At 42.6% G+C, this 72,089-nt stretch overlaps 1 protein-coding gene across 1 annotated transcript; it reads right to left on the reverse strand.

Annotated features, from left to right (window-relative positions):
- Positions 1–48,497: 48,497 nt before the first annotated feature.
- LOC127329327 (uncharacterized) lies at positions 48,498–49,115 on the reverse strand. The gene has a single exon (XM_051355856.2). It carries the CDS (start codon positions 49,113–49,115, stop codon positions 48,498–48,500), a length of 618 nt encoding a protein of 205 aa, XP_051211816.1.
- Between the last annotated feature and the right edge of the window lie 22,974 nt (positions 49,116–72,089).

Genomic DNA, 72,089 nt, shown 5'->3' on the forward strand with positions numbered 1-72,089 from the left:
CTTATGAACCATTCATATGCTTGCAAGCTAATTAGACGACATTCCACCGAGAGGGCCCAGAGTATATCTCTCCGTCATCGGGATGGACAAATCTCACTGTTGATCCATATGCCTCAACTCATACTTTCCAGATACTTAATCCCACCTTTATAACCACCCATTTACGCAGTGGCGTTTGATGTAATCAAAGTACCCTTCTGGTATAAGTGATTTACATGATCTCATGATCGAAGAACTAGGTAACTATGTATCGAAAGCTTATAGCAAATAACTTAATGACGTGATCAAATGCTACGCTTAATTGGGTGTGTCCATTACATCATTCATATAATAACATAACCTTGTTATTAATAACATCCAATGTTCATGATCACGAAACCATGATCATCTATTAATCAACAAGCTAGTTATACAAGAGGCTTACTAGGGACTCCTTGTTTGTTCACATAACACACATGTATCAATGTTTCGGTTAATACAATTTATAGCATGGTATGTAAACATTATCATAAACACAAAGATATATAATAACCATTTATTATTGCCTCTTGGGCATATCTCCAACAGTCTGCCACTTGCACTAGAGTCAATAATGTAGTTTACATATGTAAAGATATAACACCTTGGCCTTCCGGTGCTTTATCATGTTTTTCTCACGGGAGAAGTTTTAGTCAACGGATCTGACATGCTCAGAAACGTATGTACTTTGCAATTCATTTGTGTCTCAACGCATCACTCATTTTCTAAATGAGTCGGCATTAAATATGTTTGGTCTTTCGGTGGAACCTTAATTCCGCGGTCTGAAATATGTCACTAATATTGTCACACACAATATAGCTTCAAAGTTCTAACACTATCGGAACTACACCAAGTTCTCAAAGAACCTCTTGACTTAACATCCTCAGTCATTGTCAAAAACAATGACATATTCTGCCTTCATTTGTAGAATCCGTCACAATATTTAGAACTCTTCTTAATCTAGCATAGACAACTTCTAGTTTATTGTGCTACCTTTTAAACAACACTTAGCCTAATTGAGATTTGAAATTTATTTTTATATGTGACCAAATCAATATCGGTGCAACACCTTACAGTGATTTGTTTGTCATTTCTCCATACAAAATTATATATCTATCCTTGGTTCTTCTTAAGTACTCAAGAATATTCTTACTGTTTTTTCAATGATTATGACATGAATCATTCTGGTATATGCTCATAACCCTTTAGAGCACAGGACATCTGATTTTTGTACATATTATTCGTGATCTAAAATCACTCATGTGTTTTTACTCATCGAGTGTCAGATACACTCAAGTCTTGTTAAACCTTCACATGACAAGAACATTTTCTTAATATTTCTATATTGAACTACTTCAATTTCCATTCTATGTACTTTGACTTAAACTTATTATGTGTTTCAATCTATCTTCATAGATCTTGACACTAAATATGTTTCAGTCCATATCCTTTCATTGAAGTTTAATTTCTCAATGAAATCTTTTAATCAAGTATATAATTACATCATTTATAACCAACTATATGTCATCTACATAAAGTATTATAAATATGTCTCAACGCTCCCACTTAATTTCTTGCAAATGCAAGCCTCTTCATCGTCTCTAATGAAATCAAAAAACTCTTTGATTATTTCATCCGGTGAAGATTCCAACTCATGATACTTACTTCATCCAATTGAAGTTCGTATACCTATCTAGTATTCTATGGACTAGCAAAACTCTTGGTTGTATCTTTTATACACCTTTAATACACACTTCTGATAAGTAATGTATTTTGCCATCCTACTAGCATATCTCATAAAAGAAATATATAGTGATTACTAGAATAATCCACATAGACTATAAGCATTGCTACGGTAGATCTAATCATATCGTAGTCAACACTTTGAACTTTGTCGTAAACAACTTTTCGACAAGTCAAGCTTAATCAATTTTATAGATCCATTTACTTTCAAAAAGTATTCATCTATCATGGATTTTCATGGCGTATAACCATTTTAACGGAGTCAGGGCCCATCATAACTTCTTTGTTTGTAGTTGGTTTATTATTGTTCAAAATCAATTCTTTGTCCACAAATCATTTATTTGATCACAAAGTAAACCATACCTACAAGGTTCAATATGTACTTCGATCTCCAGGGCTAAAACACTTTGTAGTCATGGGAGCCATGATCGTCGTGGCCGCTTCCGGAACCAATTCCGATCTTTGCGCTACTCGATCATTATGCTCGTGTTCATAAACCTTATCAAATTCTATTATCCTCCCACTCAAATACTTCACTAGAAACAATTTCTTGGAAATAAGAAAGTAACATTAACAAGCACTTTTGTCTTTTACTTCATAGTGGAAAGAATTCCCTATCAATTATTTGGGATAACCAACAAAGACATTCATCCGTTTTTGGTTGTAAACTTTTAGACCAAAACTTAATGAAAGGACTATTAGGGTTTATACCCATGCCATAACTTGTATGGTGTCATTTCAACGGATCATGAGGATGCTCTATTTAGTGTAAAAGCAGTAGTCTCTAAAGTATAATCCACAAAAATTATAATGGCATTAATATTTTATCTCATCATTGACCCAACAAGGTTTGGATACATCTCTCGGATACTTCATCATCACTATGATACTCCAAGAAATGTGAGTTGTAGAACAATTTCATAACTCTCTTAGATGTTCGCTAAAACTCGTAATTCAAATATTTCTACCATGATCCAATCATAAATATTTGATTTTTCTATTACGATGATTTCCATTTCATGCTGAAATTTATTTGAATCTATTCAAATGTTTCAAACTTATTCCTTATTGAATATATCCACACATATATACTCAATTCATTGTTAGAAGTTTTCATGAAGTAGAAGAATCTCCCGCACACAACTATGCCCAGTGAACCACATACATTATTATGTATTTTTCCACTAAGTTAGTTGCCCGTTCAATTCTTGGCCTATAAACGGTATTTTAGTCATTCTCTTTAGAAAAGATTTGCAAGCGTCAAACGATTCAAAAATCAAATGACTCCAAAAATCCATTTGCATGGAGTTCCTTCATGCGTTCCTTTCTAACATGACCTAAATGGCGGTTCCACAAATAAGTGGAATTCAAATCATTTGCCTTATGGCATTTTAGCGTCAGTGTTATGTATGTGTGTTTCACCATTAAGATTTATAATAACTTATCCATCCTACATGGAGTAATGTCATAATTTGAACAACTCATTGTTTTCATTTGACAAGAGCAAAATAACAATTATTAAGTTCTTTATTATAAATTCTAAGGGTTAGATAGAATGCCAACGATGAACATAATAACACTTTATTTTTGTTCCAGACGTGCATTCCTATCATATTCCTTGTCAGTCACTTAGGCCATTGTATTCTTGTATTGCGTTGTTTTGTATGACACTTCATACCAACCAATATGGTACTAATACCCAAGAATTTCATAGTGTGACCTAACTAGGAATACAACCATAACATGTATATCATTTGTATACACTTGAGCTAGACTTTCTAGTATTTTCTTTCTTTCTGCCAAAATATCTTTTGTAGTTTCTATTTTAGCTTTCCTCATTATTCAGAAAACACTTCATCTTCAATAACTTCTAGGTTTGTTGGTCAAATACCAATAACCTTGAGGTTCTTACTTTCAAGTTGATCATCATATGACAAGTGTTCTAGATTTCACTATTAGTAACTTTGTAATATGATGAACGATTTCACTCATAATTTTATCCATCAATTCATGATGACTTTTTGAGACCATGTTTGTACATGCTAGGCTCATAAAGTTTAACCTTAGTATTCACATGTGCAAATCTGGCTTGCACCCGTTGTATGCACACGTAGAATCTATAACACCCGATCATCACGTGATGCTTCGAAACGACGAGTCTTAACAACGGTGCATACTAAGGATGATCACTTCATGGATATGCGAATATCGCTAGTGCCCCATATAGTTGGAGGATTGGGACGCCTTGCGTCTTCAACCTTCGTACATTCCCACAAAACTTCTGAGTTTATGTAGTCTCACCAAATTATATTCTATCATCTTGCAATAAGGTTTTAGATATCACATATATCTCATACCTTGATTATTTCTGAAAACTAAATTTTTAGCTCCTTACTTTTCAAACTGATTTGAACTTCAAGTTTCACGGAGACAAGATGACTTTAGGTACTAATTGAAACCATAGCTCTTTGAATCAACAATGTGAGGTTTACTAAAAGTTTGCAATAGGACTTAATCATTTCTTGATTCTTTAACAATACGGTACCAGTCCGTAAAGTCTCTTGTCAGACTTAACAGTATTTCTATCTCAATTACAAGACTAGCGCATGGTAGAAAACGGATGCCAATTCTACAAATTAATTCAAAATATTACTTAGACTATGTTTATGATAATTAGTTCATGTTTTAATCTAATTACTAATGAACTCCCACTTAATACAACATCCCTCATAGTTGTTAAGTGGTACACGATCCAAATCCACTACACCAAAACCGATCATCACGTGAGATGATGTAGCTTCAATGGTGAACATCAACATGTTGATCATATCATCCATATGACTCGTGTTCAACCTTTCGGTTTCCGTTGTCCCGAGGCCATGTCTGTACATGCTAGGCTCGTCAAGAAAACCCAAGTATTCCGCGTGTGCAACATGGCTTACACCCGTTGTATGTGAACGTTGAGTCTATCACATCCGATCATCACGAGATGCTTCGAAACGACGAACTATATCAACGGTGCATACGAGGGGAAAACACTTTATTATCTTGATATTAATGTGAGGGATCATCTTATAATGCTACCGTCGCGTTCTAAGCAAAATAAGATGCATAAAGGATTAACATCACATGCAATTCATATGTGATATGATATGCCCTTTAGTCTTTGCGCCTTCGATCTTCATCTCCAAAGCACGGACATGATCTCCATCATCAACGGGCATGATCTCCATCATCGTCGGCGTAGCGTAAAGGTCCATGGCGCCGTCTTCATGGTTGTTCACCTCATGTAGCAACTATTACAACTACTTTGAAATACTACTCAACATGAAATTTAAAGACAACCATAAGGCTCCTGCCGGTTGCCACAATACAATAATGATCATCTCATACATATTCATCATCACATCATGGCCATATGACATCACCAAACCCTGCAAAAACAAGTTAGACGTCTCTAATTTGGTTTGCATATTTTACGTGGTTTAGGGTTTTCGAGTAAGATCTAATCTACCTACGAACATGAACCACAACGGTGATACTAGTGTTGTCAATAGAAAGAGTAAATTGAATCTTCACTATGGTGGGAGAGACAGACACCCGCAAAGCCACTTATGCAATACAAGTTGCATGTCGAACGTGGAGCAAGTCTCATGAACGCGGTGTCATGTAAAGTTAGCCCGAGCCGCTTCATCCCACCATGCCACAAAGATGCAAAGTACTCGAACTAAGGACAACAAAGCATCGACGCCCACAAAACAATTGTGTTCTACTCGTGCAACCATCTATGCATAGACACGGCTTTGATACCACTGTAGGGATTCGTAGCATAGAAAACAAAAAATTTCCTACCACGAGAACGCAATCCAAGCCAAGATGCAATCTAGAAGATGGGAGCAACAAGGGGATGAACGAGACTAACCCTTGAAGATTTCCAAAGCCTACAAGAGGAGGCTCTCGTTGCTGCGGTAGACGACCACTTGCCGCTTTCAAAAGCGCGTAGAAGATCCTGACGGTGCCACAATCGGGCAGCACCTCCGTACTCGGTCACACGTTCGATGTTGATGAAGACGACGTTCTTCTCCCCGTTCCAGCGGGCAGCGGAAGTAGTAGATCCTCCTCGGAATCCCGGCAGCACGACGGCGTGGTGGCGGTGTCGATGGAGATCTCCGGCGGAGCTTCGCTAAGCGTATGCGGGAGAAGTGGTGGAGGAGGGGCGCTAGGGTTTGGGAGAGGGGGCTTGGGCGCCGGCCACTTGGGGCTGCGGCCAAGAGTGGCTTGGTGTGGCCGGCCCCTCCCCTATGCCCCTCATTATATAGGTGGAAGCCCCAAGAGTTGTATCCCAAGTCTTCGAATAAGACCCGAACACCAAAACCTACCTTTTGTGGGAAACCTACTCAAGATGGGAGTCCCACTCTAGGTGGGATTCCCACCTTTCCTTGAGGGAGGGTGGCCGGCCACCTCAGGTGGAGCCCACCTGGGACTCCTCCCTTAGGGTTTGGCCGGCCAAGCTTGTGGAGTCCCTCCGGGACTCCACCTTCCATAGTGCCTTTCTTCCGGACTTTTCTAGAACTTTCTAGAACCTGCCATAAATGCACCGGATCATTTCCAAACTTGGAATATGACTTCCTATATATGAATCTTATTCTCTGGACCATTCCGGAACTCCTCGTGATGTCCTGGATCCCATCCGAGACTCCGAACAAAACTTCGAACTCCATTCCATATTTCCATATCTACTTAAACGACATCAAACCTTAAGTGTGTCACCCTACGGTTCGCGAACTATGTAGACATGGTTGAGACTTCTCTCCGACCAATAACCAATAGCGGAATCTGGAGATCCATAATGGCTCCCACATATTCAACGATGACTTTAGTGATCGACTGACCCATTCACATACGATATCGATTCCTTTTGTCACGCGATATTTTACTTGTCCGAGGTTTGATCTTCGGTATCTCTATACCTTGTTCAACCTCGTATCCTGACAAGTACTCTTTACTCGTACCGTGGTATGTGGTCTCTTATGAACCATTCATATGCTTGCAAGCTAATTAGACGACATTCCACCGAGAGGGCTCAGAGTATATCTATCCGTCATCGGGATGGACAAATCTCACTGTTGATCCATATGCCTCAACTCATACTTTCCAGATACTTAATCATGATCGAAGGACTAGGTAACTATGTATCGAAATCTTATTGCAAATAACTTAATGACGTGATCAAATGCTACGCTTAATTGGGTGTGCCCATTACATCATTCATATAATGTCATAACCTTGTTATTAATAACATCCAATGTTCATGATCACGAAACCATGATCATCTATTAATCAACAAGCTAGTTATACAAGAGGCTTACTAGGGACTCCTTGTTTGTTCACATAACACACATGTATGAATGTTTCGGTTAATATAATTTATAGCATGGTATGTAAACATTATCATAAACACAAAGATATATAATAACCATTTATTATTGCCTCTTGGGCATATCTCCAACAAAAATAGAAGCACTAGAAAGCTCAAGTTCACTTTATTCATAACAAGATGTAAATAATAATCAAAACGGAGTTAATGAGGAAGAAATCGCGTCTACTGTCGCAGTTCAATACAAGCTGTCGCGCGTTAGCGCATCCATTTTCTTGTTGGACTCCAAATCCTTTTCTTTTTGTTTCAGTGGGAAGAGCAAAGGACACTGCCCTTGAAATCCTTTGATGGTTCGAATACACATAGGACCGTCTTTATTTGGGTATGCCGCTCCGCGAGCAAGGAGGGCCATGAGGAGAGTGTTTTAGCCTTTTAGGTACGCCACTCCGCAAGCAAGGAGCGCCGAGAGGAGAGCGGGACATGCATCACTTCTCTCTTTTTTTGAAATGCATCACCTCTTTTTTGGTGGCATCTATTTTTTCCCTCCGGGTTGTCTTCTCCCGCACACGCGATCTCTTGGCGGTGAGCCATAGTTTTCCTCCATTGTTTCTTCCCTGAATCTAGTGAAAGGATCCGATCGAGGTGTTTAGGATGATCTAGGGGTAGGCTGGTCTGCTACCCGACCCCCACATGGAGCGGTTTTCTTCCTCACCGAAGTTAGGGTTTTGGACATGGCGGATTAGTTGTCTAATTGGGAGTTAAGGCGGGTGAGGATGATCTCTCTCAGCTTATAGATGAATTGTGTCCGAACAATGTGGATCTAGAGGAAGGGCCTCCGCTAGAGGAGCTGCCTCGGTGTGGCTTACCGTGGCTAAGGTTCATACTGAAGCCCCGTATAGTAAGAGTTGGTTTTTCGTGAATACACAATCTGCATGGGGCCAGGCGCGGGATGTCAAATTTAGAGCGGTTGAAAGTAATTTGTATGTGCTTCAGTTTTTCTATCTTGGTGATTGGGAGAATGTTAGGGAAGGAAGGCCATGGAATTTCAGGAATTGCCCTGTCTCCATATATGGAACCATACATGGCCTCTCTAGGCCAAGTTCAGTTAAGCTCGACTCCCGGCCCAGTTTGGGCGCAAATTCGCGATCTCTCAGAAGCTTATGGGCCCCTAGCACAAAACCTTTAGTGGGAAAGTCTGATGCACCACAGCCTGATAGTATGGATTTTTTTTTGGGCAATTTATGTAGGGTATAGAAATATCACGTCCCAGTGTATAGCCCCTACAAAACTACATGAAAGTAATAACAACACACGAGCAGACAAGCACATGTAAGGGCACTTAAGTCAGTGAACTATTTACAGTCAAATGCGATGATGCAAACAAATAGATGACACAATTTCATTCGATTTTCAGTGTAGCCGTACCACAAGTAAATTTAGTAACAGTACTAGTACCCAGTATTCACAGTATTAGGACCCAGTAGTATCCTCCACAAGTAAAAGACTGAATCATGCATGCATGCTAATTTGCTTTTTTTTTCTGACAAACATTTGCCATTGATTCACCTACAAGAAGCAATGTCTCATGCTTGCCTGCTATTGTTCTTTTCCAACAGCATTTGCCATTGATTTTCGATACCATGTTGAATAAAGCTAGAAGTCACTAATAATGCAGAAACCTCAAACAAGCCTGAACCGCAAATAACACTTCAAGCCTAAATGAAATAGCACTGATGGTGTAGGCTGTGTTCGGTAGTCCTCCAGCCTTTTCAAACTCCTTCGATCCAGTTTCTTGCATCGACTCCGGCGTCCCGAACGGAGCAGGAAACGTTCGGCGCTGCTCCTCCATTCGGCTGGGCCGCGAAGCACGTTTATTCTGGGCCGGCCTGCTTTTGGGCAGGTTCAGCAGAGATGGAATTGAGCCCACACGGTACAGCTGCACCGTTTTTCCAGCTGGTCGTCCTCGTCCCACAGTCCCTAACCGATTACCCACACCCCAAATCCCCCGTTGACTACTCTCAAAGAGGCATCCACCACCTCCAGGAGAGGAAGGGACGGGCGAAGGGGATGGGAGGGAGCAGCCGGGAGGTGGCGGAGCGACGAGCAGAGTTGTCGCTCCTCCGCTAGCAAGCTCGGGGCCTCCACGTGGGGTTGGCTGGAGCTGCGGACGGGGAAGTGGATGGAGGGGCACCATACGCTTCAAGGAGAGGACGGGAAGAGTTGTTGCCCTTCCGCCGGCGAGGGAGCAGCCGAGAGGAGGCAGAACGACGGGAAGAGCTGTTGCCCAAGATCAGGCTGTGTGCGTGATTGATTAGGTTCACGGGAAGAGGATGGAGGCTGCGTTGGACCGTTGATTGTTGAGCCAAAGAGGAGGAGAACGGGAGAGAAAGGAGGGACGGGGGATTGAAGCGTTTTCTTCACTTCGCGGTTGCATGCCATTGTAATTACGGGCTGCTCCGTGGATTCACGCAAATGGTGCTTCGCTTTTTGTACATCAAATTGGTTTAGCTTCACGAATCTAGCTTCGTAGATTTAAAACGTTCGGCGCTGCTCCACACTGAATTTTTGGGAAGCTGGAAGCTGGTGAGTTGCCGAACACGCCCTAACAATATTACTTAAGTGCAAATAGGTACAGTCATAAGATTCCGATAACATCGATGGGGAAGTGGTGCACGAGCATTGAGCAAAAAATCAAATGTAGAAATGAAAGAAAGGCTAGGCATACCTTCAAAGCTTACCCACCGGCAGAACAGGTGTCTGCTGCTTAATTTTATTCATAAACTCCACCTTTTAGACTCCTTGCCTTGGAAGGATTGGTTTTTCACGAACTCCACTCGTGATCTTGGCGATGCCTCTTCTTCACCGACCTTCCTCGACCGGATTGTGGCTGTGTGTTTCCCCCTTTACCGCTCCATCACTAGGGTGGAGGTCGTCGGAGGCACTTCTACGTCGTTCTGGCTGGATAAGTGGCGCCCCGGTGGGCCACTTGCGGACTGCTTCCCCGCGCTCTTCTCACACTGTACCCGGCCCCATGCGACGGTCGAGATGGTGGCGTCCCAGGGGCTTGAGCTGCAGCCTCGTCTCTCTGCTGCCGCTGCACGCGAGCTCTCCCTCATCTGTGGCATCATCGACACCACTGTCCTGACCCAGGGCCAGGACCGCCGCTTCATCGACTCTCCATCGCCCCCCCTCTTCAGCTCGCGGCATGCCTACCGCATGTTGTCACCAGCTCCTGTGAAGGACTCCGATGCCAGGCTGTGTGGGCGCTACGCCTCCCCAGCAAACTGAAGATCTTCTCCTACCTGGCAAGCATTGATAGGCTCAGCTCGCGAGCCAATCTACACTACAAAGGCTGCGCTCCCACCAACACTTGCGCCACCTGCGCCGCTGATACGTCTCCGACGTATCGATAATTTCTTATGTTCCATGCCACATTATTGATGTTATCTACATGTTTTATGCACACTTTATGTCATATTCGTGCATTTTCTGGAACTAACCTATTAACAAGATGCCGAAGTGCCAGTTCCTGTTTTCTGCTGTTTTTGGTTTCAGAAATCCTAGTAACGAAATATTCTCGGAATCGGACGAAATCAACGCCCAGGTTCCTATTTTCACCGGAAGCATCCAGAACACACGAGAAGGACCAGAGGGGGGGCACTGGGCCCCCAGACCATAGGCCGGCGCGGCCCAGGCCCTGGCCGCGCCGCCATATGGTGTGGTCGCCCCTTCGACCCTCTGACGCCGCCTCTTCGCCTATATAAAGCCCCTGGATCGAAAACCCTGAGACGTTCGACGAAACCCACAGAAACCTTCCAGAGCCGCCGCCATCGCGACGCCAAGATCTGGGGGACAGGAGTCTCTGTTCCGGCACGCCGCCGGAACGGGGAAGTGCCCCCGGAAGGCTTCTCCATCGACACCGCTGCCATCTCCACCGCCATCTTCATCACCGCTGGTGCTCCCATGAGGAGGGAGTAGTTCTCCATCGAGGCTCGGGGCTGTACCGGTAGCTATGTGGTTCATCTCTCTCCTATGTACTTCAATACAATAATCTCATGAGCTGCCTTACATGATTGAGATTCATATGATGATGCTTGTAATCTAGATGTCGTTATGCTAGTCAAGTGAGTTTTACTTATGTGATCTCCGGAGACTCCTTGTCCCACGTGTGTAAAGGTGACAGTGTGTGCACCGTGTGGGTCTCTTAGGCTATATTTCACAGAATACTTATTCACTGATGAATGGCATAGTGAGGTGCTTATTTATATCTCTTTATGATTGCAATGTATTTGTATCACAATTTATCTATGTGCTACTCTAGCAATGTTATTAAAGTAGTTTTATTCCTCCTGCACGATGTAATGGTGACAGTGTGTGCATCCGTGTTAGTACTTGGTTTATGCTATGATCATGATCTCTTGTAGATTGCGAAGTTAACTATTGCTATGATAGTATTGATGTGTACTATTCCTCCTACATAAGCATGAAGGTGACAGTGTGCATGCTATGTTAGTACTTGGTTAGTCGAATTGATCTTTCATGCACTCTAAGGTTACTTAAATATGAACATTGAATTGTGGAGCTTGTTAACTCCGGCATTGAGGGTTCGTGTAATCCTACGCAATGTGTTCATCATCCAACAAGAGTGTAGAGTATGCATTTATCTATTCTGTTATGTGATCAATGTTGAGAGTGTCCACTAGTGAAAGTGTAATCCCTAGGCCTTGTTCCTAAATCGCTATCGCTGCACATTTCTTGTTTTACTGCGTTACTACTGCTGCAATACCACCACCATCAACTACACGCCCGCAAGCTATTTTCTGGCACCGTTGCTACTGCTCCTATATATTCATACCACATGTATTTCACTATCTCTTCGCCGAACTAGTGCACCTATTTGGTGTGTTGGGGACACAAGAGACTTCTTGCTTTGTGGTTGCAGGGTTGCATGAGAGGGATATCTTTGACCTCTTCCTCCCTGAGTTCGATAAACCTTGGGTGATCCACTTAAGGGAAAACTTGCTGCTGTTCTACAAACCTCTGCTCTTGGAGGCCCAACACTGTCTACAGGAAAAGGAGGGGGAAGTAGACATCAGCCGCCGTCGAAACCTGTCGGCACCTGCTCTTCGATTGCTCTCTTGCTGCCTCTGTTTGGGCTCGGATTGGGGTGCCTATCCCATCGGGCCCGTTTTCGTTCTGGGACCTCCAGCGCCCTACCGGGATTAGCGACCGTATTTGGCGCGCCGGCGTTGTGGTGATCCTATGGTGCATTTGGAAAGCTCGGAATGACGTCGTCTTCCGCAACGGCTCCCCCTCTACTGTCTCCACCCTCCGGCTCATCGGTGAAGAGCTCACGATCTGGCGGTGGCGCTTCAAACCCGACGATCGCCCCGCGCTGGACGCCCTACGATCCTTCGTCCTATCTAGGGTTCCTCCTCCGCCTAGGACCGATTCCGTGTAATATGTGATCACTCGACTCCCCCCCCCCCCCCTTTGTTTCTTCACCTGTACTTCTGGGACTGGCTGCTACGCCGTTTTCGGGAATAAAGCAGTAACGAACGGTGGGGTTTTACCCCCCCCCCCCCCCCCCCGTCGCCCTCGGAAAAAAAAAGCTTATCCACCTTTCCTCCAAAAGTAGAGCAATTTCTGGGTCATCCTCGGTGAAACTGATAAACGTTTCTCGGTTAGCTGGAATCTTGAAAACCTGAGATGCTTTTACCTTTTCGTCGCTTCTTTAAGATACCCAAAACCTTTGCATCGTTTCTTTAAGACACCCAAAACCTTTTCATCATGATTCTTTAAGATGGCATGGCGATGATTAAAAATCTCTTTGTAATTTTGAGGTCTGCGGTGTGCAGGTCCAAACTCCTTGAAATGGCTAAGCGATTGCTTGTTGTTGAATAGTAACACAAAAACATAGTATGCAACTAGTTATTACCCGGTGTCGATTGACGCACAAGCCGGAAGCCTTCCCTGTACTGTTGAGATACTGTTAGCTGATGCACGAGCCAAAAATTCACTACCACTAGCATGTAACTGTATGAGCAATAGAACATCCACTAGTAGAAACAAGGGCTTTGGTTGTTTGCCCTAGATGGCTTTTGCACCGGATTTGGCACGAACCGGTGCTAAAAGGGGTCATTAGCACCGGTTCGTGGGGCGCAGCCGGCCGAGGAACCTTTTGCACCGGTTTGTGTTACGAACCGGTGCAAATGAGCTATCTTTTGCACCGGTTCGTAACACAAACCGGTGCAAAAGGTTCGTCGCCAGGCACGTGTCAGCCGAGGAACCTTTAGCACCGGTTCGTGTTACGAACCGGTGCAAACGATAGCTCATTTGCACCGGTTCGTAACACGAACCGGTGCTAAAGGTCCCCAGCCCTATTTCAGCTCAGCTACCCGGCCAACCAGCCCACTCACTTCATTTTTGCTAGGAGAAGGTGTGTGTGTTGAGTGCTAACTTGCTTCTCTTTGGCATGCACATAAGGTGCTCGATGAAATGTCTGAGAGAGTGATGCCGCTTGATTTTACACACAACAAAAATGAGATGAGGTGCCGGAGCGACACTTAAGCTTTCTCCTCTTTCTTTCCTCCTCGATCAAGGTTAAGCAACAACTTTACCCTTTCATTTGTACGGTACTAATTTCCACTATTTATAAATATTATGATGTTTTGTAATAGTTTATTGATAAACTTAATTAATTATTTGATGTAAATGAACCGGCGGCAATGGATGTACGTTGACCGACGTCTACCCGAGTTCAGATCGGGCCTCGAAGAATTTATCCAGTGCTCATCCAAGGCCCAAAGCAACCCGGCAATGACATTGATGTGTACCTACAGCCATTATTTGAAGAACTCTTACAGTTGTGGAGCAAACCAGGTGTACATGCATGGGATGAGTACAAACAGGAGTCATTTAACCTACGAGCGTTGCTTTTCGTGACCATCCATGATTGGCCTGCTCTTAGTAACCTTTCAGGACAGACAAACAAGGGATACAATGCATGCACGCACTGTTTAGATGAGACCGAAGGTGCCTATTTGCATAAATGTAAGAAGGTTGTGTACCTGGGGCATCGTCGATTTCTTCCAAAGAGGCACCCCGTCAGAAAGAAAGGCAATCATTTCGGAGGTGAGGCAGATCGCCGGGTGAAGCCTGAACTCCGTACCGGTGATGCTTTACTTGATATGGTCAAGGACATAAAAATAATCTTTGGAAAGGGTCCTGGCGGTCAATCTGTTCCGAATGACGTCGTTACCGGACACGCACCCATGTGGAAGAAAAAATCTATATTTTGTGATCTACCCTATTGGAAAGTCCTAGAGGTCCGCTCTTCAATCGACGTGATGCACGTGACGAAGAATCTTTACGTGAACCTTCTAGGATTCTTAGGCGTGTATGGGAAGACAAAAGATACACCAGAAGCACGGGAGGACCAGTATCGTATGAAAGTCCCAAAAAACAAGCAAGAACAGAATTACAAGGATACAGGGAGTCGCTTAAGTCCTGCCAGCTACGCTCTTACCAAAGCAGAGAAGGATATCTTTTTTGAAGTCATTTACAGTATCAAGGTGCCGTCTGGATTCTCATCAAATATAAAGGGAATTATAAATATGGCGGAGAAAAAATTCCAAAACCTGAAGTCGCATGACTGCCACATTATTATGACGCAGTTGCTTCCGGTTGCACTGAGGGGGCTTCTGCCGGAAAATGTTCGAATACCCATTGTGAAGCTATGTGCATTCCTTAATGCGATATCTCAGAAGGTAATCGATCCAGCTAGTCTTCCAAGGTTACAGAAGGATGTGGTGCAATGTCTTGTTAGCTTTGAGTTTGTGTTTCCACCATCTTTCTTCAATATTATGACACATCTCCTGGTTCACCTTGTCGAAGAGATTGCCATCCTCGGTCTTGTCTTTCTACACAATATGTTCCCCTTCGAGAGGTTCATGGGGGTCTTAAAGAAATATGTTCATAACCGTGCTAGGCCAGAAGGAAGCATCTCCAAGGGCTATGGAACAGAGGAGGTCATCGAGTTCTGTGTTGACTTTATTCCTGACCTTAAGTCGATTGGTGTTCCTGAATCGCGACATGAGGGGCGACTAAGTGGAAAAGGCACGCTAGGAAGGAAATCAATGATATGTAGGGACGGCATTTCTTTCACTCAAGCACACTACACAGTTCTACAAAGTTCCACCTTGGTGGCCCCGTATATCACCGATCACAAGAATATTGTACGCTCCGAACATCCGGGGCAGTCTGAAGACTGGATTACGCATAAACATATGCAGACATTCGGCGGTTGGCTCCGAGAACATCTCATTAATAACAACGATATTGTATATCAGTTGTACATGTTGGCCGGGTCACCATCTTCGACTATAGTGACTTTCCAGGGGTACGAGATAAATGGAAATACCTTCTACATGTTCGCCCAAGATAAAAAGAGCACCAACCAAAATAGTGGTGTCCGCATTGATGCAACAAACACTAGCAGTGGGAAAAAGGACACATATTATGGTTACATAGAGGAGATATGGGAACTTGACTATGGACCTTCTATTAAGGTCCCTTTATTTCCGTGCAAATGGTTCAAGCTGGATGGAAAAGGGGTAAAGGTAGACCAGCTGTACGGAATGACAACAGTGGATCTCAACAATCTTGGTTACAGAGACGAACCATTCGTCCTAGCCAATGATGTGGCTCAGGTTTTCTATGTGAAGGACATGTCCTCTAGACCGAAGAAAAGAAAACATAAGGGAACGAGCTCATCCGATGAGCCAAAGCGTCACATAGTTCTTTCAGGGAAAAGAACCATCGTGGGAGTCGAGAACAAGACAGACATGTTAGAAGATTATAATAAGTTTGCTGAAATTCCGCCCTTCACAGTGAACATTGATCCAACCATCGCGTTAAATGCTGAAGATACTCCATGGTTACGGTCGAAGCGATCATAATGTATTAATTATTATCCTGTACCTTGAGCTCATATTGTGAAGCGTTTTCTGTGATATGTATCAGTAACATTGGTCGTTTGAACTAAATGCAATTATCCAAATTTATTAGTTTTCTAGATACACATGTTTGGAAATTTATCCTCAGCTACTGGTTGTTGGGTGTATACTAGCAGCTTCCGAGCGGGACTTGCGGGAAGAGTTACTCGGGCGGAGCTTCCGGAGATGTCTAAGATGGCCGTCCATCTAAGACATCTTCGAGAAACTCCGCCGGAGAGGCTCTTTCCTTCGAGGTCGCCGTCGTTGGGTTATATACCAGCTCCCTGGAACCTCTCTATGCTCTCCCTAGCTCCTTACCCTGAGCTACTGTTTGTTGGGTGTATACTAGCAGCTTGCGAGTGGGACTCCTAGCTGGCTTGCGGGAAGAGTTCTCGGGCGAAGCTTCCGAAGATGTCTAAGACGGCCGGCCATCTAAGACATCTTCGAGAAACTTCGCCGGAGAGGCTCTTTCCTTCTTGGTCGTTGCATCTTCTCTCTTTGTTCTCTCTACACTCCCCGCAGGGGCTATATATAGCGGTGTGTGCCTCCAGATAATGCCCTCCCCCCAGATGAAACCACCCCAGATAAGTCAAACACCAGATAAGCCTCCCCCAGATTTAGCCCCCCCCCCCCATCTTTAGCACTGGTTCAGCCAGGAACCGAGATAAAAGGATATATAAACTAATCCACCATCATTAGCACCGGTTCCAGCCAGTAACCGGGATAAAAGGGGTATATAAACTAATCAACCATCTTTAGCACCGGTTCCAGCCATTAACCGGGATAAAACGACAACGACTTTATTGAAATTTAACAAGATACGTTAACTAAACTTAAACTAAAACAACAACAACACGGCTTTATTGAAATTTAACATTAACTAAATTTAAACTAAAATAACAACTTCTACTAGTTCTTCCGCGCATCCGCTGCTGCCCTCCTGGCTGCCGCCTCCTGCCGCAGCTCCTCCTCACGACGACGCTTATGCATCTCCTCACTATCCAGATCCGCCACACGCGGCCGCTTATGCAGCTCCTGGAGACTCTGCCTCTCAAACGCTTCTATGGTAGCCGCTAGCGCCGCCTCCTCCCACTCCTCTATCTCTGCGAGCTGCGGGTCCACCTCATCCGCTGCTGCCCTCCTGGCTGCCGCCTCCTGCCGCAACTACTGCTGCAGCTCCTCCCACTCCTCTATCTCCGCGAGCTGCGGGTCTACCTCCACCGGCGGCGGGTGCGGCTTTGGAGGCATTGTGCAATGGGCTAGGGTTCAGTGATGAGTGAAATGGGAGACACGGGGGCGTACTATTTATAGAGGGCGTTTAGGCGGGAAATCTCCACGCTGCGCGTCGTGGCGGGAAAATGTCCAGCGCGGCGTCGTGGCGGGAACATATCCCGCGCGGCGTCGTGGCGGAAACCCGCGCAGCGTCGTGGCGGGAAAATGTCCAGCGCGGCGTCGTGGCGGGAACATATCCCGCGCGGCGTCGTGGCGGAAATCCGCGCAGCGTCGTGGCGGGAAAATGTCCAGCACGGCGTCGTGGCGGGAACATATCCCGCGCGGCGTCGTGGCGGAAACCCACGCAGCGTCGTGGCGGGAACTCAATCCCGCGCGAAAAAGAGAAAAAAGGCGGAAAGAAAGCAAAAATTTCAGCCGAAATTCGACCTTTTTGCACCGGTTCGTGGCTGGAACCGGTGCAAAAGACCCCTTCTACTTAACTGCCCGCGCCCCTCCTTCTTCCCCATTCGCGCAAGTAGCTTTTGGACACCGGTAGGTTGCCAAAATTTCGCACGCCCTGCCGCCGTCGCCCGCAGCCCGCCCGCGCCGTCGCCCGCCGCCCGCCCGCGTCGTCGCCCGCCGTCTGCCGCGCGCCGCCGCCCCCCCCACCCGCCCGCGCCGCCCCCTGCTTCTCTTCCTCCTCCGCGCCGCGCCTGCTCTTCTTCCTCCTCCGCGCCATCGCCGCGCGCCGCCGCCCGCCCGCGCCGCCCTGCTCCTCTTCCTCCTCCGCGCCGTCCGCCGCCGCCGCTCTTGAGGTGAGGCGCGCCGCCCGCCGCCCCCCTGCCTCCTTTTTTTTTGTTTTAATTAGTTTTTAGTTACAAATTTTAGTTAGGAAAATTTAGTTAGAAATTTTAGTTAGAAAAAATTTAGTTAGGAAAATTTAGTTAGAAAATTTTAGTTAGGAAATTTTATTTAGGAAATTTTAGTTAGGAAATTTTAGTTAGAAAAAATTTAGTGTGTTAGAAAAAATTTGGAAATTTTAGTGTGTTAGATGTGTTACGAAATTTTAGTATGTGTTAGATTTTAAATAGTATGGGTTAGAAAAAAGTTAGGAAAATTTGGAAATTCTAGTATTTAGATGTGTTAGAAAAAATTTAGATGGAATATGTAAGTACTTTGATTAGTATGTGTTAGATGGAATATGTAAGTACTTTATTTAGATGTGTTAGAAAAATTTAGATGGAATATGTAAGTACTTTATTAGTATGTGTTAGAAAATATTTAATTACTTTGGTTCATACTCACAAGTACTTTATTCAAATTCAATATTATATTTGTTAGTTTGCATACGATGTCGCGCCCTCCGCGTCCTGGAGTTAGGACAATTTTAGAGGAGATGCAGCAGATGGGGGAAGTTCGGGACTGGGCTCCGCCGGGGTGGCACTGGGTGGTGTTATCTTCCGGGGCGCGCACCTTGGTGCAGAATCCGGGTCCCGTCGTCGACCCGGATATTTTCTGGTGGAGGTCTTATGGGCCACGTTCGTTTCAGAGGGAGCCGGCCCCACCAGAGGAGGTAGCTCAGCGCATTGCAGCGGAGGACAAGCACGTTCGCCGTTACATGTATGCGTTAGACAACATGTATAGGACCGGATGGAGCGTTATGCAGGGATCTCATGTTAGCTATGCTCCCGTGATTGTTCCGTGGCTTTGGGGGTTCACCCAGCACGGCTTAGGACCCGATCGGCGCCCTCTAGGACCCGGTCGGCGCGGTTGAGAGGTTGTAGTATTAATTGATGTATTAGGGTTAAATAAACATGAACCCGATCTATGTATGCATGTAACTGCACTATCTGCTTTCAGCACTATATTATCGATCCTTGGTTAAGAATTATATATGTATTGAGCATTATCCTTAATTAGTACCTAAATATATGTATAACTCTAATATTTTGATCATGTATTGAGCATTATTCTTAATTACTTGTAAGTCTTTGCAGAAACTTGTAAGTCTTTGCAGAAACTAGCTTCGTCGTGTTTATAGCATTAGAATAACTTGTAAGTCTTTGCAGAAACTATGGAAAGAGACCTAGAACAAGAATACCTCGTCGAGGAGATTATCCGTGATGATGACGATATCACCTCTATTTACCTAAACCAATCCGGCGAGGGAGACGAGCGAACCCGAGGAGACGGCTCCGATGAGGAAGATGAGCAAGACCACCGTGGAGACGGCTCCGGTGAGGGAGAAGGTGACGACTGCGAGGGAGAAGCTCACGACGCCGAGGTGTATATATATTAATTAACCAAGCCTACATATTTGTGCATATACATATATTAACGTTGTTTCTTCTTTTAGACCTCCCAATCAACACACTCTACTGGCAGAACTAAATGAGGCGCGGCCAGAAAGATGGAAGAGCATGAAAGGTGCATCATCACGGAAATCTCTATAGACGGCGAACCGATTTCTCCCAAGCATCACGCAAAAAAGTTTGTAAGTCAATGCGGAGTTATTGTTAGGGACACCATCCCGATCACCACTCAAGAATGGAAGAAACCTACAAAGGCGGACGAAGGAGTTACTTACGTCGATACGAGATCCAAAAATCTGATGTTTACGAAACTCATGGTAAATTTCACATTTCCGGAGCCATCTGACTCTGATAGTGAGAATAACAGGCCAGACCCTGAGGATCCCGAGCTGAATAGCATACAACGAAGAGTCAAGAAGTGGGCTCTTAAGAAGATGACAATGCAGTTCAACGACTACAAGAAGAAATTGGACAACTTCTTTGTCAAGAAAAAGAAGACTCCAGATTTCAACGGCCCCTATGAAAAGATAAAAGACCACTGGGAGGCATTTGTGAAGTACAAGACATCGGAGAGGACAAAGACAAGGTCAGACGCCAACAAGAAAAATGCTGCTAATAAGATGTACTTCCATACCATGGGGCGAGGAGGCTACAAGGCTGGCAGACCTAAGTGGGAGAAATGGGAGAATGACCTAATTGCAAAGGGGATCCAGCCAGAGGTACGGAAATGGAACTAATGGTCAAGGAATTGGTTTTACGCGCATGGGGGCACGTTGGACGCACAAGGGTTCTGCATATATACACAAAGACATAGGGAAAACCCACTTCCCATCGAAGCCTTTAGAAATGTTGCAAAGGAAGTTGAAGAGGGGAAGTTCCGTCCCGAAAGAGAGAAGGACCAGCTCACACGCGCCCTTGTGAATCCTGAACACCCAGGACGAACACGAACCATACCAGGTGGCAAGCCGTGGTGTATTGGGTTTCCTGCAGAAACGAAGAAATATCCCGATAGAACCCATCAGAGGCAAAAGGATGTGGTTCAAGAACGCGTTGCTAAGCTAGAGGAGCAAGTGAGGATGATAATGTCAGGCTCAGTCACAGTCACCCAACCTCAACCTAACCCGCAGATAGAAGAAGTTGCATTCGATGCTACCGGCCAGGGATCTCAGCGGAAAAGCAGCGTGGCTTCCACGGAGCTGCCTAGTGATGATGCACATGTGGATCCGCCGATGGCTCCTCCCTCCCCTGTGGATCCGCAGATGCCTCCTGATCTCTACCCTGTGGACTTTATCACAGTGTCGACACCTTGTGAGCTACATTTCCAAACGATGGGCTACTTAACGCTCAAGGCGGCGATCGGCTATGTCTTACCGCCAGTACCTGATCAAAGATACCACTTCAATCCGGTTCCACCTGGATACGCTGTTGCCGGGGTGGATCAAGTTATGGATGGGTATGGGCCGCTGAGGCTTGACCACCCTGCCGGTGAAGGGGATTTGCTAGAGCTGGGAGAAGCCAAGAACACTACAGTTCTATGGCGAAAGGAATTCATTGTGATTCCGGGTTGGAAGGCGCCAACAAGGTCTCCACCGAGCCAGTATTCTCCACCGATGCAGCCGTCTCCAGTGCGTGAGCCTTCCCCACCGGCGCGTGAGCCATCTCCGCCGCCGCGTGAGCCTTCCCCGCCGGCGCGTGAGCCATCTCCACCGCCGCGTGAGCCTTCTCCGCCGCCCAAGTCTAAGAGCAAAATTAGGCGGACCGCTACGACACTGAGTCGTAACAAATCACCGAGACGCAAACAAGAGCCCCTCCCAAGAGTGCCTAAGGTTGCTCCCAAGAGAACTTATGACTATAGAATTGAGGAAAATGCCAAGATCATAGCTGAACAGCACAAGCAACAAATGTTGAAACTGAAAAAGCCCCAGCTTGAGCCGGAGCCAGCTATATCTCTGGAAAAGAAGTTAAAACTGCTGAAGAACCTTCATTAACCTGAGCCAAGTCTTTCATCGAACTATGACCGGTCTATTCGCAAGTCAAATGTGTTAGCAAGAGAGTGGTGGGAAAAAAGTAAGGTAGAAGGGAAACCAGTTCCCCAGCTTGGAGCCCAGAAAAACTCGTGCCCCCCGCTCCAAGTGTATCCCGATGCCCTAGCGTGCCTTGATCCGACGATGGTAAAACTATACAAAGATGAGGCAGATGCGGCCGGTATGAGTATTCCCGAGTACTTAAGCCGCATCGATGCAGAATTCCTGTTCAAGGGTGATGATGTCCAAATAGCATACCAGTACAAGTACGGGCAACCTCTTGTCAGAGCTGAGGAGTTGCCTATTCTATCAACACAACTGCGAAGACTGCATAATTGGTACATGGATGCATGTAAGGATGGTAAGAACTGGATCATGGTGGCAATCACAGATGACCACTACGGGCGAAATGACGTGATGAACATCGAATTTTGTGAATTATTTCAGTTATTCAACCAAGACGCCCTCGACAAATCTCTGCTGAGTGCATACTGTTGATACGTCTCCGACGTATCGATAATTTCTTATGTTCCATGCCACATTATTGATGATATCTACATGTTTTATGCACACTTTATGTCATATTTATGCATTTTCTGGAACTAACCTATTGACGAGATGCCGAAGGGCCAGTTGATGTTTTCTGCTGTTTTTGGTTTCAGAAATCCTAGTAAGGAAATATTCTCGGAATCGGACGAAATCAACGCCCAGCATCTTAGAATCCCCGGAAGCATCCAGAACACCCGAGAGTCGCCAGAGGGGGGCCACAGGGGCCCCAGATGATAGGCCGGCGCGGCCCAGGCCCTGGCCGCGCCCCCCTATAGTGTCGTCGCCCCGTTGACCTTCTGACGCCGCCTCTTCGCCTATAAGAAGCCCCTCGACCTAAAACTTCGATACGAAAAAGCCACGGTACGAGAAACCATCCAGAGCCGCCGCCATCGCGAAGCCAAGATCTGGGGGACAGGAGTCTCTGTTCCGGCACGCCGCCGGGACGGGGAAGTGCCCCCGGAAGGCTCCTCCATCGACACCACCGCCATCTTCATCAACGCTGCTGTCTCCCATGAGGAGGGAGTAGTTCTCCATCGAGGCTCGGGGCTGTACCGGTAGCTATGTGGTTCATCTCTCTCCTATGTGCTTCAATACAATAATCTCATGAGCTGCTTTACATGATTGAGATTCATATGATGATGCTTGTAATCTAGATGTCGTTATGCTAGTTAAGTGAATTTTACTTATGTGATCTCTGGAGACTCCTTGTCCCACGTGCGTAAAGGTGACAGTGTGTGCACCGTGTGGGTCTCTTAGGCTATATTTCACAGAATACTTATTCACTGTTATGAATGGCATAGTGAAGTGCTTATTTATATCTCTTTATGATTGCAATGTGTTTTGTATCACAATTTATCTATGTGCTACTCTAGTGATGTTATTAAAGTAGTTTTATTCCTCCTGCACGGTGTAATGGTGACAGTGTGTGCATCCGTGTTAGTACTTGGCGTAGGCTATGATTATGATCTCTTGTAGATTATGAAGTTAACTATTGCTATGATAGTATTGATGTGATCTATTCCTCCTACATAGTGTGAAGGTGACAGTGTGCATGCTATGTTAGTACTTGGTTTAGTCGTATTGATCTTTCATGCACTCTAAGGTTATTTAAATATGAACATTGAATTGTGGAGCTTGTTAACTCCGGCATTGAGGGTTCGTGTAATCCTACGCAATGTGTTCATCATCCAACAAGAGTGTAGAGTACGCATTTATCTATTCTGTTATGTGATCAATGTTGAGAGTGTCCACTAGTGAAAGTATGATCCCTAGGCCTTGTTCCTAAATACTGCTATCGCTGATTGTTTACTGTTTTACTGCGTTACTACTGCTGCGTTACTACTGCTTGTTTACTGTCCTGGGCAAAGCACTTTTCTGGTGCCGTTGCTACTGCTTATTCATACCACCTGTATTTCACTATCTCTTCGCCGAACTAGTGCACCTATTAGGTGTGTTGGGGACACAAGAGACTTCTTGCTTTGTGGTTGCAGGGTTGCATGAGAGGGATATCTTTGACCTCTTCCTCCCTGAGTTCGATAAACCTTGGGTGATCCACTTAAGGGAAACTTGCTGCTGTTCTACAAACCTCTGCTCTTGGAGGCCCAACACTGTCTACAAGAATAGAAGCACCCGTAGACATCAAGCTATTTTCTGGCGCCGTTGCCTGGGAGGAAAGGTAAAAGGTACTCATACTCCGGATCCCGGCTACTAAGCTATTTTCCGGCGCCGTTGTAAGTACTCGAAGCTATTTCCTTTATATCCTGCAATTGCAACTTTTTGTTTCTTGTTTACACTAGTTAGGCATAATGGAAAACAACAAAAATATGAGAGATCTTTATGAACTTTATCTTGAATTAGGACATGATGTGTTTGAAGAGAGAATTAAAAAACCCATGGAACTTTATATGCATGCTAATGGGAATGTTATTGATATAAATGCTTTGAACACTATTGTTGCTAATGCTATGGAAAATTCTAAGCTTGGGGAAGCTGGTTTTGATGAGCATGATCTTTTTAGTCCCCCAAGCATTGAGGAGAAAATTTACTTTTATGATACTTTACCTCCTATTTATGATGATTATAATGACAGTAGTCTTTTGTTGCCACCTGTTATGGAGGATAAATTTGATTATGATTACAATATTCCTCCTATATTTGATAATAGCTACTTTGTTGAATTTGCTCCCACTACAACTAATACAATTGATTATGCTTATGTGGAGAGTAATAATTTTATGCATGAAGCTCATGATAAGAATGTTTCATTTGATAGTTATATTGTTGAGTTTGCTCATAATACTACTGAAAGTTATTATGAGAGAGGAAAATATGGTTGTAGAAATTTTCATGTTACTAAAACACCTCTCTATGTGCCGAAATTTTTGAAGCTACAGTTGTTCTATCTTCCTATGCTTGTTACTTTGCTCTTCATGAACTTGTTTATTTACAAGATTCCTATGCATAGGAAGCATGTTAGACTTAAATGTGTTTTTAATTTGCCTCTTGATGCTCTCTTTTTGCTTCAAATACTATTTCTAGCGAGTGCATCATTAAAACTGCTGAGCCCATCTTAATGGCTATAAAGAAAGAACTTCTTGGGAGATAACCCATGTGTTATTTTGCTACAGTACTTTGTTTTTATTTTGTGTCTTGGAAGTTGTTTACTACTGTAGCAACCTCTCCTTATCTTAGTTTAGTGTTTTATTGTGCCAAGTAAAGTCGTTGATAGTAAAGTTCATACTAGATTTGGATTACTGCGCAGAAACAGATTTTTTTGCTATCACGAATCTGGGCTGTTTTCTCTGTAGGTAACTCAGAAAATTATGCCAATTTACGTGAGTGATCCTCAGATATGTACGCAACTTTCATTCAATTTGAGCATTTTCATTTGAGCAAGTCTGGTGCCTCGATAAAATTCGTCAATACGAACTGTTCTGTTTTGACAGATTCTGCCTTTTATTTCGCATTGCCAGTTTTGTTATGTTCGATGGATATTTCGATTCCATTGACTTTCAGTAGCTTTGTGCAATGTCCAGAAGTGTTAAGAATGATTATGTCACCTCTGAACATGTATATTTTGATTGTGCACTAACCCTCTAATGAGTTGTTCTAAGTTTGGTGTGGAGGAAGTTTTCAAGGGTCAAGAGAGGAGGATGATATACTATGATCAAGGAGAGTGAAAAGTCTAAGCTTGGGGATGCCCCGGTGGTTCACCCCTGCATATATCAAGAAGACTCAAGCGTCTAAGCTTGGGGATGCCCAAGGCATCCCCTTCTTCATCGACAACATTATCAGGTTCCTCCCCTGAAACTATATTTTTATTCCATCACAGCTTATGTGCTTTGCTTGGAGCGTCGGTTTGTTTTAGTTTTTGTTTTGTTTGAATAAAATGGATCCTAGCATTCTTTGTGTGGGAGAGAGACACGCTCCGCTGTTGCATATGGACAAGTATGTCCTTAGGCTTTACTCATAGTATTCATGGCGAAGTTTCTTCTTCGTTAAATTGTTATATGGTTGGAATTAGAAAATGATACATGTAGTAATTTGCTAAAATGTCTTGAATAACTTGATACTTGGCAATTGTTGTGCTCATGTTTAAGCTCTTGCATCATGTACTTTGCACCCATTAATGAAGAAATACATAGAGCATGGTAAAATTTGGTTTGCATATTTGGTCTCTCTAAGGTCTAGATAATTTCTAGTATTGAGTTTGAACAACAAGGAAGACGGTGTAGAGTCTTATAATATTTACAATATGTCTTTTATGTGAGTTTTGCTGCACCGGTTCATCCTTGTGTTTGTTTCAAATAACCTTGCTAGCCTAAACCTTGTATCGAGAGGGAATACTTCTCATGCATCCAAAATTCTTGAGCCAACCACTATGCCATTTGTGTCCACCATACCTACCTACTACATGGTATTTCTCCGCCATTCCAAAGTAAATTGCTTGAGTGCTACCTTTAAAATTCCATCATTCGCCTTTGCAATATATAGCTCATGGGACAAATAGCTTAAAAACTATTGTGGTATTGAATATGTACTTATGCACTTTATCTCTTATTAAGTTGCTTGTTGTGCGATAACCATGTTTCTGGGGACGCCATCAACTATTCTTTGTTGAATATCATGTGAGTTGCTATGCATGTCCGTCTTGTCTGAAGTAAGAGAGATCTACCACCTTATGGTTAAGCATGCATATTGTTAGAGAAGAACATTGGGCCGCTAACTAAAGCCATGATCCATGGTGAAAGTTTCAGTTTTGGACAATATCCTCAATCTCAAATGAGAAAATTAATTGTTGCTACATGCTTACGCATAAAAGAGGAGTCCATTATCTGTTGTCTATGTTGTCCCGGTATGGATGTCTAAGTTGAGAATAATCAATAGCGAGAAATCCAATGCGAGCTTTCTCCTTAGACCTTTGTACAGGCGGCATAGAGGTACCCCATTGTGACACTTGGTTAAAACATGTGCATTGCGATGATCCGGTAGTCCAAGCTAATTAGGACAAGGTGCGGGCACTATTAGTATACTATGCATGAGGCTTGCAACTTGTAAGATATAATTTACATGATACATATGCTTTATTACTACCGTTGACAAAATTGTTTCTTGTTTTCAAAATCAAAGCTCTAGCACAAATATAGCAATCGATGCTTTCCTCTTTGAAGGACCTTTCTTTTACTTTTATTGTTGAGTCAGTTCACCTATTTCTCTCCATCTCAAGAAGCAAACACTTGTGTGAACTGTGCATTGATTCCTACATACTCGCATATTGCACTTGTTATATTACTTTACATTGACAACTATCTATGAGATATACATGTTATAAGTTGAAAGCAACCGCTGAAACTTAATCTTCCTTTGTGTTGCTTCAATACCTTTACTTTGAATTGTTGCTTTATGAGTTAACTCTTATGCAAGACTTATTGATGCTTGTCTTGAAGCACTATTCATGAAAAGTCTTTGCTATATGATTCATTTGTTTACTCATGTCATTTACATTGTTTTGATTGCTGCATTCATTACATATGCTTACAATAGTATGATCAAGGTTATGATGGCATGTCACTCCAGAAATTATCTTTGTTATCGTTTTACCTGCTCGGGACGAGCAGAACTAAGCTTGGGGATGCTGATACGTCTCCGACGTATCGATAATTTCTTATGTTCCATGCCACATTATTGATGATATCTACATGTTTTATGCACACTTTATGTCATATTTATGCATTTTCTGGAACTAACCTATTGACGTGATGCCGAAGGGCCAGTTGCTGTTTTCTGCTGTTTTTGGTTTCAGAAATCCTAGTAAGGAAATATTCTCGGAATCGGACGAAATCAACGCCCAGCATCTTAGAATCCCCGGAAGCATCCAGAACACCCGAGAGTCGCCAGAGGGGGGCCACAGGGGCCCCAGATGATAGGCCGGCGCGGCCCAGGCCCTGTCTGCGCCCCCCTATAGTGTCGTCGCCCCGTTGACCTTCTGACGCCGCCTCTTCGCCTATAAGAAGCCCCTCGACCTAAAACTTCGATACGAAAAAGCCACGGTATGAGAAACCATCCAGAGCCGTCGCCATCACGAAGCCAAGATCTGGGGGACAGGAGTCTCTGTTCCGGCACGCCGCCGGGATGGGGAAGTGCCCCCGGAAGGCTCCTCCATCGACACCACCGCCATCTTCATCAACGCTGCTGTCTCCCATGAGGAGGGAGTAGTTCTCCATCGAGTCTCGGGGCTGTACCGGTAGCTATGTGGTTCATCTCTCTCCTATGTGCTTCAATACAATAATCTCATGAGCTGCTTTACATGATTGAGATTCATATGATGATGCTTGTAATCTAGATGTCGTTATGCTAGTCAAGTGAATTTTACTTATGTGATCTCCGGAGACTCCTTGTCCCACGTGTGTAAAGGTGACAGTGTGTGCACCGTGTGGGTCTCTTAGGCTATATTTCACAGAATACTTATTCACTGTTATGAATGGCATAGTGAAGTGCTTATTTATATCTCTTTATGATTGCAATGTGTTTTGTATCACAATTTATCTATGTGCTACTCTAGTGATGTTATTAAAGTAGTTTTATTCCTCCTGCACGGTGTAATGGTGACAGTGTGTGCATCCATGTTAGTACTTGGCGTAGGCTATGATTATGATCTCTTGTAGATTATGAAGTTAACTATTGCTATGATAGTATTGATGTGATCTATTCCTCCTACATAGTGTGAAGGTGACAGTGTGCATGCTATGTTAGTACTTGGTTTAGTCGTATTGATCTTTCATGCACTCTAAGGTTATTTAAATATGAACATTGAATTGTGGAGCTTGTTAACTCCGGCATTGAGGGTTCGTGTAATCCTACGCAATGTGTTCATCATCCAACAAGAGTGTAGAGTATGCATTTATCTATTCTGTTATGTGATCAATGTTGAGAGTGTCCACTAGTGAAAGTATGATCCCTAGGCCTTGTTCCTAAATACTGTTATCGCTGATTGTTTACTGTTTTACTGCATTAGTACTGCTGCGTTACTACTGCTGCGTTACTACTGCTTGTTTACTGTCCTGGGCAAAGCACTTTTCTGGTGCCGTTGCTACTGCTTATTCATACCACCTGTATTTCACTATCTCTTCGCCGAACTAGTGCACCTATTAGGTGTGTTGGGGACACAAGAGACTTCTTGCTTTGTGGTTGCATGGTTGCATGAGAGGGATATCTTTGACCTCTTCCTCCCTGAGTTCGATAAACCTTGGGTGATCCACTTAAGGGAAACTTGCTGTTGTTCTACAAACCTCTGCTCTTGGAGGCCCAACACTGTCTACAAGAATAGAAGCACCCGTAGACATCAACTGTCTGTAAGTATTATTTATGTAATTAAGTCTCTACCGCGGCTCGTCCATTATTGCATGCATATAACCATACTCTCACTGTATTATGCAGAATGAAGATCTGCGAATTCCGCAAGGGGCAAATCTATGATCTTGGGTTCGTTGACCCATATACCGTGAATGGGTATACTGTCGACAACTCTCCCAAGGACACGGAGAATAACTTTGTATATGTCTTAAGGAAAAACTCATACAAAAGGGCAATACTATTTCCTTACAACTTCGCGTGAGTGTTACTGTCTTCACACATTAAATATTTTTCGCTTACTCCATGTGTTAAGTGTAATTGATGAGTTATGAATATATATATATGTGTGTGTGTGTGTGTGTGTGTGTGTGTGTGTGTGTGTGTGTGTGTGTGTCTGTGTGTCCGCAGGTTTCAATATATCCTGCTAGTCATTGAACCCGACACCGGGATAGTAGAAGTCATGGAATCGAAGAGTAAACCCCTTGAGGCGTGGGGGGACATGGCTGATATCCTCCACAAGGCTTGGAAACGGTTCACCAACAAAGCTCCGGGTTTAAAGAATAAAGAACTTCGAATAAAACATGTACCGGTAAGTACTACTGGCTAGGCCACGCATCTCTTTGATTCTAGTTTCAATACCATTATTATCATCCTTGATTATATATATATATTATTTTGATTGAACTTTGTTCTCGTAAAGTGCTTGAGGCAAGAGGACGGGAATAATTTATGCGGGTTCTACGTTTGCGAGTTCATCCGCCAGAATACCCACCATGTGAGGGACATTTTGGAACAACTTGATGTAAGTAAACATTCATGGATTTATTTTATCACCTTGTGTTTCATTCACATACACACACATATATATATATTGACCACCGTACCTTCTTCAAATTATTAGATCGAACGGTTGCGGAACGGTCTTCTAGCAACTGAGCGTGTACGAGCAATTCAAGAAGAACTGACAGGATTCTTACTTGAGCAAGTCATAGCTCCAGACGGAGAACACTATGTGGCCGACATCCAATATCAAAGTTGATGTAGACATATATATATATATATATATATATATATATATATATATATATATATATATATATAGGGTCGGACTATTCTGAAACCAGTGCTCAAAATATTATTTTGAGCACCACCATCCTCTATAAGGCCCGATCCGTGGAAAAAGGAAGTCAACCCACGCTCCCAGACCAAGTTCGATCACCACGAACCAACAACCCCCGCCTGCCCGCCGCTGGGAATCGCCGCCACGGCGCCACATGCCCCGGCCATGGCAGCCCCCCGCCTGCCCCGCCTCGAACCGCCGCCCTGCCGGCCCCTCCGCGGGGAACCCACACAGCCGCCTCCCGTGACGGCCGCCCCTTCCCTGACTCCGGCAAGCACAGCCGCCTCCCGCGACGGCCGCCCCCTTTCCTGACTCCGGCAAGCATAGCCGCCTCCCGCGACGGCCACTTCCTTCCCCAACTCCGGCAAGCACAACCGCCCCCTTCCCCAACTCTAAAAGTTTTCAGCTAGGCGGCACTGCCCTTTCTTCCGCCATCCGCGCCCCCGTCTCCGGGCTCCCTCCCGCCTGGTCCTCGTGACGCTGCAGGTGAGAGAGACTCCGCTACCAGTCGCCGTCGCCCCGGCCGCCGCCTCGCTGTGTCGTGCGCTGACGGAGGAGTACCAGCCACCGCTGCCCCGTCCTCTGCAGCGAGTAGGGAAGCCCCACCGGTTGCCGTCGTCGACCCGGATGCAGCAGCAGCAGTACAGGCTCGTCCTCAGCAGCAGCTCGTCCTCGCAGCTGCAGCAGTACGTGTGCAGCACCATACCATCGACTTCCAGTTCCGTCGTCAGATGCGACGCCATGCAGCGCCCACGCGCGAAGCCGCCGCTGCTTCGATCTCTCTAGGCGAGCACAGCCGATGCTGCTTCTCTCCTTGTACGCGTGTGTTTGCTGCTGCTCTTGCTGCCTTTACTCTTCATTCGTGTGTTGCTGCTAGCTACTCTCATTGCGGTTCTCTTTTTTTTATGTTTATGTTCGGCAGTTTGGACAGATTGAGAAGAGAAGTGCATATGAGAAGAGAAGAGAAGTAGAGCACTGGTCTGAACTTTGGCGTCAGGTCTGAATTTCTTCGGCGCCTCGTCTGAACTTCACGCTGGTCTGAACATCAGGTGTGCCGGAGACCTGCTACATCTACTGGCCCTTCACGATGGTGCCAGGAAAGCAACAACCTCAAGCCTATCTCTGAAATTTCAGGTCATTGTGAATGCATAATGCATGGTTGATGTACTTTTCTTTTTGTTCCCGTTCATCTTCCGTGAAGTTCGCATTTTATGGAGTTTGTCAGCTGGGAAGTTGAGGTCGTTCGTGTGTGAATTGTGAAATTCAATTTTCTCTATGTGAAGTTCAAAAATGGTTTGTCGTCGGTTTGCGCCGCCTCGACCTCCCTGCTCGTCGCGTTGGGCCTCCTCGAGCGGCGGCCTCCTGGGATTCGCTGAAGCAGCGCCTGCCCACGCTCCCCTCCTGCGCGCTGGCCGGGAGCTCCTCACCGCACCTCATCAACTCCACCGCACGGCCGTCGCCACGAAGCGATGAAGGCTGTTGGTCTTGTTTTTTCCGTGAACGGGTTGTACTGCACAGACGCGGAGGTTGTACTGCCATATTGTGTACCATTGTATGAGGCTGAGAGAGATGTATACTACTACGAATCATAAACCAGTCCTGAGCAACAATAAACGCAACTCGTGAGAAGCAGCGTACACAAACGTATTCAGTAGCAGTACAGGAAACAACACATCCTTGCAGTAGTAGCCATACATAATTATTTTGTCTTTCGACCTTATGTACTTTCCTGCTGTGTGTACTTCCGAAAACTTAATGCAAAACTTCATTCGTCAAAAGGTAGAGCATTATATATGACATGCACAGGAAAAATGCTAATAATGTTTAAAAGTAACAGCCGAGAAGTACACCAAGTAACTACCAGAAAGTGCAAAAAAATAATTTTGAGAAGAACAGACAACGCCACCACCATCTGTTCCAGCCCATCACCACCACTATTTTCCAACGAAATATGTAGGAAGTTTAATTGGAAAATTTGAGAAGTACATGCTGATAATTATTGAAACTAAAGGGAAACATTAAGTCAACTCATGGCAATATTTCACAATTTATGGCTAAAATTAAGTCTTGAATAAGTACATGGCAGTAAATCAAGGAAGCACAGTAGCGACAATGCGAGAAGTACAACCCAGGATACTGCTAAAAACAATATGGCAACTAAAAAAACTCCCGATAAGTACGAATACCAATGTTTGGAAGGTCAAAACTTCGATTTTGAGAAGTATACATCAATTCGGAAAATTAAAAACAATAGTGCCAGGAAACACACGAAAAATGGCGCCGAGAAGTACACATTCTTCTTTTTGAAAAGTGCAAAATTGCTGTTTCAGGAAGTACATATGCCTATAGTGAAACAGAGAATAAAAATAAAATCATCCATACAAAAAAATCTTGGAGGAACTCAATTATTGTGTCTCGGTAGTGCAAATTCCCGAAGTACACACGTCAACGTTGGGAAGTACAATTGATTGGTTTTGGAAAGTATACGATATGTCTTGTAGTGTATTGAAAATAATAAAAATCATCCATTTTTTTCTCACAAGAAATACATGAAATAATTTCTAGAAGTACAAGGGGTGACTTTTAGAAGTACACAAATAATAAAAATCATCCAATTTTTTTATATCAATGGAAGTACGAGTAGTGATTCTGAGAAGTGCAAACGGTGGCCAAGGGAAGTACGAATTGTCATTTTGGAAGTTCTAGTTCTCCATTCATTTCAAGAAATGAGGAAATCCTCCAGAATTGAGTGTTTGGACACCCACTTAATATAGGAAGTACAAGAAAATCGACAAAATCCAAATGTACAAAAAACAAAAATAATCCCGTCACCCGCGAGGAAGTTCATATACTTGAAAACGAGAAGCACAACCATTCGGCACGAGCAGTACACCCACTTAATATAGAAAAGTACAATAAACCCGACAAAGTCTAAATGTAGAAAAAACAAAATTATCCCGTCATATGCGAGGAAGTACGTGCAGTGATTCCGAGAAGTACATGCGGAGACAACAGGAAGTACAAGCGGTAATTACATGAATTAAAAGTGTTCAAAGAAAAATACTCCCACCTAAGTTCACATAGGAAAAAACAATCATTGTCACCAAAACAGCGCCGAGAAGTACAACCGCATTTCCCTAGAAGTACAAGTTCGTGTCGAGGAAAGTTCAATGCTCTGTTTTTACGGGGCGGAAATCTATTGGTCAAATCTCATCTATTTGATCACCAACCACTTCAATCATTGTCACCAAAAGCTTTATATGGTAGAGTATATGTCTAATTTCATTACATACAACATTTTACAACAAATAGATGGATCTAATCTATTAAATTCAAATTGTTATCCCACAAAATATACCGGAAACATGATTTCAAAACATCTAAAATTACTTTCAAATCGTTTGGAGTTGGAAAAAATGGTAGATACGAAAAAGATGCGCCATTTTGAGACCTTTCCAACCGTATATCATTTGCATTGGTTAAATATGCCGCATGGAAATCACGGGGAAAATCATTCGGTGCCCATCACATAAAACGGGCGGACAGTAAATCGAGTTATTCTCTTAAACTATAAGGAATTAGAGAAAACAATTGGAATAAGAAAGTTGCGCCTAGTCCATAGCTTTCCAACGCCATATCATTTGCATCATTCCGACAAACGGTTGAAAAAATTCATCCAAATTACTGTCCGATCGTTTTTGAGTACGTCCGAATTTCGGTATTTTCAAAATTGTTCAAAAACTGTGAGGATTTTGAAAAAACTTAAAACATGAAAAAGTTGCGAAATTTCATTATCTTTCCAACGGTATATCATTTGCACAGTTTAGATAAGCGATTCGAAAATTGAACTAAAAGTTCGTTTTCTGGCCATATAGAAGCGTTTTCGTATTTCCAAAATTAAATTTAAACCGTGCAAAATCTGTGAAAAGTGTGAACATGAAAAAGTTGCGGTTTTTCATTATCTATCCAACGGTATATCATTTGCATAGTTCCGACAAATAGTTGGGAAACACGAAGTAGAATCAGTAGCTCTAAAGAAAACGGGAAGTTCAGGTAAGTTCGACAGAAAGTTAAACCCTGTTATCCGGGAAGTATAACCTTGTGTCCAGAGAAGTACGAGTCGGTGCTCAGAATATTATTCTGCAACATATATATATATATATATATATATATATATATATATATATATATATATATATATATATATAGAGCTGGACTATTCTCGAACCCCCCTTAAGAGGGGTTCTAGAATAGCTATTCTCGAACCCCTATTCCCACTTTAGTTTCTTATCCCAAAACCGCCCCATCTGAACGCCCGAGAAAAGCAGGTACCACCGCCCACGCGGAACCACCTCGGGCTGACCCAAACGCCCCCCAACGCTCGTCAACCCCCACGCGACCCGGGCCGCCCGCTGTGCCCCTTCCACGAGCTCCGGCGTGCCGCCGGCGGGTCGGCGAGCCACCTCCCCGACCTCCCATGCCCCGCGGCGGGCCACACTCCCTCAACCACCTTCTGCGCTGCGTTGGCAGGCCACCGTGCACCCCGCGCCGCCCTCCCCTTCTAGGATGAGGGCATCCGTCCCGGCGCCGCCAAATTCGCCTCCAAATCGCGCGCATCCCGCCCGGCGATGCCCTGCCGCGCGCACCGACAGGTTCTCCACTCTGCCTCATGCGCTCCCCTTCCCTGGTAGCCCCCCCCCGCCCCCTTCTTCCCTGATGGATCCGATGGATCTCTGGCCGGATTACCTCCACGCCACTGCCGCTGGCGCCCCTCCACTGCTAGGAGTTCACCTTCCCCTGGCCCGATCTGGAGCACACCGGCATAGCCCACCCTTCCCTCCTCGTCCACATGCCCCGGAGCCTTTCTGAACCCCCGTGGTACTTGCGCGAGCAACGACCATCCCTGGCCATCTGTGTTGTTGCTGGATGCACGACGCCTGCCTTTGTGGCTGCCCCTATTCTGCTTTTGGGCCGTGGGTGCGGCTCCTATCCCGGCACGCTGTTTCACTTCCTTCTTTCCCTGAACTAATGCGTGAAGTCTAGAAGTTCAGCTCGTCCTAATGCCTGTAGTTGGCTTTTAAATACTTCAGGTTATTCACTTCTTACACTGTTGGATGGATGACTCTGTTCCTTTTCTTTTAGCCGGTATATCATGGGTGCACTGCACGGTGTGCATTTCTTTCGTGAGGGAGTTCGCCTCTCTGTAGGATTGCTTTAGTTACTTCTTTTTGGATAAAACCATTTCCTGCTAGTTGATGTAGAATTGTCGGCGATGCTTAAACTTACGAATACAAATGCAGGTGTGCTGAGATTTTTATACAAATGGTGTATTCGTGATTTATATTCGCCAAAGTTTAGATAATTACATCACACAAACTAATTTCATGATTTTTGCATCTGGTCCACCAAGAGAGCCACCGCTAGGAGTGCCTGCACCGTTGGGTGCTATTTACGACTTGCTCCACTGCTGAACTGAACTGGTGACCTGCTGATATGAATTAACTGCTGCTATTTTGGATAGTTTAACAATTGTTATGCAAGGAGTTATCTCCATTTATTTTATGTTACAAATAAATCATCTCTAAAATTAATTACAGGCAGTGCACTTATGACACCTATGGGGAGTTCACTAGCGCTCATCGCTAGATTTCGCCAGGAACCATGGCGGGAGTCCAACTTGAAGCGCAGCACCCGCAGGTTGTGGGTACTATTCTGATTCTCGAGGTAGCTTTCTAGTTCTTATGGTTACTATATGATCAAGGTACTATTCTGAATATTAATTCACTAAGAGTACTTGAACTTTAATTGCGCGGAAGTTCTATTTATACATATATGAAGCCCATTTCGCGAAAATATTTTTGAACTTCACTGAAACTTCGTTCGGAAGCTCACTTGGTACTTGCACGAAGTTCATTTTTGTAAGATGAAAAATGCATGTGCGGTTGTGATGTTCAATTCTTTTTGCCGGGAAGTGCAACCACAACGTTCTGACCAAGTTTGGTTACCTGCTCTTTGATGTCTTGCTAAAAGCTTTTTGATGTTATGTTGCGGTAGGCACTCAAAAGTGCCCTGTTTGAATTCATATGTAGATGGTTACATGGCAGGTGCACGAGCAAATTCCCCCATGTGACTGTCATATATTTTCTTCTAAAATTTATGTGCGATAATTTGATTTAACAACATTGGAACAACCTATCTAGGGTCTGAAGTATCCCGCACATTAAAATGAACCTCTTTAGCAAGAGGAGCAGCATGAATCTGCATCTATTATTCTCAAGGATTATTACACTAAAAAATGATTGTTATGCGGTGCCATGTAATAATACAAAGTATATGTCCTGGAAGTGCACATAGGATAAAATAGGTAGTTCATTGTATGTAAAATAAAAGATGTGCTCTTCTTTTTGTAACTTTACCTTCTTCCGTCCAAATAATAGAGGAAGTTCACTTTGGATTGAAAAATAGTTCTATCGGGACGCACATGGAGCCCTCCAATTGAAGAAGTTATCTAGTCAGGTGTTATTCCTCGATTTGTGTAGTTTCTTACCAGAGAAAGACCTGAACCAAATAGACTTATAACTATGACGTCTTTCTTTTTTACTTCTGTAGTTTGAAGCCTCCATACGTGATGTGCGGCCCATGACTAGGAAGGCTTCCATGCAGCGCAGGAGTCCTAACCATTTGAAGTGTGAAGAATAGGCTGGACTCTCATGCCCAGGTCAGCCTGCTCCTCGCATTGTCGACTATGGTTCTTGCTATGCGAAATTCTATTGCTGCATGTGGTTTTATTCTTGGTCATACTTGCTTGTTTATTTACTGACATTGAGCGGTTCACATGTTAATTATGAGCAGCTCAATTAGGCCAAAATAGGGAGTTCACTTTCTGTTAAAAAAGATAGCAGAAAATGCTCTCGGGTCACTTGTTAGTTTTAGGAAGTTCATTCGTTTGGTTTATACGATTGCACTTGCCATTTATTTTCATCTTAACATTAAATATTTAATAGAAGTTCTGCTCTATTGTTGGCAGGGTTCATTCCAAGTTAATTACCTCGTCCACACATGAAGTTTACTTGTTTTTTTAATGGAAGTTCGCTTTGTCCAATTTTTTTTTGTTAAAGCCCACATTAAAAAGTTTAGCATAAAAACATTGATGCGACATGGGACGTTGCCTCCTCTAATATGCATAGCTGGATAGATGGCCAAAACAACACATGGAGCAGTAGGCAGCTCCAATAACTTCATTTTCTTTGACTGAATCAACACATGGTATTATTATAGGATAAATAATTGAAGTGAATACCTAGTGAGAGTAAGTAGAAACGTGTTGTGGTCTTTGTATTTGTTTTATGTCTCTTCTAGTCCTGACCATAGCCTTCCCATACTGGTCCAAATATAATAATTACACCGATACAACGTACGTCGCCGGTCCATTTTCGCCTGGAGACAACAGCGATACTACAGGGGCAACATGGAGGAAGTTCGCTTATGTTGTCCCATGTTTCTCTTTTATTTCTTCTTAATTAGTGCATCCACAACTGCTAGTCCGGCTTCCGTCTCCCTTAATCTGTTTCCATGGTGGCAACACTCTCGTTCGGGCTATAATTTCACTTCATGTTTGGATTGATTTTGCTGCTGGTTGATTTTAGAATTGTTGGTGAGGTTGTAATGCTTCTGAACTACTGTTGGTGTTGCACTATATTTCTTAACTGCTGCCTTGTATGAATTTTCACATAAAGATTGTTTGCTAGCTTTGTATTTGAGCAAATGTTAGGCGATTGCAGCACATAAAACAATTTAACCTATTTCACATATGAAGTTTACTTATTTGTTTTTTGGAAATTTATTGTTTCATAGACTGTGAAGTTCGCTTTTATTTAAAATGCAAGTTCGCTTGTCGAACCTAAGTATGGACTAGTATAGTTCACATTATTCAGAAAGGGAAGTTCATCTTTATTATCAGGAAGTTTATTTTGTCTACCTTTTTAGTTAAAACCACAAACATGAATTAAATAAAAAGTATAGCTCGCCTCCATATTTTTATTTTCTTTCTTGGAAGTGCATTATTTGCATTCGGGAAGTGCAGATGGATAAATTTGATATTTCTGTTCAATATTAGTGATAATTTATCTTCATTTCTAGAAGTTCACACTTCATTCCGTAGCAGATCAGTGTAGGTCTTCTTGGGGCTGACCGAGCACCTGGCTGCCGCATTGGGGTTCAAATATAATCAAACCATCTTCACTTTTTTTTGGGAAGTTCACTTCGGACATAATGGGAAGCTCAATTTGCACACGTGAAAGTTCATTTCATTTTATTATGAAACAAACTAAATGGTAATGGTGAGTTCACTTTTGTAAAAGTGAAGTTCACTCCGCAAATAAAATGAAGTTCATTTGAAAAAAAATGCATATTGCTGAGGAGCTCAGAGCAATATAGTTTGGATGTATAAAGCATTATCTAGTATTTCGTTTGCTCTTGACCATCTACCACTGTCTACTAGTATATTTATACATTTCGTTTGTTGAGGAGCTCAGAGCTAATAATGATGTCTATGAATTGTGTTAGATTTTTTACATTATATGTAGGGAGTAGTAGCATTCTGTTTAGGCAAAGTTTGGATAATTGCAACACACAACATTCGTTTCTGAAGTTAACTTTCCGATTTCAAGAAGTTACTTCATTGCATCTCGTATGTGCAGGTGTATCTTCACAAAATACATTTTCTGAATGCTTTTGGATACTCCATTTTTTGATATTTGTAAGCCTATAAGATCTGAGAGAGGTGGAAAAGCAGTGGAGTTTTGATAAAACACAGGAATGAAACATTGCAGTTGTATTATACTATTATGGTTAATACGTAATGGCAGTTCTTGACATACTTTTTTTTGTATCATAGACTAAGCCTTCTCTGCCAGCACTCAAAATTGTAGGAAGTTTATTTTGTTTTAGTAGACGGTAATTTTTGACAACTGAGCAGTTCAATTAGGCCGAAGGAGGGACTTCACGTTCCTGTAAAAAACAGAGAAAAATGTAACCGATACACTTCTTTATTTTTGGTTGGCTCTATTCTGAAGTTCTGCTCCGTGAATTGACTAGTGTAAACAATTTTGCTGCAAGTTCACGTTGCTTGTAGATGAAAGTTCAGTTATTATATCTGAAGTTCCTCCTGTGTTGCAGGCAAGTGAGGACACCATGGACCTGCCGTGTGTGGATGTAGCAGGGCATGAGGTGGAGCAGGAGAGTCCTGTGCCGGTGTTGCACAAGGCTCGTTGGAACTCCGGATTAGACATATGCAGTAGTTCACTTGCTCATCGTGGGAATGCCTCATTCGGCAAAGACAGAAGTTCACTTACACGATGAAGTAGGGGAGATGCACCAGGTTCTAGAGTTAAGTTCTGCCATTTTTCTGCAGTTTAGTTTATTTGTTTCTCAGTTCAGTTTTTCCCTTTCCTGAAGTTCAGTTCATCATAATGTGCCAAGTTCACTTGTCATAAGCTATGTGTTGTACTGTTGCCTGCAGGATGACGTGCAATTTCAAGGAAAGTATGATTTGTGGCAGGCTGTGAATGGTAACCAGTAGACGTAGTAATAACATTTAAGTCTCTTCCCCTATACTAGGTGATACTGATAAAACATAGTGGCATAGTTATTCTACTATTAATAGCGTTTTGGTGCCTTGTTGCTTAGTATAAAAAACACTTCTGGCAGTTAAGTATATTTTCTGAGAAATTCATTGAACTTACGGCGGTTAAGCTTAGTCTTGGATTTTTGTTCTTCCTTTTGACAACAAAGAATTATTGTTGCCGTATTTTAAGATGTGTAATTCCATGAAATTCACTCCTGGGTTCGAAGTTCATTTCTTGCCAATTTGGAAGTGCAGGTATATCGCGTTTGACCTCTCTGAACCACCTTCAAGATGTGCGCCTTACCAGCTTCAGGGGATGACTGAGCGTGGCTCACTGAGTACTTCGCCAAGAGTTCTGCATCCTGTTCTAGTTTGACCTCTCTTTAATTTTTATTTTTACATTATGGCGTGATCTCCAGCCACGGCACATTGATGGAGGCATGCGCCACAGCCTTGGACATGCAAGTATTTACAAAATAATGATTATGTTACTTGGCAACCTAATGGTACTTCCAAATATGCATCAAAACAATGTCAGTGTGGGAGTTTTCTTTCATTTTTTTGTTGTAATAATTTCACTTTGATATGACAGGCTGATGTTTTTTCTGTCCTGGAGTTCACTTCCTACTTATTTTTTATCAACAATGTCACTATGTATTTTCCCAAAAGTTCACTCTCTAAACATCAACCGTTCACTATTCACTATTTATTATTTGGAGAAGCTTAGCTTATCTGACGTAGGAATTAACTTTTTTAGTCCGCATAAAGACTCAATTAATCCTCTTCTCAAGAAAGTTCACATTTTTTATAGCATGAAGTTCACCAAAATTCTTATACAAGCTCGCTTCGAACTATCCACCAAGTTCATTTTTATATGAAATGTGTAACGTGGTTGTGAAGTTCAATATTGTTTTAGAAAATTAGATGATAAATTTAAAATGGTCTAGGAAGTTCATTATTTTGTTGTTGCATGGTTCATTTCATGAACATTACACCAAAATTCTTCTAGAAGCTCGCATAGAAAATACACAAAAGTTCTCTCAGTGAATATTAGTAGTTCAGTTCATATAATATTGAAGTTCACTATGAACAATAGTTTGAAAGAACAACGACAAGTTCTAAAAATGGAGTTTTATATTTTTAAATCTGCTCTCAAATTGTTAAGAATGTCGATAAATCTTCTAAAAATGGAGTTCACTTCGAACTGGACTAAAGTTTCGGAAGTTCGCCCTGTACAATATTGAAGTCCGTCGGGAAGTTCAGATTCATGGAAGAAGAAGTTCACATCCACAGAAGTTCGCTATAATTTTATTATATGCCTGAAACTTTTATACCGCGATCGGAAGTTCACTAACAGATATAAGGAAGTTCACTTCTATATTCGAGCACCTCATGCACTATGTTTTTCTGGACGGAAATCATACGCATAGAAATCGTCCGTACAACCACCGGTTGCGCAAATCGACCAACTCAACGTACAATTAGCACTAATATAACTCTACTAATACTCCAACAGATCGCAATGCCACACCTAATCAATCTAGATGAGCCAATTTCGAAATGTTCTCGTGTCGGCGTTATCTTCACTTTTATGTATTTCTGAAATTAAACTAAAACCATTTAGAATTTGGAAAAACATTCAACATGAAAAAGATTCGCCTAATCAATATCTTTTCAACGCAATATCATTTGGAACATTCCGATGAGTGGTTCAGAAATAAGCCCCAAAAACAGTTCGAAAAACCGAGAAGTTCGAAGAACGTAATCACGTATTTTCAAATCTGCTCTTAAACTATAAAGAATTTAGAAAAGTGTTCTTCATGAAAAAGGTGCGCCTAGTCAGTACCTTTCCAACGGCGTATCATACGCATCATTCCGATAAACGGTTTGAAAACTGGAACCCCAAAACTGTACAACAATAGAGAAATCCGCGAAAACGTTGTTTTGTATATTTCAAAGTAGTTTTAATCACTATAGAATTTGGGAAAACAATGAACAAGAAAAAGATGCGAAATTTCCGTGCGAATCCAACGGTATATTATACGCATCAATCCGATAAGCGGTTTGAAAATCATCATGAAAATACTGTCCGCACGAACATGCAATTCTGGTATTCCGTCGAGAAGTTCACTTGTGAAACACGCGGAAGTTCAGAAAGGGTTCGAGAATAGTTATTCTCGAACCGGTTCGAGAATAGCAGACCTATATTATGTGTTGGTCAGGTCCACCAAAAAAACCCCGTTCACCAATAAAGTGCACTGAGGAGATATTTGCTAGTAATGCAACGTTCCGTCAGCCACGAAAACGGCAATCTACAAGTACATCTACAACAAACACAGCTGGAAGCAACGATGTGAACAGGGACAGTGGCCAAAAGTCGTCTTCTAGCAGTGATGCTTCTGAACAGCAACGCAGTTATGGGGATGGTCAAAGTGACAGCATACACCAAGATCGTCGAGGCACTCAATCAAGTCATATGCCGCCTCGAGATCCACTCTGCCATGTACCAAAAGTCACACCGCCATGCCCCATAGTACCAGATGATAGAGCCACCCCTGCAGAGCTGCGAACATACACACACGTAAGTTCAATTTATATATTGCTGATAAAAATTTCACTCTTACACACACATTTATTTAGACAAATTTGCATGGAAGTTCACATGCTATATCTTTAGAAAAAACAGTTGATATGATTTGGAAAGATCGTGAACCCTATATCCATGATAAAAGTTCAGCTGATTTTTAGGAAGTTCACATGCTCGGTTTATTATATGAAATGTGTAGTTGATATGTTCTCGATATTCATGTGCAACAGTTTTCCTGTGAAAAAAAGTTCAGATGACTTTAAGAAGTCCATGTTCTTATTTTTTATTAAATTTTAGGAAGTTCACTTGACCTATTCCCTGAAGTTAACATACAAATAAAATATGTAAAAATAAATAAAAAATAATGCAATAACAAAACCGTGGCAATTTGCAGGCTGCAGATCTTGATCCGGACCTGATACCATCCATTGGTCAAGAATTTAGTACATTCAAAGACGCATATGTATTTTACAATACATATGCAAAGCACACAGGGTTTGGGATAAGGAAAGGACAGCACAACAAGAGCAGGCGTTACTTGAGATGTGTACGAGAAGGTACACACCGCCAAAGTGTCAACGAGGAAGACCGACATCGTGACAAGATGACCAAAAGAACTGGGTGCAAGGCCTTTATGAGATTGAAAGAGAGGAGTGATGGTACCTGCATTGTCAAGGACATTACACTTCAGCACAACCATACCCTGCTGTTAAGCCCATCAATGCTAGTTTTCATGCGTTCTCACAAAAGGTGGATCCAACATTGAAGGGGTTGGTAAAAGACCTTCAGTTCAGCAATATAAAACATGTAAACATAATGGGCCTGCTTACAAGGCTGCATGGTGGCCGTGATAAGATTGGCTGCCACAACAGAGACATACTAAACATGTAAGTACTCCCCCGCCCCCCCCTCCCACCCCCCTCCTTTATATATAAAATGAAAACTTACATGAAAAACAGGGGAAAGAAAAAAGCAAAACAAAAAAAGAAAAATAACAACAAATTTCTTTTTGCAGGAAAGCAGAAAACACGAGGAAGGAGTCCATGAATGAGGTGCAGAATATGTTCAAATTCTTTGAAGACATGAAGAAGGAGAATGAAAATTTCTTCTATGACTACAAGGTTGATGACGAAAACAGACTGGAAAATGTTTTACGGTCTAATGCTAGCTCGAGGGCAGCATATGCAGATTTTGGAGATTGCATAACTTTCGATACTACTTACAAGTCGAACAAGCACCACTTGCCCCTTGGCGGTATTTGTCGGCGTAAACAACCACTTGCAGTCAACAATCTTTGGTGTTGCGTTGATGGGAAACGAGTCAGAGGAGTCCTTCAAATGGGTATTCAGCAGATTCCTTGAATGCATGGGCGGTAAACAACCAATCTGCATACTTACAGGTTTGCAGAAAAATCAGAATCTATACTCCTGTTTGTACCTTCAGTTGTAGTTCATAACAAAAACACACAGAAGTTCAGATGTTTACACCCCTGCAACACGAAAAAATAAAAGATATTTAATTTGCTGAAGTTCACCTTTGTTTTGTTTTTGTGAAGTTTGCTTGCATTATACCTGATGTGTTTTTTCCTAATAATTGTTCAGATCAATGCCCAGCAATGGCAAAAGCAATACCTAAAATTTTCAAACGGACTCTACATAAGTTCTGTAGATGGCACATAATGAACAAGCATAAGGACCCGCTGAAGAAGCTTTATAAACTATTCCACGACTTGAAGGATAAGCTGACTGCAATTTTGAACCATCCCCTAATGCCATCTGAGTTTGAAGATGCGTGGAAGGCTTTGATTGAAGATTACAATCTGCATGATATAAATGTCATGATTAACTTATGGGCTGAAAGGAAATTGTGGATATCAGCTTACTGGAAGGAAGTTTTCTGTGCACGCATGACTTCAACACAGAGAAGCGAGAGCATGAACTTTGTCTTTGAAAAGGGGTTTTGTCACTGAACGAGACAACCTACACATTTTTGCTAAGCAAGTTAACAACTGCATACAGGCAAGGCATGAAGCAGAGAATGCAGAGGCAAATGCATCAACGGTGAGTGATCGATTTCCTTTTTTATGTTAATGAAAAAAAATATGCTTCAATAATTTGGAAACACATAGGATGAGAACATAAAAAAAAGGAAAAAGACTATGCAGATGTTATGGAAGTTCACAACTGTTTGGTCAGGGGTTCTTCTGTACACAAAAAAGTGTCATCTGTTTTCGAGAAAAAAAAGTATGCACATGTTATGGAAGTTTACATCTGTTTAGTTCTGGGGTTCATATATATATATAAAAGTTATCTTATGTTTCATGTTCAAAAAGCAAATGACTTTTCCACCGACAAAAATCAAAAATGCAGGGCTCAAGGAAAACAGTCACCAGGTATGGCTTCGAGGCACAGGTGATGGATAAGTACACACGGGCAGTGTACTCAGTTTTCCGGGAGCGGCAATATCACAGCACAGCTTTCCGCATTAAGACTTCCCAGGATAATCCCAACATTTACCTTGTGCATCACTACAATCAGAGTAAAGAATTCGCTTGGTCAAGACATGAGTTCAGAGTGCTAGCAGATGAAGTTGAAGGCCGCTATGAATGCGAATGTAAACTGTGGAAACATACAGGTAAAAAAAAAGCCTCTTTCATCAATTGCTTTTGGTTGTATTACACTACAGATGCATATAAAAAAAGTAATCGTTGACACGAAAAAATAAAAAAATTAACCGAGCTAATGTTAACTTTATGCACACACAGGGTTGTTCTGCCACCATGTCATAGCTGTCTTTGAGCACCTACGCACGGATGAGATACCAAGCAAGTATATACTCCAGAGATACACCAAAGATGCGGTGACAAACCCTGATTACAACCGCAGAGACTACGGGACAACAACGAGACGATGGGACTTCAATTGAATACGAGACGAACAATCCTTCTGATGAAGCAGTTAAAATTATAAACAAAGGATGCACTTCGGAAGCAAAATTCCAAATAGCATTATCTGCCTTCAGAGATGCCAATACAAACCTGGACAATGAGGATGCAGAGCCGGAGAATAATGAGGATGCAGAGATGGAGAATAATGAGGATGCAGAGATGGAGAACAATGAGCAGTCATCGAACCAAGAAAACACAACACGAGAAACTGGCGAGCACAACGACATTCCTCAGACTGAGGACAATGATCCATATGCAGATATACAGCCTCCACTACTTGCAATAACAAAAGGAAGCAATACTACAGATGCTGCAAGGAGGAATGGAAAATGCAAACCCCCTGCACCTGCCCGTCCGGAACCAGAACTAGATGAATACGGGAGACCGAAAGGTACAAGATTATGCGGAACATGCAATAAAATTAATGGCCACAATTCCAGAACCTGCAAGGCAAGGCAGCTGGCTAAAACACTCTTGGAAACACATAAGAAGGTGTATGGGCCTACAGCATCTTCAGCAAATATCAAGGTCCGCATAAGAAACTTGCTTGCTCGCCAGCACATTCCAGAGAATGATGAAGAGGAAAAACTGGACACAGATGAGGGTGAATGCTTCGAAGATGAGACGGATGATGAAGAATATGAGCAAGAAGATGAGGATGAAGATATCACTGAGCAAGAAGATACACAGAAAACACCAGATGTGGAGAGCAAACTGCAAAACTTAAATAAAATGGGAGGACAAAGGAAATGCAGCGTGTGCAACCTAAGGCTAGGACACTACGCGTCAACATGCCCCAACAGGGAAAAGATACTACAACAACAGATTGTTGAACGACAAAGAAGTGATGGTGCAACAATGAAACCAAAAGGGGTGAAAGCTTGTGGTACATGCAATAAGATAAGGGGACACAACTCTAGAACTTGCGCAAGAAGGCAGCTTGAGGAACAGCTATTACACACTGCGGTCAACGAGAAAATGATAGCAACACAATGGAAGATAGAAGCAATGAGAAGAACAAGGAGAAAACACAAACTACACCGCACCTATAAGAAGGAGTACCAGGAAGAGGTAGTCACAAAAAAGGAAAAAATAGAATAGTTCATACGAAAACAAATATGTAGTTGGTTACATTGTGTAGAATAAATATACTGCTGAAGTTCACTATTTGTTCATGCTACTGCTGATCCAAAATGTAAAGAACAGGAATTTTCATAAAAATCATTTATTTTAAACCTCTACACAGGATGTTGTGAGAATAAATATATCGTAATTCAACTGCTAGACAGTTGTTCACGTAAAATGTTGATTAAAAAAAAACAGCAGGAAGTTCACAGCCGATTATCCGCGAAGTTCACTATGTATGATGGTGTGAAAAAAAGTTCGTATAAAAATTAAACAGAACACACATGCAAGAAAAAAAGGGAGATCAGATATCAACAGTGAAGTTCTCACATACTATTCATACGTGAATGGTACTGAATTGTTAAAAAAATGAACAGACAACATATAGGATTGCAAAAAACAGTAAAATAGGGACATCTTCATTGTATTATAAAAATGAATAAAAGGGAAGGGAAACACAAAGTAAAAGAGAAAATTATGACTGCGAAGTTCAGATCTAGCCAACTAAGGAGTTCTCTTAAACATAAAACCTAAAAAAAGAAAAAATGTAGGGGAAATTAAACGATTACAATCTGATCATAGAAAAAATAAAAATAAAAATGTCCCTACAAAACTAAAATCTTCACCAATCCCTGCCACGCTTCTTCTCGGGATGTTTGAATAAGGAGAAGAAGCCCCTCTCAAACAAATCCAGCCTTCGATAAACCTCGTAGGTTGCATATGCATCCCGTGCAAAGATATTCCAAATGCTTAGGCGGTAGAGGCGGCGGATTAGCCCACATCCTGTGCTCTGCCCTTCCAAAACCATCCTTCATCTCAAAATAGATTGGATCTATAATAGCTCCAGCAACATCCTTCAGGCCTTGAAGTTTCTTCTTTTTGTCCGGATCTCTCCATATTTCCTGGATATCCTTCAGGATTATGAACATAAAGATTTGAACGTGAGAGAACTTTGCGAGTCTTACGTGGTGCAAAAACCAGCAAAAATGTACCTAAAGCCATGAAGAAACTCAACCAAACTTTCACTCCTCTCATCAGCATGGCATATGTGGTACACAAGAACATCGGTGCCAACACATAGCTGGATCACAGCAGCTTTCTTCGGATTGAAATAGGTACCACTGAGTTTGTCATACTCAACATCAAGACCAACAATCTTCCTAGCAGAAGAATCGAGGGAACCTTCAGCATTGGTGATCCACTCCTCAACACTAGCTGCTGAATTCGTGTACAGAACCTTCATAGTGGTTGTGCCATGGCAGGGGAATGTGTACTCGTGGGAAAAAGGAGCGTTTGCCATGCAAAATCGGTGGACAGAAGAAAAGAAAGAAGAAGCAATTGGTAATTCACGTGCACCGAGCCAGAAAAAGAAAAGACCTGTATTTATAGATTGAGATGTAACAAACACGTCGTGATCCACGAATTCAGGAAACAAACAGTATATATCCAAAACAAATAAATAGAACAGCCGATGGAGATAACAAGAAAACAAAAATTCTGCGGGATAACAGAAACAAAAATGACCTTATCCGCGTAATTCAACTGCTAGGCAGTTTTTCACGTAAAAAATGTTGATTAAAAAAAACAGCAGGAAGTTCACAGCCGATTATCCGCGAAGTTCACTATGTATGACGGTGTGAAAAAAAAGTTCGTATAAAAATTAAACAGGAACACACATGCAAGAAAAAAAGGAGTTCAGATATCAACAGCTGCGAAGTTCTCACATACTATTCATACGTGAATGGTACTGAATTGTTAAAAAAATGAACAGACAACATATAGGATTGCAAAAAACAGTAAAATAGGGACATCTTCATTGTATTATAAAATGAATAAAAGGGAAGGGAAACACAAAGTAAAAAGAGAAAATTATGACTGCGAAGTTCAGATCTAACCAACTAAGGAGTTCTCTTAAACATAAAACCTAAAAGAAAGTGTAGGTAAATTAAACGATTACAATCTGATCATAGAAAAAATAAAAATAAAAATGTCCCTACAAAACTAAAATCTTCACCAATCCCTGCCACGCTTCTTCTCGGGATGTTTGAATAAGGAGAAGAAGCCCCTCTCAAACACATCCAGCCTCCGAAAAACCTCATACGTGGCATATGCATCCCGTGCAGCATATTCCAAATGCTTAGGCGGTAGAGGCGGCGGATCAGCCCACATCCTGTGCTCTGCCCTTCCAAAACCATCCTTCATCTCAAAATAGATTGGATCTATAATAGCTCCAGCAACATCCTTCAAACCTTGAGTTCTCTTCCTGTTGTCCGGATCTCTCCATATTGCCTGGATATCCTTCACATTATGAACATAGTACTTTGAACGTGACAGAATGGTGCGGTCTTCTGCGACACAAAACCCAGCAAAAGTGTACCTATAGCCATAAAAGAAATCATACAACTTTTCACTCCTCTCATCAGCATGGCATATGTGGTACACAAGAACATCAGTGCCAACACATAGCTGGATCACAGCAGCTTTCTTCGGATTGAAATAGGTTCCACTGAGTTTATCATACTCAACATCAAGACCAACAATCTTCCTAGCAGAAGAATCTAGGGAAGCTTCAGCATTGGTGAGCCACTCCTCAACACTAGCTGCTGCGTTTGTGTACAGGACCTTCATAGTGGTTGTGCCATGGCAGGGGAATGTGTACTCGTGGGAAAAAGGAGGGTTTGCCATGCAATCGGTGAAACAGAGAAAACGCACAGAAAAAGAAAAAGGAAAGGGAGAAGAATCGGTGATTGATATGCACCGAAACACAGAGGGAAAAAGACATGTATTTATAGTTCCAGAAATGTAACAGGAGACGTCGTGATCCACAAATTCAGGGAACAAACCAATACATATCCAATAAAACAAAACAGAAACAGCCGAGAGATAACCACAAAAAAACAAAAAAATCCTGTGGGATAACAAACAAAAAAGGATCTTATCCGGGGCCAGTTGTGAGCTCACGTGCAAGCACAAAACAAAAAAGCATAAAAAGACTACAAAGAAGTTCACGTGATAACAGTGCAGACGTTCGCACAGAGTAAAAACACTGAAAAAATAAAAAGCTGTTCCACACCAACCAACCACCCCCCACCCACCAAACCACGCCCAACCCACTAAAAACCACCACTCGGCGCAAAAAAAAAGTCAACCACTGCCTGGTGTTCCGCCGGAAGAAACATCCCACGGAGAAGGAGTCGAAGGAAGAGCAAAGGGAGAACAAAGAACAGAGAAAAAGAAGAAGAAGAAGAGAATTCTAGCAAGATCTACAGAAAAGTAATCCAGCATCAGAAAAGCGAAGGGATTACCTAACAAAAAGAAGGTGCGTCTAACCCATCCCCATCCCATCTACTCATTGAATCGCCGTGGATCTTCCTCTCTTTCATCCTTCATGGCCGTGGTTTTGAATCTAGACTAGTATAAAAAACAAGATCTAACAACTTAACAAAATAAATACCTTAGAGATTACTTAAAAAATGGTTTGCATACGATAGATCTATCAAAAAAATCAAATAAAAACATGTTAGGCAGAGGGTGGGGGGGGGGTGGAATAGACACTAATGAACAAGAAGAGGAGTTCAGATAAGAACTCCCGAGAAGCTCACTTGTGAAAATAAATGGAAAACAATATACAAAAAATAAAATAAGTTGGAGGGTTTTAAAATCTACAAACATGTATCCAGCCGGCATTAGTATACTGTGATTGGGAAACTTAAAAAATATATAATAAAAGAAGTTGGAGTTTAAAATGTAGACAACACAAAATGCAGACTAGAAGTGGAAGTTCAGTTCAAAAAAGTGATGAGGTCCTGTTAGTACAAAAAATGTTTTATGCTGGAATATTGTGACAGGAATGGCTCTTTGGTCCATCGTACGTCATCCTCAGCGACAGCGAAAGCGATGAAGAGACCTGTAAAAGAGGTAAAAAAAGATAGAAATGCTTTCAAAAATACTTTATGGAACTAAAAATGTGCTTATTTTTTATGCAGGTCCAACTATTCATGGATTTGAAATCTTTGACAAGCACTGTCACTTCGGAAATGAAGTTGAAATGGCCAAGGAAAATCTGGATCATCTCAAAAGGCAAGTACTTGACTACAAGCCAACAATCCCATATTATGTATGCAAGATGGGGAAGACAACGAACAACATCACGAGAGGCAAAATGGTAATACCAAAGACGCCAACTTACAAAACTTTATTTTCGTACACTAACTGTATTACATATGATGTTTTGGCTGAACCAACATGTATTACTAACTTTATTACAGTCTTAGATATTTAAATGTTTACTTGAAGTCGAGATAAAAGAAAGCTGTGAAGTTCACTTACAGAATACACTGAACATGGATATGATATTCACTTTCATGTGTTTTCATGCAGACTTTCGATAAGGAATACACTGAAGAACACCTAAAGAATTATCTAACGGAGCCAACAACAATTCCAATAACCTCCAACACAAATGCCTGGGTTGGTACACGGGTAAGGATAAACAAAGTTGCAACTGGAAATGCAGTGATGACAACAAATTGGCCAGATGTAGTCATGGGTGCAGAAATAAAAGATGGAGATATCTGCATGTTACGCTATACGACGGAACAAGAGAACTCGGCTGCTTCGTGACACGTCTTAGCAACTGAGTCTGAAAAACTTACTATGAAAATAAAATTATGTACCAGTTTACTTTATTGAACCTTATGTTTTGTATCAGCACCCCGAGAACAAATTATGGTTGTGTTTCAGTATTGTTGATGTAATAAGAATGCTTATGAAGAAGTTCACATAGAGTGAGTACGAAGTTCGCTTATAAATGAAAAAAAGATTAGCAAGTTTATGTTCACAGAAGTTCCTACATGAAAAATCATTTCTGAATATACGGGAATAAAAAATAGTACAGTTTGCATTGAGAAAAACGAATGGATATGGGAATACTTTTACACTGTGATGACAGAGAAGTTCACTAATAACAAAAAAAAAACAGCAAATATTTTGTACAGCTTGCTGTTTTGAAAAAAGAAAGACCATATCCTCACTAATTACATCTGTATCCTGAATTCAATCACATAATGAGAAGTTCAGTTCAATAAAACAACAAAAATAAAAATGTTGAATATCCTATCAACTACTAATTGCGAAGAAATTGAATCAGATCATCATCATGCAGATCCCAATGATCGCTGGGTTGTCTGCGAACCTAGACCAATAAGCAGCATGAGATCTTTCAACATACTAGGCCCTTTGCTCCCGCGAATTTCATTCTTGGTATGAAATTGGAGCTGATACATGTAATCAGCTTTCCAATCCTCAACACGCCGCTGGTAGACAATCAGGAATGCAAAAAAAAAAACATATGAAAAACAGTAAAAAATAAGACAAAAAAGCTATACTGACGAAAAAACACAGCACTACACTTACATCCCGGTTTTTTATATTATCAGCAATCTTATCACCACCGTATGTAGCACAAATTCTTAGAGCATAGAAGCCACACTCATTAGCCCCTTGTGCCGGAGTCTTTGGATATGAACACCTGTCAGCAACAACATCCCACTGTATATTACCATTATATTTGTTAAATTCTGCAACACCATACACCTGTTTTAACAAGGCCACCATCCTATTAATCTGCAAAAACAAAAAAAAACAAAAAGTGAATGGTTTCAGCAGTTTAAAAACAAAAAAGGAAAGAAAAAGCTGGGAAGTTCACATAGTACTGATATATCAGTTCACACACACTACATATAGTTTTAGCAGTTTAAAAAACATATAAAAAGCTGGGAAGTTCACAGTGTACTAACATATCAAATTAACACACACAGTCAGATGGTTTCAGCAGTTTAAATAAATATAAAAAATAGCTAGGAAGTTCATATTGTAAAAACATATCAGTACAGACAAAAAAGTTTGAATGGTTGCAGTAGTACACATAAAAAGAAAAAAACTGGGAAGTTCACATTATATTAACAAATGAGTTCACATAAAAAAAGTAAAAATGATAGCAGTGAAAAAGTAAATAAATAAATGATGAAAAGAAAATCACGTACAATCTCAACACGATCCTCATGGTGCCGACTCCTTGAAGTATGTGCCAGACCAGTATACCTCCTAGTGTCAAGGATGTCCAACGTACCAGTGTACTTGTTCATAACATAAACAGAGTGATGATCATGCATGAAATGAGGGATGATGATCTGTTCAGCAACAACCGAAATTAACAAAAAAGGAAGTACGCACGTGAAAACAAAAAAAAAACAAAGGGAGTTCACTACAGCAAATATGAAGAGGTTCAGATTAAAAAGCATACCAACTTTGCTTTCAGCAAATTTTCATTAGGCCGAACATAACGCTTGAACATTTTAGCAGCAGACCTCACATCAAAAGGTTGTCTCGGTAATGGATTACCATTGCTGTCCCTTAGCTTGAATGGCGCAAAATCAAGCAAGTACTGCACAAAACACACAAAAGGAAAAACACAACCAAAAAAAAGGAAAACTATACAAAGTAAGTATATGCATACAAAGGTATATCTGAAAAAATTAATTTTCAATGTTTGAAAAAACCTACAGGGATAGTATGAGGTGACATCAAAACACGAGAGCCAGATTCAAAAAAATATTTCATCCCTGGATCATCCTTCGAAGAATCGATGATATGATCCATCATGTCGGATTCCAACATTTCACAGGCCAAACAGGTTTATACATGTACTTGGCATCAACTAAAACAGGATCATCAAAATCATTGCGAGAACTTCACCAGGGGGACACCGCACACACATTAAAAAAGAGAAAATATATATATATAAGACTAGGAAGTTCACTTAGCATATAAAAATAAAAAGACCTAGAGAAGTTCACTCAGCACAGTATATGAAGTTCATATGCCACAAAAAAAACTAACTAAGTAGTAAACGAAAAACATACCTTCCATGAGCTTTGATGTACTCCTTGCTTAGAATTAACTCCATCATCTGCTTGGCCTTGGATAAATGAGGAAACACATATGGTACAAAGTTTGGGACTTCTTCCCTGAACTTATTGGACAATTTAGTAGGCCTTTTATTCGAAAGAACCAGATTTTTAGCACTAGACTGCCTGGGCTTCTGAGTTTCAAAATCATCACTGCTAGTCGGAGAACAGCGCCGAACATCCTTTGTAATGGGCTTCGCAGTAAGCTTCTTACCAAGCTGAGTGACAAAGTCATCAGAATCATCATCGTCGTCGAGCAAAACTACATCAGCCTTCCCCTTCTCTGCAGTGTCAGGAACCTTATTCCTAGAAGATTTTCTGGTATTGGAATGCAGCCTCTGGATAATCTTCTTTGACTTGCTTACAAGACTATCAAAATTCTCTTCAGGGATAATCTGTACTTCTGGTGTGAATGACTGAGTCTCGAAAAGTGAGAAATTATCTTCCTCGATACCAAGAGATGGACCTGCATGAAAAGGATACAAAACCAGGAAGTTCACTTCTGAATCAAAAAACAAAAAAGAAACAAAAACAGTGCAGTCCAAAAAAAACATGTGTTATAGAGCATAACCAGCGATATATTTTGCGAAAAAGTAAAAATCATACCAGGATCAACACCTAAAACATCTTTCGTGTCGATATTGAAATCTCCACTGTCACCGGCTATATAACATGGTCATCCTGATGTTTAGAATATCTTTTTGATCGAACAAGCACATGCTTTCCCCATCATAAGACTGGAGGATCTGTAGCATGAAGAACCCGCAATCATGGCTGCAAAAAAAAAAACACACAAACAAAGAATAAGAATAAAAAGAAAACAATTGTATTAGTTAAAAAAAAAACCCTGTAGTAAATGTATACAGAATAAAGAGCAAAACAAGAGAAAGGGGAAAAAACGCTTACGCCGATTCTGCACATCTTGGAGAATTAACATAGTGAAGCTTGAAGTGGTCGATGGATTTTGGATGAAAATGATCACCCTTTGAATTCCCTGCTAACGACCATAACTTCTTGATACCAGATGCCATTGTATGTAACAGCTTCTTACCATCTGGATCATTTATATCGCGTAACGAATCAAGCAATTCAAAACGCTCTTTCTCAAGGTTCAAAGCAACAACACAGAAGTGACCAGGAACGTGTGGTGCACATGGATCAGGAGGATCAAAACAACCAAAAAGAATCTGCCATTAAAATGATAAAAATAAAAAAGGACAGGTTAGAAGTATGAAAGGTAGACTATTTCCCCAAATAAGAAATCACATTTAACTTTACTACTGAGTTATTTTAGTAACATGTACAACAGGGGAGGGAAAAAAAGGTAGGAAGTCCACATGCCATAATTAGTGAAGTTCAGATGTATAGAAAAGAAGAAAAAAGACAACAGCCAGTACCACTTTCTTGTGGTCCAAACGTTCCGGAGCATCGACGCTGAAAATATTACGAACAAGCCGAGAACTCAGATTTCTTTCAAATATCTGCCTCTGCAAACATGACAATGAAACACAAAGAAGGTTAAAAACATAAAGGAGGAAAAAAATAAGCACCTACATTAACAAAAAAAAACTAAAAAATGATAAAAAGAACGGATAAATAACTTACATAACAATTGTATGGTACCACCATTTTATCAGAATTCTTGTACTTGACCAAGCAAGTATGTTCCAACAGAAATGCTTAGAGAACAAAGAAACCCGTTGGGTTTAAAAGCTTCAGCAATTTGTCCGATCGTGCAATCACATTGATCATTCATGAAAAGGGTCTTCTTATCGAGAAAAAAACACAAAAATTAGAGGACAAAACAAAAATTTAATAAAAAAATAAAAAACAAAACAACAAAAAAAGAAAAAAGCCTAAAAAACAGATAGAACCTTCTTATGGGATCTTTCCTCAACTTGCAAACGCTTTCATATACTTCTTTGATTTTAATCATCATAGGTTGAAGAGACAGTGGAGGCGTCGAACATAAACTCGAGTCTGCAAAAAATAAGGAAACACAGACAAAAATGTAAGAACAAAAAAGGAAGTTCAGATGATGATATTCCAGAAGTTCACATATTCAAGAACGTGGTGCAGGAACTGGAATGTCCAGAAGACCCACAGTTCATCAATGAAGGCTACCATCAAAAAAAATACACACACACGATATCACTCCCCCCACGATCAGTCATATACATGCAGAGAAAATGAAAACTACGACATGAACTCATGCCGCATTACATAGCATTAGGAAGTGTCTTACATGGAACATGATGCCAAACAGCGAAAAACAAAATACATATACAAAAGCACCCCACCACACCCCTCCCCCCATAAAAAACCAAAAAAAAAAGGGAAAAAGGTTTTAGATAGAGATATATGAGGAGTAAACATAAAGAATAAAAAGGCGGGCTAGCATTAGGGGAGGGTGTGTGGGGTAGGAGAACTGTATGTTCCCCATTCAGATATCCTTGCCTAAGTCTTGCGGGGATTCTTCAATAGAAGCGCTCAAGTCATCTGTTGATTCTTCAAAGAATGAGCTCGACTGCTCAATCGAATCAGATGCATCGCGTCCATGGTTATCTCCAGCCTGAAACTCATTATTGTCATCATCATCAGCACCAGTGCTGCGCTCTATATTGGCTTGATGCCCGGCAGTTCTCCCCGTGCAGCAGCAACACCTACTTCCTCACGACCATGCGCAACAACAGACTTACAATCCATAGCAGCTGGTAATACACCAACATCATCAGCAACCTCAGCACATGTTTCGGAAACAACTGCACCAATGCCATGTAGTTGGGCAGCATCCTTCGCATCATTTCCATCCTGACATGTTACAAGATCTTCAGGAATTGAGAAACCTTTTCCAAGAATCGCACAATCTTCAACATGGTGTTCAAGATCTTTGTCTCCATCGAGAATGTGCAACTATCTCGGAAATAAATTCCCCTTTCCAACAGAAGTCTAACTCGAGAATAATGATCATCAACTTTGTCACCGGCACCACCAGAATTACCATCACTGTCATCTAAAGGAGGAGTTACAGGGGTTGCCGGATGTACAAAATTATGCTTGACATAATAACGATCAACAGATGAATTGTCATCACTGTCATCTGGAAGACCATCCTTCTCAACACACTTTTCATTTACCTACCAAACAAATAAAAAAACAGAAGTTCAGATGTAGAAGATGGAGTAGTCCATATACACACAAACAAAAAACAAAACAAAAGCCCAACTATAAAAAAAATAAAAAAATACCTCAGCTAAAGGAGGTGATTTATCAAAAATCGCATCTTCAACATGATCACCAAAGAAAGCTGGAGGACATTGAGGGGTTGGCGGACGAACAAACCCATCATTCACAGGTGCATGATCACCATCTCCTGAATTCGAGGTGCATTTTCCTCAAAGAATCCTAGCATCTTCCTGCAAAAAATAAGAGGATAACAAAAAAGAAAAAGGTAAGGAAGTTCACATGAAAAAACAAAGAAGTTCACATATGTGTAGTAACACAAAACAAGAGATAAAAAAGGAAGTTCACATAAAAAGGGATGGACATAAGTTCAAGAATGACTAATTATACCTCAGCTTCAGCAATTGACCGACCAAGTCCCGCATCAACATCTTCAACGAGAAGAAGAAATATTCTTGAACATTACTTTCAACACTATTATTGCCTGATACATTTGCACGGCTCTCAAACTGCTTGCACAAAGAGTCCTGATTCATACCAAAATCAAGAAAACCTGTGCGCATTAGAGACAAAGCCCCCCTCAAGCTATCAAGGAGCGATGTTTCACGTTTTGACTGCTCATCCAGTGATTCAACACTGGGGAAATTACCATCAGCAAGCCGACCTTGAAATTGTTTCAGACGATCAGCTGTAGTCGGAATCGTACGAGAGAGATACTCAACTTTCTGCAACAGTGATCCAATCTGATCAATAACACCCGTAAGGCATCCCAAAGCACTAGTTGAAGCTGCATCGGTGATTGTCTTTCGTCTTGACATTAGCAATTTGCGAAATTGGAATCTCGCAATGACCTCCAGCAGGATGTTCATTGGCATTACCAGCATCAGGCTCACTACGATGGGTGCCCTCATTAAGATTGACAATTAAATCTTCAACACGATACCGATATGAATAAGCAATTTGGTTGCGGCCTTTCCACTGCATTGTAATACAGGAGTTCACTTAGCAGATATTATGAAGTTCAGATGATACATAAAAAGTAAAAAAAAATATACAAAACTATGTAAGTTCACTTGGATATAAAAAGTAAACCTCATATGCCACATAAAACATTAAAAAAAAGACATAAGGAAGTTCACATGCGACGTAGTATGAAGATCAGATGCCACATAAAAAAAGGGTTACAGTTTGAAAAAACTAACCACAATTCTGCCAAACTTGTACTTCATCAACTCTGGTCCACCATTCTTTTGAATGTCCATTTTGTAAATAGCCTTCAGAGGTTTCTCATGCAGAAAGTTTGCGCGAGGAGTTAGAGTATGCATGATGAATGTGGTGGTAGAAAGATGTTGTCAAGATACATAACGTTGGGGATAACAAAGACACCCTTCTAACCCACTGAGGGATATCAGGGTCTTGATATTTAGTAGCAGCTCGTTTCAACTCATCAACAACAAGCTGGCAATAATCCATCTTTGCCATCTTATCATAATCCATGTTCACAAGCATTGCAGCTTCCCTACCGACACGGGTAGCTGAACCAGGACATATGAGCTTGCTAAAAAGAATGGCAAAGAAGACCTTAACAGCCAAATCTTCCTTCTCGGGGTCTTCAACAAGATCAGATAACAATTGACGCAGATCTTTAGGCTCAATACTAGCATTGCTTTCAACCCAAGCTCTTGTTTCAAAAGAGCCAATGACTCGTCATGTCCGTATTCTGCAGGCAGTATAGGAGTATCGCCTCCTATAGGAAAACCAAACACCTGATGAACAGTGTCTCTATTAACCTCTAGAACTCTGCCAGATCCACAAGCCAACTTCATGGTAGAAGTGTCAATAGTCTTCATCAAATAACACATGAGAACACGTGATACGTTACCCTCCAGGACCCACTGAAAAACACAGCCAAAACCAGCTTGCTCAACCTTCAACTGTGTTCTTTGTTTTAACATTGCTGCAGCCGAACGAACTTCACCGAGAGAACAGCGAATAGTTTGCTGAAAACGTGTCTTCTCACCATCAAGATCTTCATCTGCCTTCCTCTTCCTAGCCATGGTTTTCTTTGTCGGCCTTTTCAGAACTTTCTTCGAATCACCTTCCAAAACAACAGGTTTAGAAGGTCCTGGCTTCCTACCAACTTTCTTCCCCTGGTATAGAAAAAAAACATTTAAAAACCACAAAAAAATTAATGAGAAGAGGAAGTTCACACCAACATGAACACAGAAGTTCACACTACACTAACCTTGGCAGGAGCTTCAAAGTCTGATTCATCGCTAACCAATTTTGTACGACTCTTCTTAGCATTGCACTACATAAAATGAGATGCATAAAAAGGGAAGAGTTCAGATTCAATAAACAAAGAAGTTCACAGTGGAAGAATTATGTAAAAATGAAGAAACAAAAATAACCTTGCCAGCAGCAACACCATCTTCAGTGGAATCTGGGACATATGTCTCATCGACATCAATCTTACGTTTACGGCGACCCAGACGTGATTTCCCAGGAGATGAAACTCGTTCCGAAGCAACAGTGGGCTGGACAAGAGACAACACGAGGGCTGCGCCGCACAGGATTTCTAGCCTGGACAGAAGCAGCAGATTTATTTAAAAAAAATAGAGAAGTTCACAATGGTACACATATGTAAAAGTGAACAAAAAAAGGAATTTAACAGAATAAACAAAATAAGAACATAAAAAGAAATAAACCTTGTCAGCAACAACATCTTCTTGAGTGGCACCTGGGGCGTATGTCTGCTGCAAAGGATCTCTGGGCTGGGCAGCAGCAGCAGCAGCAGCTTTCCCCATAGGTGAATTCTCTTTTATCTTCCTGCAAACAACCCTTTCTTTCCTCACTTTAGGAGGAACATCATTGACAACAGCATTACCCTTAACAGACTTTGCTTTCGCAGGGTATTTCCGGTAATATGTAGTCAATTTCTCCTGGTGCTGAGCTAATTTAGCAGCTTGTCTCTCCTTTTCCTTCGCAAGCTGTTCTTCAACCATATAATCCTGAGTAACTATTTGAGTACCAGCCACAGACTGAGATTGAGTTTCTTCCATCACAGGTGTAGCTTCAACTGTTTCAGACTCAAGAACTTGCCGCAGAGGAGTATAATCAAAAACAGGGCTGCCCATGTTACCCTTCTCAACAGCAGGAGTCCTATCAAATGCTGGGGGATCTAAGAAACGCGGTAAACTGTCAGCAGAATATGCAGCAAAATCCTGGTTCAGCAAATCCAGAGATTCTCTTATAGTCTTGTCAGCTGCATAACACAAACAAATAACACAGAAAAAGAGTAAAAATGTAATCAAGAAAGCTTGTATGGATTGCAGGAAAAGGAAGTTCACTAGAAAATGTTAGTGAGGTTCACATATGTATGTTCCTAACCTGACTCATCGGCATCATCTGTCATATTAGAAGATAAATTCCCCAAACCAGAAAACACAGCATCACCAGAATCATCAACATGATCAAATACCTTCCCTAAAAAATACAAAAAAACAAACAAATTCAATGTCAGAAACATAGGAAAAAAATTCATGTTCAGACTTATACTTCCTATGTGCAGCAAAATGTTAATTTCATGATTCACTTTTTTTTAAAAACAGCCTGTACATGAAAAATAAACATTATACATAGGAAGAATGAACATAATTAATACAGTGAGTTCAATTAAATGACAAGTAGTTCATAACATGTGCTATACAGAAACACAGATAAATAGATAGAATCCTAAAATGGTGACCACGGGGAATTATAACACAGAAAAAAAGCCTACAGAAAAGCAAACCCTAGAACAAAAAAAAATGGACCAGTCATAGGACAGAACAAAAACATGGATATTTCATTTTTGACAACGCAAGAATAAAGCATGAATTTATGGGTAGTAAAAATACAAATCCGAAAAACAAACCTCCACCACCATTCGAAGCATCCTTATCCATCACTCACAGAGAAAAAAACAGAGGAACGGACTCCCAAACCAAAAATTGAAGCCGACCAGCCCGTCTGGGACGAACTAGAACCACCGCGAAGGAGAATCAGAGTAGCGCCGGAGTTCCAACCGCCGGCCGAACGGGGAAATATCGCCGGCAAACACCGAAGACGGCGAGGAAGAGCAAACTGCAGCGAACCTAGGGTTTAGACCAAAGGGGAAATGGTGGATTTCGAGTAGAACGAAGGAATATCAACAGGGGACGGGGGATAGCAAACGAATCGGGAGCAGCAGTTACCTAGAGCGCCGCCGCCATTGCAGAGAGGATGTAGCAGTTTCGGGATGTCCGCCTGCGAGTGGGGGAAGTGGGGAGTGCGAAGGAGAAGCCGCAGACAAGAGGAGTAAAAAGAGGAGTTGAGAAATAACTGCACCAGATTTATATTAAAAAAAAAGGAGGCAACAATAAAAAAACACCGAAACGTTACCTTTGTCGGTAAGATATAAACAAACAGGAAGTTCACATTTAATCGCGATTGCGATTCACTTTGTCTAAAAAAGAAAGAAAAATATAGGATGGGAGGGTCACACCCGCACTGTCCCCACAACCATTACGAAGTTCACTTGAAAAAAACGTCAGGAGTTCACTCATCTTGAAAAAGGGTATTTGGGTATATTTTAAAAACATTAATTGATTCCCTAATATAGCGGGTAGGAGTTCCCCACCACAATTACGGAGTGCACTTCTGTAAACGCAAGGAGTTCACCAATCTTAAAAAAATGTATTACACTATATTTTAAACATTTATTAAAAAACCTTTTATTCATTTCCTAGTATGTGGGGGGGGGTCCCCCCCCCAACCCCCCCCCCCCCCTTTAATGGTACAAGAACAAAATAAATTAACACTGGTTAATTTATACATGGAGTTAAAGAAAAAGAATACCAAAAGTAAACTGACAGCAGTTCACGTAATAAAGTAACAGCAGTTCATTTTCAGATTTCAGATAAAAAAAGATAAAAACATGCGTATGAATGGAAAAACAATAATAGAAAAAATTGGATACTACATTAAAGGGAAGTTCACAACTTACAAACAGATATATACACACATGCTCGATGTGGATTTACATGTGAAATGGAGGCCACAACTTATCTGAAAGATGAAAATCAAACATGCAATTGACAAAGTTCATGCATTCCGGTAGTTCACATCATAAAATTAAAGAAGTTCATTTGTTATAATACCAACAAACATGCACTGCTGGTAATGAAAAACAGAGCAGAGACTTGTAAGCTACGAAAAAACCCACAGATAACAAGCATTATCTGGATTCTGTTATTACATCAAAGTGTAAAGCATGAACACCACCGCGTCATCACTGCATCATCTGAGGAAAAACATAACTACACAAGCATAGGCAAAAATACCGAACTAAGCAAAAGAACATAGATCTGTGAAAACAAAATTCGTGGATAAGGATCAAAGCAAAACCTATCAAAACAAAAATCCTACAGGGGAGAGAGACCCAATACCATTACCGAAGACAAACAAAGCGCGAGAATATAACGGCGGAGCCATCAACCTCGAGGATTTCACGTAGCAGAACGCCGAAGCTGTGCGACGGCCATCTGAAAAAACAAATCTGCAGATCAAGATAAAAAAAGATAAGAGCAATGTCCGGATAGCATAGAAGAAACTGTGCCGCAGACATCAACGATCTGCGATGCACCAGTGGAGAACAAATTCGTCGATGGAGCGTCGGGCACGAGCACGGAGATGAGCCGCCACCGTCGCCGAAGTTCTAAGAAACGCATCGAGTAAAAGGGAGGAGCTCGGGAGCGAGCAAGGGAGGAAATCGCTGTGGAGGAGCTCGGGAGCGAGTAGGGAGGAAAACGCCGGGAAGACCTCGGGAGCGAGCAGGAGGAAATCGCCATGGAAGAGCTCGGGAGCGAGCAGGGAGGGGTGGGGAGCGAGCACGGAGGAGGTGGGTAGCGAGCGGGAGGTGGGACACGTAACGGTTCGCTGTCTCGTAGGAAGTTCACACGCGCGCGGGAGCGGGACGCGAGCGGGACGTGGGACGAGAAAATATGAAGACTCACGGGAAGTTCGCATGCGATAAGTTAGGAAGTTCATAAAGGGTTCGAGAATAGTTATTCTCGAACCGGTTCGAGAATAGCAGACCTATATATATATATATATATATATATATATATATATATATATATATATATATATATATATATATATATGCATGAACGTGTGTCACTTTGATCGATATATGTAATATAATGGTTTCCTATATATATATATATATATATTTGAATTGTCTGCATTAATATTATACCGTGTTTCGGATGTGGCAGAGTCTCTGCCGCGGCAGCGTGCGGCAGAGTCTGCCGCGGCAGGGAAGTGCACTAAAATGCTGCCGCGGCACAACCCTTTTGCACCGGTTCGTATTACGAACCGGTGCAAAAACTCCCCCGCCGAGCGCCCCACAGCCTGCCACGTGGTGACCCCTTTAGCACCGGTTTGTAAGTGAACCGGTGCAAAGGGGGGGGGGGGGGCTTTGCACCGGATGGTTTGCACCGGTTGGCCATCCGGTGCATATGGCCATTACCAACCGGTGCAAAAGGCCCTGTTTCCACTAGTGATCTTATCGATGAGGTCAGAAAACTCTAGGCACGTCTATTTCTCCGTTTCGGAAACTGCTATTTTCCAGTTGGCACTGCTGGATTAGGCAACCTTAGACTTATGCTGTCCAGCTCGGTCGACTAAGAATTAAAAAATCCAAAAAAAAAGTGACAATGCTAAAAAGAATAGGAGAGTAACTGAATCCTGATTTTCCTCACTAAGATGCAATCTTCTAACATGTACGATGCCATTTCACAAGTCAAGCAAGTGTAGAAGGAACACAAAAAGGATACGGAGAAAACAGCAGCGGCATAGTAGCCGTAACCAACAAGCAGGCAAGCACTTACATGTTCTTCTGCTGACGGTTATATTAAGTGACAGGTCACAAGCGTGGTATCTGAGGAAATGAACAGATTAACTTGCAGAGACTAAAAATCTAGCAGCCAAAGTCACATGGTTGAAGTAACAACTTGGCAAGAAAAAACACAACATGCAAATTTTCTTCCAAAGTATGGATCGCATAGTCTATACAGCTGACACAGTTCTGCAGTAGCTCCTCTTGGTGTCCCTGAACAATCAGTACAAACTATGGTACTGGTAGCAATACAAACTCACTGCTGGTGGAGTACTTGAGGTGGAGATCTAGGAGGAAGAACCGACGGTTAGCTCAGCCTCAGCCTGTGAATGAACCCTAGCTTTCATCTCCGACCATCTTTCCCCAATATTTCATAATTCATATCTGACAAGGAATCCCACGGAACCAACCTACGAGATGGGAAGAATGAGAAGTAGGAGGGGAACGTACTGGGAGAACGTCGCCGACGGAGGAGGGAGCCGCCGGTGAAGGGGAAGGCGCCTCGTCGACATTGCCGTCCTCGGGTCCCTTCGCTTGCGCTCTCTCGCGTCGTGCAAAATTTTCCACAAGTTCGGTGGGGAAGGTGGACGAAATAGGATGGGCCAGAATCCCGTCCGGGCAAAACGGAAGACAGAAAATTATCTGCGTTGGATAATTTACCTAGCTGGGCTAGAAAACCAGAAGCCCAATCCCCGCTTCCTAAAATTTAAACGAACGAGGGACTCCGATCCTTAAACTTCAACAGATCGACCTGGTGCCTGTTGTGTGATCCGCAACAGACGTACTCCTACGTCGGTCGAGTCCTTGTCGATCCCGCCGCCATGGATCTGAAGAGGGGGTGGCCCGACCTCCTGCCGGATCTGCTCCGTCTGATCTCCGGCCATCTGCACCACGCTGCTGACTTCGTCCGTTTCCACGCAGTCTGCAGGCCATGGCGCGACTCACATGACGCAACGGCGACGGCGACGATCCAGACCTTCCTGCCATGGCTTCTTGCCCCGGACCCAGAGAACCACCACGCCCTCAGCTGGTTGATATGTGTCTTCTCCAAGAGGAGCTACCGCGCGCCGCCGTTGCCCGCCTTCCCGAGCTGGGTGGCCGGCACGGACGGCACCGCTGTCCGGTACTTCGTCGATAGTCATCCCTACTCTGAACTCCGCGACCCTCTCATGGGAGCCGTCACCCTACTGCCTCCCGTACGAGACCAAGAGGACAAGTCATGGGAGCATTGTTGTCCTGACGGACTCGTCTACCGCGATGGCACCATAGTTCTATACAGTCAATCGGGAAACAATTACAACGGACCTTTCAGGTTCAGGGCGGCGCTTCTGCATCCCGACGATGCCGCGTGGACGATCGTTGAGAGGACACTTGGAGACTACAAGTTTAACAAATCCTGCTTCATGTACCATGGTGGCAAGGTCCTGATATTCGTGCACGATAGCCAGTGGCACATGGTGACGCCGGGCGAGGATGCTTCCAGCGACATGTTGGTCCAAAGAACGTGGAAGCCGACCAAGCCGAATGGCTACTACTACAAGCGCAGCCACGTTATAGAGTCCCACGGCGAGGTGTTGCATGTGACACTTCATGTAACATTGAATGTCCTGGCCAAGTGTAGAGGGGACGTTCCCCAACTGGTTCAAGAGTTCTTATTGTCGGTGTACGTGTTTCAGGAGGAGGCGTCAAAGCTGCACAAGATGCAGCACGTGAGGAAGGATGTCCACAGCCTCGCTGACCGTGTCCTGTTCCTTGGCTGCCCCAACAGCTTCGCCGTAGATGCCTCACGGCTACGTTGTGAAGGCGGGTGCGCCTACTTCGTCTATAGTGGTGGTTTTGTTGCATAATTGGTGTGGCGTCTTCAAGTACAACATTGCTGACAACAAGACTGAATTCGTCGAGTGGCTGCCTAAAGGATTTGACTATAACCCGTTCACGTGGATAGTCCCCCAGCTCACCATTGCTCCTGTCCTCACGGGTGTAACACGCAACTCTAGCAAATTTCCATCTATCTCTCTTCATAGATTTTAAGTCTAATATTGAAAACCTTAGCCGTATTATTTCCATTTGTGTATTGCTAATATATACTTCCGCCGTTCAAAATTGATTGACTCCGTCATGGTTGGATATCTGCAAATGTAGGAAAATCGGAATCAATTAAATTAGAACTGAGGGGTACAAGAATAGTTAGATGACAAGAAAAAATAGTTTGTTTCTTCTTCATCACAAAGAATCTCATATGTACTTGTTTTTGCATATCGAATATGTAGATAGAAAAAAATTACATGAAGGACGATTAGGTCCTTACAAGAACGAAGGGAGGTGGGGCTTGGGGTAGCTCTTGTTTAGCAGAAAGCAAAAAAACAAAAAAAAAACAAATAGGTACACGCGTAATTCTATCTTCTCGCCCCATGCTGCTTTCGCCCCAACCCAGAGTTTCTCCTTGCTTATAATGGGCTTAGATGTTTTACCCTTTGGCGCTAAGCACGCAGTTAGCCAATATTGGGCACTTGTTCTACAGTCTACAAAAACCGAGAGAAGCAGACACGAGACCTGTGCTAATTTTTTTGAATCTGAAAACAAAATATCAAAAACATCTACATCTAAAAAATATCTCGCGCACAAAAAACAATTTTATCTCGAAAAACTTAACTTTTTTATTTGCAGAAAACAATTGTTAGTACCATGCTTTGGTCTCAAAATCCTCTCAAAATAAAAATTCGTAGTTTCAAAAAATAAGTTGTTAGCACCATCTGAATCCGAAGGGGGATAGCTCAAGTCACGCTCGCGCCTGCATACCACAACAATGAATTGTGTCATTGAAGTGATGTCAATCGTGTTTACTAGTCACCCTCCCTCCTAGATAACTGGAGCGCTGCTGTAAAGTCAACGCAGAGAATTTTGTCAGACTGTCTCCATCTCTGTGAAAAAATTAATCGATGTCACAAATTTGTGTGCGTTGATGAAATTACATGGCAAATTAAGTATTCATCAGAGATGTGGAATTTATGTGAAGGACCTCCTTTCCCAAGTGACAAGGAACGGACTACGCGTAGCAGCTTGCTGAGTCCTCGACGAACTTAATTTTCTTCGTGGGATATGAATATTCTTCCATAATGGCTACCATTGACCTAGGCAGGTTGTGCAATTAACCTAGGAAGTACAATCGTGCATGCTCGGGCCTTTCACATTCATTGCAAGTCGCCTTTTTCCGGTAACCAAAAATAATGACAATGGAGCATTGAAAGTTAGCACATTGCATCGGTATGCGGAGTGTAAGGCAAAGCTTACGGATCCACATGATCCGTTACGATGTCTCCCGTGAACACGACTAAATCGGATACATGAGGATAAAGGCATGACTCACAAACGGCGTGACAAGCGCGGACCAGTAGAGGCGTACATGGTTGAGGAGGAGCCGCTGATGGACGGCGAGGACATTCGAGACGAGCCGAGGGGCGACACCCTCAACATGCTCGGCCTCTTTGCATGAGAGCGCAAGCAACTGGTGGAGGTGAAGATGGAGGACGGGCTCAGAGCTCGAGGACCTGGCCAAGTTGGACGGTCTTGCAGGGCAGCGGCGGGAGTCCACGTTCATGCCAGGGCGTCCAGCCACGCCGTCGAGGACTCATCAGCGCGTGTGTGTCATCCCCTCGAGTGCTTGTGGCGCTAACCCAAGCGTCACCGATGGTCATGTGGCCTTATCAGTGGCACAGGCCGGAGTTCGTCGACCTAACCGTCAACGACGACAAGGACTAGGCGGCGCGGCAAAAAAAACCCTAGATAGGATTTCTATCTAGTTATTTTTATTTTATGTATTTTTTATTTTTTATTCACCCTATGTAAATGAAGTTTTTAATATATCAAATTTTATAAAAAAAAAAGTCATACAAGTGTGTCTAGTTAAAACGGATCAAAACGAACATAGTTTATGTTCGAAATGGGTTGGCCGTGGGGATGACCTTGGCCAAGTAAGAATTAGGCGGTGTTCCATTCTGGCGACGCGTGGCGCTCGACCCTTCCGTTATCGTTGACAAGTTCAACCTGCAACACAGTCGGACCATATTACTGTGATCTGTGATGTCAAACTCAGTGTATACATCTATATTCAATTTTTTTACACATATTTCTTGGGACTTTTCTGACGCATACAAAGGATTTGCCCCAATCATAGATGACTACACAGAAACCTCTGGCTCCGCCACTACCCCTCGACCCTGACGCACTCAAAATGTCCTAAAACAGTGACGTCAATGAAAACGAGCAGCGTCCCAGCAGTAAATGAACAGTAAAGCAAAGACTTCTGCATAATTTGTTTGTTCACACATTGAAACGCACGATTCTAACCAAAGTGCGTCGTGTTCGAATATTGAATCTTAAGCTGTAGTGCACGATTCCATGTTTACATACAGTAGAGTACACACGTGTTTCATTGACCAAGAGTGGAACAATACAGTTAAATATCTGTGGCGATGGATGGAGAACGGTACGGTTCCGTGCAAGAGTTACACGGATAATAGTTTAGATTTGCTGATTCAAGCTCCTCTTCGTATGGCGTTGAAGAATGACCGGGTGCGTCAGTATATTTGGATCATTGCTCTGGTTTTGGTGCTTCTAATCCCTGATGGCTGACTAATCTAGTGGAGTATTTCATATTTAAAAAAGTTAGATTTCCATTTATCACGAGATTAATCGAACTAGGAACCACTCCATAGTTTGTTGACAACCTAGGCCAGTAACCAACATGTTTTTTCTTTTATAAATTACGATCTAATCCGCCTCTTCAGTGATGTCAAGAGCTAACCTAGATACCTAGTTTGCACACAACCACTTAATAAAAAGTTTATAGCATAAGGACACCCAACAACAAGCATCAACATCTACCACTGCCCTTAACAACAGAGGTCTACATTGAAAATATTTTCGCCTCAAATGGTCTCATCCCTGGCGACGAGGCGAGTGGCCGTGCTTTGAGGTCTCACAGATGTTGCGGTGGAGTAGGACTTGATTGCACTTTTTTATTTTCTTTCCGAGGCCCTAGTTGCTAAGAGTGAGAATTATGTTGTAATCTTTCTTTTTCTTGAGGTTCTCTTTGTATTTCTGTACCCATCGCTTTGATTAATGCAATATTTGGGTTCTTCGGAACACTTCCGGGTTAAAAAAAAGCACTAGCGCTGAAATCATCGGATCTAGCCACCAAAGGACAAACATATATGATGTTTAACCAGAAGAATAAGTCCGAACAAGCTCCAAGCAAAGCCATCAACAAGGAGCTAATAAACGCCTATGGTTTTCGCCTCCAACTCTGGACAACCCTCTAAGAGGGTCACAAAACTAGAGCTACAATGTGTTGCCTCCTTCAATCGTTGAAAACACCAACAGCCATCCCACACATGCACAACTCTGATGTGATCGTCGCCGCACGATATATAGTGCGTCCAGTATCGGTTGTAATACATCGCCTAACTCCCCGAGTTGAAACGTCCACCCAACTCCACCGAACCGCGAATCACTCCACACTTTGATGACAACCTAGTTCATTAGTGAACACATGTTTCTTTGTAAATGACCATATATACCCGACTTCTGTAACACACAATGTCAAGAGCTAACTTGGACATGCAGTACGCACACAATCACTAATTAAGAAAATAAAGCACAACGACGCCTAACAACAAGCGTGAACAGATGTTTACGAGAAGGGAACGACGCGCGAAGACTCCACCAGACCCATGACCTAGCGACGCCTCCATGGGTGAGGCCGTGCGTCTTCCGAGCATGACTTACGGTTAGGATTTCCATCCTATGCCTTGGGAGGGAACTCTTCCACTGCCTCGTCCGCCGGAACAACCTTCATCCACCGGCCTGATTTGACAACGACGGAGAGATGGGGATGGCGGCTATTTGTCTGCATCACACTCCCAAGGGCGACAGACGCTACAATATACCTAGGTTTTGAGAAATGATACACTCTATTTTGTATCCTTCAGTGTCCAGTCCAGTAGGAGGTACCATTACGTAGCCGATGTGTACCGTATCCAAAATCTAACACCGAACTAGCTAATCACGTAGAGTTTATTAATTAACAATGTCAGGAGTAGTCGAATGCTTGGTGTGTCGAACACAAACTCTTGTGCTTACATCAGAAACAGACTAATTAGATCATGTTGGCTAGCGACAAAATGATATATTTCGAGTGACAAGACATATCCAACGGAGAACGCTCTCATCTAACGTACTACATCATCATGAAATAGTTTCAAATACTGTCTGAATTGTTAACTTAAACAACGACGGCCTGGCCTCCGCAGAGAAGACATAGACCAGACAGTCCCTGCATCGCGCATCCGGTTTGCCGAGGCCTCCCTGCCGGGAACCTTCGCCATGCCTGCACCACTACACTTGCGGTGCTTTCTCTTCTTCCACGTTCTCCAACTGTAAACAAAAAGTTGGGGCGCCCAGGTGTCCAGCTCGACCACGCTCCCACATGCCTCAGGTGCCTTGTCTGTCGTAACTTGACATCCTAGGAGTTTCCTAACACTATCCATGTACTCCTCACAGGTAAGCAGGATATATCAGAGACGGTCGAGAGCCAATCGCGCCGATCGTGTCGACTTAATTTGTCTGCTGCCGCATGCTGGAGGAGTGTCCGTTCGGCAACGCCGTCGTGGCTACGGCTGCTGTTGTGTGCCTGGTAGCCACCGGTCCAGGGATTTGTTCTTTAATGGTGATCCCTGCCACTAACGCGCTGCGAGTAGACAGCTTCAACTTGCTGGAGTCCCGGCTAGGGAGAAGAAGCTAGTGCGACTCCAACGTTTATCTTGGCCAGCCTCGATTGCTACCTCCCGTCCCGTACCGGTAGTCCCGCTCACTCCGTCCTTTTCTACCGACCTCCCGGCTCAGCGCGCCTGGCTGTATATGCAACTCCCCTGAATCTGGATGGATTTCCGGTGGTCCGCCGTGTAATCTTTCCTCGACGGGTAGCTGTAGGTTGATCGACCAGCGCACAACTTGGCCTCTTGGATGCAGGCCGAGCACGACGGCCGCGGGGCCTCGCAGAAAAGGGGCCGGAAAATGCTTAGAAATACGTACACTTATCAGATTGTTTTGTCTCTGCCCAGACACTGTTTATTCCCATCAGAGTCGCGGCGAATTCTTCAAGATCCGAAACGTAGCACCGCGCTATACTAGGAGTGAACGATTAGACGGGCTATCCAATGATTTCAAGACTCGATAGTAAAGCAAAAAAAAAATCTCCTTTTTTTTTTCTTTTACAGTTAATTAAAGCAAAGTCTATACGTCGTGCAGAATGAAACGAAACTGTTGGATTATTAGGCAATTTCCGTGTGAGTTTAATTACCGAAAACAAGATTACAAATGCACAAGCATACTTAACCATACACATCAGACTAAGCACATGCATCAGATCTGAACATGGAACAAGTAGCAGTGCAAGGTATAAGAGGAAAAGCACGTACATCGCGACCGGGAAGGTCACACCAGCAGCACCACCACCACCACCATGGGAGTTGTTGATGTCGCCCATGGTGAAGTCGGATCTGTCGATGAAGCAGCCGAACCATCGATGAAGAAGACGAACAGCAGCGAGCAGTCGCACCGAGACGCTCCCCAAAACCTTATCGCCCGTCTCCCGGTGCAGGATCTCAACGGACGGAGTTTCGGAGGCCTCCCGGACGACTGTGCACGCAGTCGCCGGGATGGGGAGACTAGAGAGTAGCACAGCAAAAGGAACTTCGCGAGAGAGAGAGATCTAAAAGCACTGTTTTCCAGATCTGATCGGTCTCCTTGTATAGCCTGGGAGGAAGCCGACCCGACCGCGTTGACACGCATAGGAAGCTAGGGACACGCGGCGAGCATGCACATGCAGGCCGACACGTACCCAACACAGTTGGTGCACCAAGCAAAAATTTAGGCTTCCTTGAGTGTGTCTCGAGGCTGTCCCAAGCTGCCAACATGATGGGCCTTCAGATTTCAGGAATTGTAGATTACATGGGCTGCCTTATTGGGCTGCAGCCCATCTACATTTAACAATCACCCACCAGATCTCATATGCACATCAGATGACACATTAGTTCTATTCGTTGTTTAATATACCTGCACTTCAGTGGAGACTGTTAAGTTAAACTTCCACCTAGGCAAGGTGCTACGCTTGACTACAACTGAACAAATGGACTATGTCTTGAATTGTCAGTCTTTGTGCAGCAAGTTTCGCTCAATGCCGGCACAGTACTAGGCTACCATAGCCTTCCCCTCGGGTGGAGCTTATAATTCATACTCCTCGGCCCTTCATGAGCTTGCTAGAGATTCACCCAAATCTCCCACACTATGACCAGTAGTGTCACTCATATAGGTGTGTTCTTCAAAAGATCGCCTTGTAGGACGGCGTCTTCGCTCATCAAGAGCCGCTCAGAAAACATTAAGACATTGTCAACCTGCCTTACAGTAGCTATGAGAGAATTGCATCTGCAGCGGAGTGGGAGTATTAAATTTTCTCTCAACTCAGTTGCT

This window comes from Lolium perenne, chromosome 2 (assembly GCF_019359855.2).
Source record: "Lolium perenne isolate Kyuss_39 chromosome 2, Kyuss_2.0, whole genome shotgun sequence".
NCBI lineage: Eukaryota > Viridiplantae > Streptophyta > Magnoliopsida > Poales > Poaceae > Lolium > Lolium perenne.

Coding starts and splice junctions, on each gene's coding strand:
- LOC127329327 (XM_051355856.2), bottom strand. CDS start 49,115: ATGAAGGTCCTGTACACAAACGCAGCAGCTAGTGTTGAGGAGTGGCTC.